The sequence below is a fragment of the Rhopalosiphum padi genome, chromosome 2 (assembly GCF_020882245.1).
Source record: "Rhopalosiphum padi isolate XX-2018 chromosome 2, ASM2088224v1, whole genome shotgun sequence".
Classification (NCBI taxonomy): Eukaryota; Metazoa; Arthropoda; class Insecta; order Hemiptera; family Aphididae; genus Rhopalosiphum; species Rhopalosiphum padi.
Genome location: NC_083598.1, coordinates 76,049,348 through 76,121,436, shown reverse-complemented (window position 1 = coordinate 76,121,436; position 72,089 = coordinate 76,049,348). Strand labels below are relative to the sequence as shown.

General features: G+C 32.3%; 2 protein-coding genes across 2 annotated transcripts; both read left to right on the top strand.

Moving 5' to 3' along the window:
• Positions 1–5,280: 5,280 nt before the first annotated feature.
• LOC132922793 (homeobox protein abdominal-A homolog) lies at positions 5,281–7,913 on the top strand. Its single transcript, XM_060986498.1, has 4 exons — positions 5,281–5,540; positions 5,742–6,235; positions 6,714–6,776; positions 7,337–7,913. The coding sequence occupies exons 1-4, from the start codon at positions 5,453–5,455 to the stop codon at positions 7,382–7,384; spliced, it is 693 nt and encodes a 230-aa protein (XP_060842481.1). The 5' UTR covers positions 5,281–5,452; the 3' UTR covers positions 7,385–7,913.
• An 18,195-nt stretch (positions 7,914–26,108) lies between these two features.
• LOC132920103 (homeotic protein Sex combs reduced) lies at positions 26,109–58,268 on the top strand. The gene is made up of 2 exons (XM_060982185.1): positions 26,109–27,651; positions 55,204–58,268. The coding sequence occupies exons 1-2, from the start codon at positions 26,772–26,774 to the stop codon at positions 55,497–55,499; spliced, it is 1,176 nt and encodes a 391-aa protein (XP_060838168.1). The 5' UTR covers positions 26,109–26,771; the 3' UTR covers positions 55,500–58,268.
• Positions 58,269–72,089: the final 13,821 nt, after the last annotated feature.

Genomic DNA, 72,089 nt, shown 5'->3' with positions numbered 1-72,089 from the left:
AAAGAAAAAATTTAAATAAATACAACAAAATATTAATGTTTGGTAGCCGTTCATTTAAAATCGTTAGTTGAATGAAATACAAGTGTATCTATATATTATATGATATATAATGTAGGTACCTACTGCCGAACGTACAGATATCTTATTGAGGGATGTTCTTATTTCGAGTGCCATGCCACGCCAGTGCGATTGATTTATCGTGGCATGTTCAGATAAACATTACGAAAGGGTCCAACATACCACTTTCTTTCTTTTTTACTTCACTCTATAATGGAAATACTTCCATTCAAATTACAAGACCCCTTTCAAATAAATGACTAAAAACAATGCGGCATTTTCTCATTTTTACTGTCAAAACAGTTGAAATCACCATTGCTCGTCTCACCGATGTTAATACATTATTATTATCATTAGTTTTATAAACCATAATATCGACGTTTTGAAAGTTTAAAACCATAATATCCTCGTGTTTTTATTATTTTTTATTAATATTGTTGATATAATTATTACGTACGTAATATAAATTATAATAGGTACAAACTGTTAACGGGTATTTTCAATTCGTCCCCATTGACTAATGCTACATAATATAACTAATTATCAGCGTATGTGATTTAATTACACTGTAATGAACCCCAACGACCAACACCATAAATGTCAACTGATATAGGGGTGTTAATGTACATAAGTACAATATAATTATTTATATATATATTACAAAGTATCTATTGAGTATTTACAAATAACGTTGATTATTCGAATAGTTTTCGTGATATTCAGAAAAAAATTACACTATTATATAATATTAACTGTAACGACCGTAGAACAATATTCATAGATAGATTTACAGTTTTGTTACACTCGATTATCGCAAACAATAATAATCTAGATAGTATATAGTATATAGTATAAAGTATAAAAGTATAAAGTGTTATTGTTTTTACAATTTTCTACCATTTTTATTTTTTATACACATGATAATTAAAAAAATAACAATTAAAAAAAAAAAAATAGAAAAAAGATATCTATGCATGAATTATTCCATATCTAAATGAGTAAGTTTACTAGAAATGATTCACAAAAAATTGATAACTTTAATTTGTATAATATCTAATTACTTTTTATCATATTATTAGTAATTTTGTATAAGTATGTGTTGCAGATAATTCATAGTTTACATTCGACACTGAACAATTATAATGAACCGTTGAAGAAAAAAAACCATTAAGAATTGTTTGTTTTCTTAGCAAATGCATACGTGAACAATGGGTGTAAACAAATGTTTTGATTATACTATAAATGGCCTCTGTTTCGCTACAATGCAATACTATAATAATATACTATTCTGTACATCAAGATGAAGTCCGAAATGAGTTATAAGAATTAGTCCTAAAATCACATCATTACAATGTGCGTAAAACATCATTATATTATAGTCGTATAAGCGAAGAAAACATACGTTACATAGACACATAATATATTATAACACTTGAAAAACCGCTACAACCATGCCTACAGTGGACCGCGTCATTATACAATAATAATTATCTAAATATTTTTACCGTGGGCTTATTAGAATATTTTTCTATGGGATTGATATTATGCGCGTATAATTAGTGAAATTCCGGGCACCGAGTTAAGAGTATAATGTGTAAAATTTAAATTGGTTCAGGTCCTTGGAAACGTAATGTGAATATTATAAACATTACAGTAGCGACGTGCGTTTTAGCGTATACTTAAATGGCGATGTACCTACAACAGATAGAGCTCCGGATGTTAAATATTCTGAGATTACGTGAAAATATACCGATACTACCACCAAATTTAAATAAAACCAGCCTTGAACGATACTCGCGTCAATAAGAACGAGTCGTGTTATAATCATATAAAAATTGCACGCACCCGGTTATACACTTTACAGTCAACACCTCCGTATACCATACATCATTTCATGGTTTACACGTACTTGTACAGACTCAATACAAGGTGATCCATTTAACAGGCTACAATACGGTTTATTATAATATTATTATGCGTTTCTCGTCACTCTATCACATCAATTTAATGAAATCGTTGAGCGTAATTAGTTGACATTTTAATAATGGTTCAAAACATTACTTAGTATTAATGTATTTTGTAGAATATAAATATTTGAGTAAGGAACTTTTCGTTTTATGTGGAACCTAACACATTTTTAAGCAATCCAATGATATGCGGTATATTACATGAATGGTTTTATTATAATAGACAATATTAGTCATAAACTATAGATCAATTAAATACTGTAACACAGTACATAAATTAGAAACACGCAGCAGTCGAATCGCATTATAATAGAAGACACTACCACCAGCACCAGTCGTATTAAAGAACGCGACGTACATTTATATATTTTAATAAGAAAAACAAGGGTGTTGTCTCGCCAACGAGACCGACCCTATCGCGTCGTGAAATAATGCTATCCCAACAATAATGATTATAAATACGCACACGATACTCGCTTATACACTGTGGTGCGCTATAGTAATAATAATAATAATTGAACTTGACCCTTGGTCCAATTTTCGTTCTATGCCCACGCCCAAATACTTTTCCCTCCGCCGAATCGCGTGATGATGTTGCGGCACCGCGGTCAAATTGTCAACAAGTCTTTGGATTTCGATTCGTTTACATGTATGATATATTATACACTTATTAATTATTACTTTCAATTACACGGATTCTGAGGGTCCGCATTATGTTCGCATGCAAATGACTTCATCTACAACTTACTGTAATCGCGGGTTGGGGGGCTGTCCACCGCGATACCGATAAACGTATGCAAATCGCGTGTTAAGTCCACTAGCGCTCTAATTAATGAATCCTATTCGAATCGGGTGAATATACGGGGATTTACAGAGCTTTCGCTATGACGACTAAATCACGCCGCGAACAAAATGCATATATAATATTATATGTATTTTATAACCATAACAATTATCGTAATTATAATATTGTAGTCGTTAAAAACATTATAATACCTAAACAAGCTCAACTAGTTATAAGAAATTATACAATTATTTAATGTATATATTACTCATGATCGACGATATTATTTTAAGACATGTTAAATTGGAAAATCGGACGGTCATTTCGACGCGATATTTTCAATTCGAAAATTCAAACGTTTTATTTGTACGTGAAATACTACGATTTCTAAACCGCGGACCTGGCATATACAAAACAAACGATGCGATTTCCTTATCGCGGTTCTAACAGCACTGATGCTCATTCGTGTCCTTACAACGTAATATTTATGTAAGATTTATACATAAAACCAGTGACAAATCCTTTGAGGAGTTATTTGAAGTTGATAATTTAGTTTGGTTTTAGATTTTTGGATGGTGGACGTGTATGACAACACATAATTATACACTTTATTGTAATATTATGCTCAACAACTCTTCACGAATATTTATGTTCTTTAACCCATTTGTCCGGTAATGCGGTAAGTACAGTGCAATATACGTTTATAAGAAAATTGAGTTATAGCCGGGCCATATAATATCGTTTACGTTGTGTTATAGTTAAATGTTTTTATTATACTCGTACTACGCACGGTGATAATATCAGCACGCCGGTGCGCCACCATACATAAATTATTTATTATAAATTCATACAACGAATAGTCGAATAAATCATTGTATTTTTTTTTTTTATGTTACCGTGATCCCGGTGTAGGTCAAATACAAATGGACATTTTTTGGATGTCTCACCACCTTTGTATTTCCCATGATAAAAAATGTGCCGATTACGACACGGTTGTTAGGATGGCAGCCAAGTAAACAAATAAAATAGTCGGAAAAACCAATTACGTATCGTTCTAAATTACGGAGAAATAAACTAGGCGTTAATTATTATGATATATTACGAAGTCCACAGTAAATTAAAATAATAAAAAATAACATATTATGTTGTCTAGAAGTCTTATCTACTGGTTTTCTATACGCATATGTTTATTTTACGACTATCTTATAATTTTTAAGTGGTCGACAGGAAACGTTTGAAAAACAAAATAAAACATTAAACAAATATAAATATGTTAAAGCTGCACCTAAAAACCTAGCCCTGTACCTATAGGTAATATACCTGTTTATTATAAACACGTTTTTAACATACGCCACTAATATAATAGTTAAGACATGATCTATTATTGTTATTGTACATGATATACAATCCAATAAAATTAATGTCGATTTGTAATAATATACATGAATAATTATTTAACTTAATATAATTTTATCAGAGTGTTATTATTAAATACTATCATCAATCATCATTATAATTTTAATATGTTTGTTTGTTTTGTTAAAACATATTAATTTCCATATTATCGATATCAATGGTTATCGAAATGACTTAATTGGATCGAAAACACTTAATTAAAAAATGCGTTTCGTGAATCGACGTATGCATGTAAATAACTCACATCCTGCAGCTTAATTTTTATTAATGAATACAATTTTGTCGGTACCTAATATTGTAGATATTGTTATTCTGTTTGAACGTTTACATTATACTAGACAATTTTCGTAAACGGTTTTATTTATCTATATAAGTACGTCAGTAAATTACTAATTAGTAATTATACTAACGATTGATGTGTCTGATGATATATCTACCCATTGATAACATACATAATACAGATGACTCGTACAACGATAGACAAGAACGTAATATGATGCGATATATTTTGGTCGGCGATACCAAAAAAATAAATTAAATTATACAAACGGACCACACTAGCCTTGTCTACTATATTACTATTGTAATAAGTGCAAACATAATAATAAATAAACGAATAAAGTATCGTCGCAGTGTGCGTGCTGAAACCGTCGGAAAGGGATTTTGGGTGAGCGCGTGCCCTACACACACACACACACACACACACACACACACACACACATGTCACATATATATATTATACAATATATAAATATACATGTACTATGATATATCGACATGGCCGTTCAAACAATATATACGTACACACGATATAATACAATATAAGTGATTCACCCAATGCCCTACTACTGCTGTACATCATCGCGGTGTTCACTGTGTATATTTACTCAGACTAGGCACAAAAATCGCACACTCCCCTGCGTCAACGTTATGTCACGAGCGCCTGAAAACCTCCCGCCGACGGATGGGGGGGGAGACCGCGCGTAGTCCGATCGAGGGTGGAACCTCCCCGGCGGTGACACAAAAGGCGAGACACGGATTCTGTTTATCGAGTTCATTGTGTTTTTTCTACCCCTACACCTCCACACTGACGACGTATAGATCTCCCTAAATTTTAGCTGGACTCAATCCCCGGCCGCGGGAGGGTCCATGGCTCGCGTATACTGATTTATAGGTTAGTCGGTTTTCGGAACCCGACCAGGAACACGCTCACACACGAACGAGAACCATGTCCGCGTACGACTGGCATTCGCAACAGCAGCAGCAGCAGCAGTTCGCCGTCGCCGACACCGACACTCATCTGCCCGAAGTCAAAGGTAAGTCGTAAATATAAACTAGTCAATATAGTGTATGTCGTCAACATATATTATGTAGTACAAAAATATTAATGCCAACGACTTTTATAATTAAAAAAAAAAAAAACACCTTCATCGGTAGATCATAAAAACCATGATAGAACAGAATAGTCTGCCCGTTATTGGCTTTCTTTCACATCGTAGTTTGTTGCGCTTTTTCAGGTGCCGGTAAAAGGTCTAGGCAAACGTACTCCAAATACCAAACGGCCGTGCTGGAGACTGTGTTCCAAACTTCCAGGTACATCGTACGGAACAAGAGGCAGCAAATGTCGGCTGAGCTGAGTCTCACTGAGCGACAGATAAAGATATGGTTCCAAAACAGGCGGATGAAGGAGAAGAAATGCCACAAGGAAGCACCACGGATCGTCGTAGATGGACATATGCCTCGGCTTCAGGGTGAGAGCTGTCCAGCGGTCAGCTATCATGAAGACTATAATAGCGCTGTCGAGCTCGCCGACGACCTGCAGGACGACGACGTTTTCGCTAATGGTTATCACTCTACAGTGTCCAAACTCCAACCGGATAACAGTGGTAGTGGTTACGCCGTTTACGGTGGATACGATTTGTTGACACCCGACCCGTACGACCAACGAATGATAAAACAACAGTGTTGGCCTGCTCATACCGCTGACTTCCATCAAGACTTATATGGCGACGTGAGTATATCATATTAATATATTATTCTAAGTATTGTTATATTAAAATTGTATCTTGATTCTCTATGTAATATATTAACTTGCGGGCATTCAAATTTACATTCAAGTTTAAACCATAAAAATACACGGCTGCCATGTTCCCAAAAATACTACTAATAATAATATATTATTTCGTTCGTCAAGTATCATTTAACACTTTATCTTCTCGATTAAAAGATATTATACGTCATGGTCAACCGCACTATTGTAATGAGCTCATGTACGCTCAGAAATCTCTCATTTAAACGAGTTTATTAGCCAATTATTATATGGTTATATTTAGTATATAGTTGAATAACTCTATATAAATTATAGTGATTTTTAATATAATATAATTATATATTGAGTATTTAATGACCCGTTCCTAATTAAAAATGTTAAAGCCCCTATACATATTTTTTAAAAAAAGTGTTATTTTATAATTCATATAATTTTTCAGCATGATTCAAGCCATTTTCAAAGACTGCCGACGATTCACCACAGTTATCCGTTGAATTCGCAAGTAAATATTTTTATTATTCTATATAGTTTATAGATAATATATAACATTATCGTATAATAATTTGTATTACTTAATATGCTTCGTGTCAAACGAATAGTAATATAATGTATGATAGAAACGTCCTTATATTATTAAAATTAGCATATGATTAATTGTCATATACTGTATTGTAAAAAGTAACTTTTTAAATGGATAATAACTAAGACAATAATCTTATTAGAGTCATATATTTATTTATATTTTCGCACGGCAAACAAAGCGTGTTATGATATTATACACTAATTATTAGATTTGGACAATTGTGCATCAACTATCTATATGTACTACATAATAAGTAGATTCCGATTAAAAATGTTTTGTATTAGTATTACTATAATTAAACCCACACAACCATCGTGCCGTCGACCAAAGAGCCGATATATATATATAAGTCTTGACATCGTATTGTAATTTGTAACGGGGTGGCAAACGTTAAATATTTAATTCGTAATAAATGCACACTTATTATATTATACAATAGAGTCTTTGCACATTATATTAATGTGTGTTTGTGTTCACAGGTACAAGACTACGGTCCACCACAGCTGCAGGCTGCACATGGTTATTGACGGTGGTCATTATACGATACAAGTATAATAATACTATGCAGTTCGGCCGATATATTCATCATTGTATAATATTATCGTTCGACTGCTGCGTGGTGATAAAATTCTAGTCAATTCACAAAAAGGTGCTGTCCAATTGATAAAAGTATTGCGTAAGAGGGCCAATCATAATAATATTGTACCATATTATACAAATGCGTATCCTTTCGGATCAGACCACCCACATATGGCCACCGGATGAAACTGCATCTACTATATATTATATACGCAGTCCTAATCTAACATAACATGTGAAATATGAATCATTCATTATTATTATTATTATTATTATTTAAATATACAATTATAATCAAAATTATAATATATCGTACGTTAGTATTATCATAGTATATATATTTATGCATGTGTACCTCTATATTTTTATGTGTGTTTTATGATTTAAAATAGAATATATATATATATATATGTATGTATTAGTATTAAATATTCACAATATGTATTTATTTATTATTAAAATTAATTTCAGTCAAATTTTTTTCTATTTCTTTTTTTATTTTTTATTGATAACAGTTATATAGTCAATAGATTTGGCACTTTCTCAGACGATAGCAATAATAATATGAGAAACGTAAAATGTTACGATATCAAAAATCTAAGAAAATAAACCAATTATAATACACGCAAATTTCGTTGATCGAAACCAATGATTATTATAATGCATGTTGTGTCAACGGCATACACATATTATGCATTTTACCCATGTATATAATATACATACGACGAGTCTTTGGTTCGTCGGCACGTACGCAGGGGTTGCTTTCCTGCTGTGCGCGACCATTTAAACGCACAGCTGCCGCGTCACCGTTGTGCACACGACGATATTTTCAGGTAAGCCGAGGGTTTCATATCGGTGTTGTAGCGTAGTCCAGACGTCCTGACTGCGGTATAGACCGGACGTAAAGGTATGTATAATATTATTATAATAGTTTTTTTGCAGAGTCAATATTACGATTTTATACCCATTTATTAATATAATCATATTAGCAGACTAATAAACACTGTAAACGATTCGTTTCTAACGCCAACTATAATACGTAGGGTTGTGTATTTTATTTCACCGAATTTACCCATCTTATTTAATTATTATAATATAAGATGTACATGTATATGGATATTACTAAGTGAATGTACAATTATTATTGAACCAACATTTTTATAGATTTTTCAAAACCTATACATATCATCGTCATAGAGGCGTACATTAAACTATGATAATGTATAATTCTATAAAACTAAATAAGACGTATCTCACCTTGATGCGAGTAATTCGCTCGAAACCAGTGACGTGTTTTGTGGAACCGGAAGTTGCCTGTACAAGACATGTTTTGCCGCAGAAGGTTGTCTTCGCAAATCAACAATCATTATATTTTTATTTCAATATAATATTCATTCGTCCGCACTCTTGGACGATAACGAAAAAAACGATTTTATTGAGAACCGTAGAGAATGGGACAGCAGACTCAATAAAAACGGTCGACAATGCAATTTGCAGCTCAAACCATGATATCAGAATTGTTTAAGCGATTCATCATATAACACATTCATATATACGAGTATATACAATTATAAAGGTATATTTTTGAATCATTCTACTTCATTAGCCTATAAATTCCCTATTGTCATGATGTGGAAAAACAACCTAGTTGGTTTTTTAATTAATTGATGTAAAATAACATCGATGTTATATTATGATTTTTATTTTATAACCATATAGTCCACTGCAGGATTAACTAGGGTTTTTTATTTTAATTAAATATCTAATTAGTTATCTGATTACATATTTTAAGTGTTATCTATTATCTTATACCAAGAGAATTAATATATAATATAAAACAACCGATGAATCATCTATTTTCTTATCTTCGTAATATTTTGATTATTTTTATTCAACACTGTGTAATTCTAGATACTTCGATATCGATGATGAGGGCAGCAAGCATAAAGAGGAATATAATTAAAGATACTAATTTTTGTGGTTAACTTTTTAATCCACACCTCACTGTACACGACTTATATTAAGTATTTATAGACTCGAGACAAACTGTATGGTCATTAGTATGCAAAAATTAAATATTTTTTTATTAATTTTCATGAATAAATGCATTATTACAGCCGATAATATATCATAGTATATACATTAAATGTAAGTCGTATTTTTTAAACACACGTCAATTAGCCGTACCTATATATATATATACATTATAAATCCTTCAACTATAACGTGCCGTCCACTGCTGATTTATTTTATATTCGTATTTAGTACAAGATATAATACGATGTATGATACAGATATATGTGGGTCACTGCGCGATGGCCGATTATTGCGACGTCATCGTTGCACCATGATGACGACGCGCGACGCGGCAGCGTAGAAATAAAATACGAGATGGAGAACGGCGGCGGCGGCAGCAGTGATATATAATCTGCAGATGGACATTAAAAACACATTTACGATATGAGTTTTGCAAAACTCCGTTGATTAACTCAAACTGTGTGGGAAAACTATGATTTTTTGGTCGATGAATATACTTACTCAAATGTATTAGCAGTAGTAAAGTAGCTAGATTGTAGTGGTTACTCCGTTATCCGTAAGGCCTTGTAAGTAAATTTCGCTTTCACGAACAACTGAACAATCCATTTTCATGTCTAATAAATATCTGCATGGTCAGACATGGAAATAGCCACTCACCGGCCGAATGTCGTTTCAGTGACTTTTATTGGATATATCCAATATAGTGTAGTGTACCTATGAGTATATTTGTTAAAGCAACAATTTCCAGCCATAGTAAAATATAATTATGAATAAAAAATATATTAATTTAAAGGTAGAATACAATCTAGAACGGTGTTTATCAGGTTTATCTGTAGTACCTTTTTGTATAACACGATTTCGTATGTTAAATTAATTATATTTTAATGTGATTAAGCTATTTTTCCAAACTGAACGAATTCAACGGATTCTGTTTTTATAAGCAACCAACAAAATAAAATAAAATAAATTAAGAAACAACAAATGGTCCAGACACCATAAAGCTTCCTAAAACGTCCAACAGTTAGTTTAGTAGCGCACTTATACACACCAAAACACCAACACATATATTATGTTCAATAATATAATGAAAAGAAAATCAACGTTGAAACAATAGTAATGTGAAAATTTGATAAATCTTAAGAAATATCCATAAGAATTTGCTCTATATGACTATTTTATTTAAAATGTATTCAAAATTAAATCAAAACACCGGCGTAATAAATATAAAATTTACAAAATTATTATGATAATTTATCTTCAATTGGTTGTATTCCGAGGAAAAAATTTATTTAAAATTATTCATGGAAATTACTATTTAGATAATAAAAAAATAAACACATAAATTGATAAATATTTTCAAAATAATTATTTATTCTTAATTATATTACCTACTCTATTTAATATGCAATTATATAGTATTTAAATAATTATTTTATTTGTCAAAAAACATATATATATATATATATATATATTTAATCAAGTACCCAAAAAGTCGAATCGTACACATTAGGGTTCGACACAAATCTCAAATGAATATACTAGTTATTAGTAACCAATATATAAAATATAGTACCTATTACTTTATTAGTGATATAATGATATTATAGTTATAAATAGGGTGCAGATTTGTATGTATTTACATGTTTGTCTCGAATGATAATATTCGAATGATTCCTTTATAGAAATATGTTACGGGACTTTCTGATTATTTTAAGCTTTGGTTGATATTATATATTTTTACATATTTGATCTTAATTACATATTTTTACATAATTTACATATATTACATATTTTTGTTAAATATTTAGCTATTTACAAAATTAATACTGTATCGCCCTTTTATATTATGTGTTTTTATCTTCTCCATAAATATCTATCTATATTCTATAATTGCGGGTACTAGTAAAACATTTTCTCCAGTCAAATCAAAAAATAAAATTGTGATTAAAGGAAAAAAAATATAGGTAAGTCTACCTGTAGTAACAACCTTCCTTCCCAATCCAGATATAATCGTTTTACGTTACACGGTTGGACTATATAACAATGTTTTGTTAAGTAGGTCAGTGGGTTTTACGATTTTTTCCGTTGAAATCAATGTGTTAAATAATGATTTTTTTCCAAAAATAAATATATCACAATCGACTATTGTAAAACTTTTCAAAGGTTTTTTTTTTGTATAACACCGACCATACCGGATGTAAAATATTTTTGTATATACACTATAATCCTACAAAATCTTTCCGGAAACATTTGTTTAGTATGTGGATTTTTTTTTTTATCATTGAAACCGATTTTTTTCGTACACTTATATTATAGTATATAGTGGATAATGTTTACAACATCTCAAGAACAAAACACTCGGACACAACGGTTCACGGTCGGCGGTGACGGGATCTTCTTAATGGTTTTTTCCGTGACGATCCCGGGGCGCGGTAACACCGTGACCGAAACGTTGTGCATTCACGTCCACCCTGCGTCGCGAATCAGCTGCTGCCCCTTGTTTTTTCGAGCACCCTGAGCAAATAAAAAATAATAATATTAACACACGTCCGCCGATACAACAATGACTGATGATCTCTAATCGACCACACGCACGTCATATTATTTTATTATACATTGCATAATATATATTGTGATACGCGCACCAAAATAAAACTATCAAATCCCACAAAATATAATCGATAATAATATACTACGCTGTGTATGATAATAATATGCGTAACTAAAAAGTATAAAAGACAATATAACATATTATTGTTACTAACCCTTTGTCGCATATGTACTACAAATATACCGTGGATCGAATACTGAAAATTACAAATATAATACTACGTATATAATAATATAGGTATATCATCGGGAACTATTATTGGTTTATAAGCGCAACTATGAACTCATTGAATACCGGAAATAAATATACAAGTAAGTGTTTTGAAAAAAACTGAACCCAGGAGGTCAGGAATAACATTATGTTTAAGTTAAAAATACCAGTTTTTTTTAAAGTTTTGAATTATATTTTTTAATCACGAATCATTTGTCTCTATTCCCTAGGGTCTATATAGGTATGTTAACACCAATTACATTTTAATTAATCAGTGACGAAACAAATTATTTATGTTTTAACTAAATTAGAAATACTATTTTTTTTATTTTAGAACTAATGAGTGTCAAAATTAACTGAAGAAGCCCTTTTGAAGTTAAAAACGTATTTTCAAAAACTAAAATTAATCAAAGGAGTTCAATTTGAAAAATGATCTAACAAAAATTTATAACGTCAAAAGATAACCCGTAGTGTATTCGGGCTTATTGGTATAAGTTACAATATTGAATATAGCTAATCAGTGATAATGATATACGAATAAATTAATAAAATAAATATATAATGATATATAGGTATGGTGTGACGTACGTCGAGTCTTATAATTTCGTACGTTCACATTCGTTTAAGTCTCCGCGAACATACTAACCTAACATATATCGTATCTGTTTATACTATCTGTGGTCGCCGGACAACCGTGAAAAATAATAATATAATAATATTCCGTCGATGAATAAACCGTATACTGTCGTGGTGGGTATAGGTGAACGCTGTTTGGCAGACGGCAGTGTTCGCAGACACCAGGTTTTCGATATTATAATATTCACACTCCCCACGCGGTGGTGATAATAAATGCTCACGCGCGGACGTTTGTAAATGATGTAAATATGAAAATTTTTCTCGCGGTTATAATCCGGCGAATAAAAGAAGTATAGGGTGCGATGGCTTTGCTCCGCCATACGTCGTTTTTGTGATAAAGTGAATTCGATTACAATAATATCAAGGGCCGCACGCACGCACACATATATTATATATTATATACTCATACTATACTATTATTTATGTTTCTAATCCGTGTTCGACAATACTTTTCAGTTTTTCAATATTGTATATTTATACAATCTAACTTAGACCACGAATACTGTTGCTTGACGTTTCGTCTGTTCGTCACTTTGGTACATCCGCGACGACTAAGAGTGGTGAAACAAAAGCGTTTCTCCGGGTAATAATATTCGCGATTGAGAACGGGAAAGAGGAAAAAAAGTCCATTAAATCGAAAAAAATTTCAGTGTAACACGCCAATTTGGTCGTCATCATTAGTCAAAAAATAAAAAAAAACAACAACAACAACACGAAACGCGGAACCCTCTGAGAATTCCTTTTATATTCATTTCGAATGGTTGCATGTCATACATATATATATATATATATATATATATACATATTATATACATATATATGACAACGACGCTGACGGGCGGCAGAGGGTGGTGGCGGCAGTTCCGAGGAAAGGGTGGTAAAGCGGAAAAGAAACAATGCGTGCGTACGCGGTTCGGGTTTTAAATTTTCTCTTCGGGCCAAGGGGCGGATTGTCACTCAAGTTTTGAACTGCATTGACTAATGACACCGGGCCCCGGTATTGGCACACACCCCTCCACCGCCGCCACCGCCGACGTGTACACTACTCGCCGCGCTGTAGGGCTGTCAAATACATAAAAGATGGATGGATATTCGCAACAGGCAAATACGCGAACGCACACACACACACACACACACTCGCGCACGCGGCGCGAGTACACGCACATATACGTACTGGTACAGAGACCATTTTGAATTTTTTTTTCGCCGTCGACCCATCACAGAAAACAATACCGCACACACGTCATTATAACGTTTATGTCGGTATTTAATTTAATGACATCTTACGCGTTACGTTTAAATATAAATACGGTTAATTTATAGTACACCTCGCAAAACGAGTTATGATTCGATTTTTTTTTCATACGACTTTCAATAGACGATATAAAATTGAACACTCCGGAAAAGTTAACGAATTAGGGACTGACATAACATTATTTTTATTATAATTCAACTATACGCATTGATATTCAAATAATATACTTATATACGTCTCATAAGAGATTTTTTTTTCTAAAAAAGATTTATTGATTAATTCCAATACTATTTCCCACAAACAATAATGATTTTATATAATGTAGAAATGTGTAAGTTATAAGGCGAATAAAATGTATAGAACTCATGATTGTTAAGTTGTCAAGTCCGTAATAAATATCCTAATCATTTATAAAAAAAAAAAAATTCAAATTCAATCAACACTCGATATTAAACGCAAGTCTTAACAATAGACGACATTGAGGGATCGAATAAAACCATCGGCCGTTTTTAATAATTGCGCACATAAGTATAGGTACTGTATTGTATCGGCATTATTTGTCATAAACTCAGCACATCCGCTAATGGAGATTTAAAAAAACAAAATCGCCGGAATGATAATATGATATTTTGGCGTGCCTACGAATTGCGATTACTCTGTCTGACGTGCGCGGCTGTAGTGATTTTTACAACAATAAAATCGTTAGCACGTGTGTGTGTTATTATTTATCACTGTCTTCGCGTGAGAACGACCGCGACGGTGGCGTATTGCGCGTTAAACTGCAAACAGCAGCGGACGACGGGATCACGTTATTATACATAAAATTATATTATGCATCACACCGCGGGGCGCGCGAGGTCGACTCGAGTGCAGCCGAACGATGGAATCGGTTGTACGATTTACGACACCGCCGCCACTGTTTTATTATTACCATATTAGTGTTACATCGTATATACACGCCGGCTATAATATATAATAATACGACATTTAGCTTCGCACAGAGAGCTGTTGAGAAATTTATCGGCTTATGAAGAAACGGCGGCGGACGCGCATGTGACAAGCATCTGGTCAATACGCAAGGCCGGAAACGCGCGCGTATACTGTTTACAGTCTTTATGTTTGGTACCGCTACAGTTCCGCGTAGGTATACAATATATTAAATACGATTTGTTATTTTCGCGGGAGGGAGTGGTTTAAATACTTGCTTGTCTATAATATAATGTTTAACTCCAAACTAGATTACGTAAAAATGTAACGAGGTGTTTAAAATATGATAAAAAAAAAATATATACACAAGACGCAAATATTAATAATTTAATATAAAATTAAATTTGCACAAGACTACAGTTTCAAATTTTAGATTCCAAAATTATATACTAATCAGATTTAGAAAAAAAAAATAAAAATCTGGACAGAATATATATACCTACCGTAGAGACTGACACTTATATCTGTACAATTCATAATATGCAAGTACATAATATTTATTTTGAATAAATGGCGAATGCAAGGATAAATCCGTCACATTCGAAAGACAATTCTGATCGGAAATTGGTTTGGAACTATTAGGACTTGCATTTCTTCGATAATTTTTCAAGGTTAGGTCTTTTTATCTTTAAACAAATTTGTAACTGAGAATGTATGTGAAAAAAAAGCCATGGCATTTTAGTATTACTCTATTTCTATTTTAAGTCTTTAATTTACTTTCATAAGATTGTATACAAAATATGATATAGTTTTGACTTTTAAAATATTCATATAATAATCCAAATCAATTGTTATCGCGACGATGTGTGGATAATACGTTTTACATTTAAATTAAATGATTGCGTCGCTTTGTATTGTGGTTGAAATATTATTAAAACTATATACAAACTATTGCATAGATTTTCGTATCCATTTAAAACCCGATTATAAGAATAAAAAACCGGAACCTATTACTTAATAGTAAATAATAATAGAACGCAAATGATAGGCAATAAAATAAAAGTAGTTATAAATTGTGTAATAATATGTATATTGTAAATGCGCTAAGCAACCTCGAGCAACGGTTATATTCTCACCAAAAGACGAACGACACCGAAAAAATGTCCATCTTTGAACAAATATAATAATAGAATACGTATATTATATATTATTATTTCGACGCGAGCGTAAGCGCGTCGTGACATTTTATCATTATAATATAATGTCACCGTGTCCGCGCAGCTTATACACACATAAATGTATACATAATATACACACTAGGTCGTGTGCGCGCAGTACACAACACTGTGGAATTTATTATCTTTTTAGAATAACAAAACGAAATAACCCTTATCATAATATCGTACGCGGACGAGGCGACGATATCATCACGTTCTATTAGTAATTAAACATTTTTGGCACACCGCGAGGAGGGTGCAGACGTGAATCTTGATCACAAAGGCAACGCGGCGAGTCGCATCAGGGGTGGTGGGTCGCCGTGACCCCAACATTGCTGCTGTTGCAGTCTTTTGGGCATTGGACACTCGCAGAAAACACTGTAACACAAAAACTTTACATGCACACAATACATAACCAATGAAATTACTTTTTTTCCTCCGCAGTCGGTCGCAATAAAACCGCGTTTTTTCACCGTCACTCGAACGAGACGAAAAACGATTATCGATCGTGTCATAAATACAATATGATATATATAGTATTTGTGCGTGTAATTATAATGGATATATATATATATATATATATATATAGAAGAAACGACCGATATTAGCATAGATATTAGCAGAAATGACATAATTCAAAGTCGGCACACCCACGTTTTCGAAATTGAGACTAATATGCTTTGCGAGAATTCGCAAGTAAATTTTTTGAAATTTGTTACATTACACTGATTTTGTATTAATACGCGGTATATAGTCATATAGGTAAACGATGGCCCACCCGAGTCGTCCCGTAGAACTTTCAAATTGGTGTCGATTTGTTCCTCTTGAGTGCACACGCGTCTCGTTTCGGATACCTCCACGGTGCTTGTCGTAGGCGTGGGTATATTGCGCCTACGCGGGAAATATAATTTGTTGTTCGTCTCGTACGACGATAAATAATAATGCGGTATTGTCGTGAACATGCTCAGTTGAAATCTGCAAAGTAACTCTTAACGAAGAATAACACTCATGGATTATATATATATATGTAATAGCAACGTCGCCATATTACTAATACAACGCTCGTCCGAAAGAGATAATAATAGACGATTCGAAAGCAAAATTAGTCATAGCCCAGAGGTAAGTATACCTATTACAGATTTCGTTTCGTGTGCATTTAAATACTTCATTTTTTAGTACATTCGAAGGCGAGTTCTCACAAATAATATTTATCGTTATACCAATAACCGTTATTGTAAATGTACACTGTTTATACGAAATTCACCGACTTCACTGTAAACGTCTTCCGCGGTCTGTCCGGTACAGCGTCGTCATTATAATACATATATTTTGTAGTGGTATACCCTTATATCACACGCGTAAGAATTCGTTTTTCGCGTGTTAAATAAAGAAAACAATAATAACAAACAACAATCACATATTGTTGCCAAAATGTGTATACATGTATATATCTGCGGGCGTCCGATCGTTCGAACCTACGTATATTATGCTGAAGGAATATCGCGTAATACGTATAGAACGGACTGCGTTCTGTCGAGTCCAAATATGAATGTTATAGGTCATTAATCATTTTCGAAAAGTATAAAACATATATTGTACTCGAACGATTAACATTTGACGGTCTTTTTTCCGCACGCAAATTTAATATATACTGTGCTGCAGTCCGCACACCCCTTCGAAATAACATTATGTGCAGTATACATATCATATTTAAACAACAAATAGACACAAAGCAGGTGACGGCGATTATGATAATAATTTATAGGTATCGAAATAATTTGTACTAAATATATACAATTTTTAGAAGACTTTAATCGTGCCGGAGCAAATGTACTCGTGGCTCGGGCGTTTTACTTACGGCCTTACCGCAGTTATGCGCATATAACTATATACACTAAACGTATGTGTGTGCGTGAATGCAGTTTACTGCAGTGGTAAACATCACCGCAGCGAACGGACCAGCTAGCTTCGTCCTGAGCATGTGGCGATTATGTTATTAAATTTATATAACGGTGCACTGCGGATACCACTATTAAACTTTAACTGCACCGATGCACGTTTACCTATACATGTTACCTAGAGAGTATACTTACATACGATTTTCGATCGTAACCCATTAGTTTTATATTACGCACATTAATTTTGTGTTTATTAATTCAATAAAACTGTCGAAATATAAAGCTACAAAACGAAAACCATACACATATTTAATTCATGCTTGCGTTTGTGTAGGTACTCGAAATTTGTATGGAACAAATTACTGTGACCCGCTTAATAGTAGGTATACATAACACTATGTTATTCCGATACATAACAAACTGTATATACTTTATATTAGTAATATTTTTTTTTTAATTTCGAAGTATAAACGGTTTTGAAGGATATCCCTCGCGCAATCTCCGGTACACATCGTCGTCGACGCAGCTATTATATTATTATGTTTGGGTACTTACGCAAACCGGTTCCATAGTCGAAGGGACTCTATCTGGAAACACTTTGCTCGGGGGAAATAAAAAAAAAAAAGGAACGTCACCATGTGCACATTATAATATATATATATATATATACATATGTATACACCTTTACAGTACGTGCATATATATATAGTCCAACGATATACAGAGACCTACATAATACTATTCCCATAGCGTAACCTGTTGTGTACATATCGTATGCGCTGCGATACGACAACGAATCATATACCTATATAATAAATAGTCCTGGGCAGCGGCGCAATTTGACAAATCGTTAAGTTGTTAAACGCGCATAAGTCGTTATTCAACGTTCTTCCGCGTGTATTTTATATATATATATATTATATATACATTTGCGTGTGAGTTTTAGCGGTTAAAATTATAATACGACTAATTACTCTCTGTTCTATCAAACTATATCAAACATACACATGTACCGTAAACATAGTTATGTTTACTCATCTAATATAAACAAGCATATACTTCTTGAACTATGCATAATAATAATATCATATATTTATATTATTCGTCAGCTACGACGTGATGCGTTGAAATTTGCTGAAAAAAACTTACCTTCCAATAATGGTCGTCGTTATCATTAAACTAATTTAATTCGGAAATAGATATAATATTATATATTATCACACTTGCAGTGATTGATGATTACTGATGGCCGAAGTGACATAACAATATTGTGTATTATTATTAATTTTAACATAAATTCTAAATAATAAATAAAATAAAAATAATATCGAGCATTCCTATACAATTTATACGAGGTATAATGATATAGGTATAATACAGGTTGATCGGTAGGGCTCATGATCTTTTCAAAGAATAAATAAATAAAATCTGTTATATTATATAAACAAGTGTTTCAAACAAACAAAAAAAGGCCTTGAACCGGAGTTGAAACAAACACAACTCAACCGATGAGTATATAACACATAAAGATCACGTGCGCTTCAAAAATTAATACGACGTATGCGTCTATATTGTACAGCAATACAACGCGTGAGTACATATAATTCAGTAGAAGAAAAAAAAATATGAAAAAAACGCGCAGAACGCACATTAAAAATATGACGAAAAAAATATTTCATCTTAAAACACTGCCGCCGAAAACGCTACCATCTGTACGTATATTATGTATATATTTTACGACATACAAATTGGACGTTATCCATCAGCCGTGTCACTTCGTGCGTGGACGAAAAAAATTGGGAAATTCCGTCGAACACGCGGCATTACTATCGGGATCGATCAAATGACTGCGCGGGAACGTGGATCAGTCGTAAATCGCGAAGGCCGAAAAATGTCTTGGCCAGGGCCCAGGAGTCATCGAAGGATATAATATCATAGAGCGAAATTATATGGCAATACCGACGATAACGACTCGCCCCTGAGTTGACAGTATACGCACGCGTTATTGCTACACTGCAGGTTCGGTTCGACTATCGCGAAGTGACAAACGATGGCAATCTGTCCGAGTGGGTGATTGGACAAAGTTTCGGCAAACTCGCGGATGTGTCAAGACACGTATGCACGCACGTGCCACAAGTTCACTATATAATATTATAATATATTGCGTATAGATTAGACGCAGACACGCGCTCACGCATAATTATTTAGCGATGCTGCGGTGGACCACGAGCGGCAGTGCGAGTTTTCGGTCAAAGTTCGTCAAAATCTTCGTTCGTAAAGGGTCTGTCAACGGGCGCGTCATATGTGTATGTGTATGTGTGTGTGTGTGTGTGTGTTTTTTGTGACGTGTACTCGAGCAACCCTCAAGAATCTGTGTGTGGGGTTGTTGTCGGGCCCCGCGCGTTTACCGGCCATAAGACATGTGTTAGACACACACACACACACACACCCGCACAACTACAATACTCCAATAGACACACTGTACAGTTCTAACTTACACGTGTGCGACGAACTCGACGCTACAGTATCCTCCCATAGAACGCATATCCTGCACCACCGGCACTAAACCACATCATATTATATACGTCATATACGTATATATAATATATTATATAGATACCTATATAAGCATCGAATACTGCAGCATTAACCACGTATTTAAAACAAAAGGTTATAGGATAAAATATTTTGAAAAAATATGGGAGTCACCCAAGACCTTATGTTACAAAATATTAACATTTAGTAACTACACTAAATATGGTGTATGTCTGCAGAGATGGAAAACTATAGAGGGTCGCTTACCCCTTTACAACCAACCCACGATCTATTTAGACATATATTTTCTTATTTTTTTATCTATTTCTACCATTTAAACGATTTCATGGCTTTTTTTAGAAAATAAATATAATATAATATTATCATTCGAAAATAATATATATTGCAGTATTATGCTCCGATACACATAATTGCAATCTTTGAATATGAACAAACGCTGAAACTGTGACACAAATGTTAATTAATGTTTGTACAATTTGTTGTCAAAACTGTGACAACCCCCCAAAAAAGCTGTTTGTCAAATTATATAATAATAATAAAAATTAAAAAATATATATACAATATTATATAAATATAGTATCATATACATATACAATGGGTTTATAACCTATGAATATTGAATAACAAACACTATAAGTATTTCACAACGAAGTACCTATACCTCAACTGGGAGGTCTCTTCACTGTGTGCCTATACTTTCTAATTTCTTGTACCTAATATTTATTCTCTATTATTGTCCAACGTATATAAACTGATCTAATAAATACTTATCCGCAATATAAAAACATTATGTTAAAAAAATATATAAATGGTCATACACCGCTCCGACGGCAAATGGCAATCCGCCGAGGTAATGGGAAGTTTCACGATGGGCCGATCATATTGTGTTATATGATTTTATTATAGGCTGCAGGGCGGAGTCGACCATCTGGATATCTGTAAAACATATATTTCAAATGGAATGAAATTTTTAACAATTTTATGGTTTAATGATTGTTTTCACGTGTTTACAAATCTTTCAAATATTGGACTGCAAATAAAAACTTGTACTGATAAACTCGTACATTGTATATCATGTTCATTTATGGCATAACCATAAGTTAAATACACTGCGTAGGTATGTATAAATATTGATGTCATTTTCAAAATCAATATTAAAATATGATTTTAATTTTATCATAATATAGTAAAATATTATACCAATAGGTATCAAAACTAAGACTAACATTTTACAATTAACATACAAAATATAAGTATTTCAATGAAAAAAAATAGAAAAGTTATAAATTAATTTTTATTTGGAAGTCTTACTTCTCCAGCAGTTGTAAGGAAATCATATAGTTAAAAATCATCTAAATAATATACTATAGTATTTTATTAAAAGCTAATATTATTAATATTTGTGATGTAAAAATCATTATCGATATATATTAGTATACCATGTTAATTTATAGGGTATATTGAAAAATTTCAGAACCACTTAATCTATATATTAACCAACAACTATATAATAATCAACTCTTGTGATTAATATAGGCTATCGAGTATCGACATAAAATTTAAATAGTCGTGTTGTTGAGCAATAATCACCCATAAAAATTATAATCATTTATCATTATATTATATTATAATGTATATAGAATCAAGGAAAAGTTTCTATGCTGTATAAGATATGAACAATTATATAGGATTTTGATACCTTCAATCGCACGTCTTGGGTTGAAAAATAGTTTGTCATTGAATACGTCATGTCTGATTTGAAATTTGTATATGTATTTTCAATAACATTACAAAGTTAGGCTTTCATATTTTAAGATAAGATAAGATAAATTGATTGGACACTATATAATATATACCTAGGCGTCCAACTGCATTTAAGGATGATGAACGACTAACCATCATCGTCGTCACATTTTGATGCATATATAGAATACATACGATATAATAATAATTCAATATATTGTATACATACCTAATTCTTATTTCCCTAGCAACAATAATCTATAGCTGGTGTAAATAAATATTATATTATATCATTTAAACAGCCAAAACACGCGATAATACTTATATACGATATGATAATATAATGATATTGAAGACAACCTATTAATTGTTATATGTTCTTAGTATTAAACGCAAACTATTATATTGGAAAACAACATTTTTTTTCTTTATTAAAATACTAACAATTATTAAATTAGTATTTTGATACTCAGTATAATATTATATAATTTGTTGTATTTATTTTTGTTTTCATATGTATTTTAACCGACAGCAGATGAGGCTGTGTTGGAACAATTATACTACTCTTCTGCTGTGATCGTTCATTGGTGAATAAAGTTTATAAATACACTACACACAATGTATTATAACATACAATTTATTATATATTGGTAATGTATATTATAATATACTTTTAAATAATTATCAACGAGTTGATATTTTTTTATCCAACTGATATTGATGCCATGTAATAAGATCGCCTTATCTCCTTCTATTATTTTGTTATATTATTAATTTAAGTATATTTATAAAATTGTAAATATCTATATATTTATTTAATATATCTCCCATAAACGTATACCTATATATAGTCTATATTATGTTATAGATACTCATAACGAGTAATGAATTATATTATAACCTTTATAATAATATGTATAATAATAACCAATAGGTTTTATAATAATTTATATATATATTATACATCAGATACAAAATCCTGTATAGCCAGCCAATGCCATCAAATACCATTTATTTAACGTTTAAAAAGTAATATACAAGAAATAAAAATTATTAATACCGAAAGGTTACTAATAAAGTACTATATAGTTTATATTATAATATAATTCGTATTATGAATGATGACATGCAACGTTTAAATAAATTAAATTACCTATTAAAATTTACAAGCTACAATGATTCTCAATAATAATTATTTTATTTAGTCATTAAGATTATATCAAGTACCTACAAGAAGCAAGAAAAGTATTAATTCTACAAGTGTATTCTTTAAATGATATCATGTTTTAGAACAGACAATTTAATTAAAATGTTGTAATTAATGTGATAATTGTAGATATATTATTGGTAATAAACTCAATTGGAATATCACAAATATGAAAATTTGGGAAACTAATAAAATAAAACTGGAAAATGGGAATATTTACATATCACCAATTTTTAATAAAATCTTTATTTTTTTATATAATTAAAAAAAAAATTGGTGTACTTGAAATATTTTTAAATATTCATAAAATACTTATATTAATATTTTTTATATATCTGCTAATACATATTTTTTTAACTATTTATACACACATTTTCAATTTGTTTTTGTTTTTTTATATTGATAACTTTTTAAATAGTATATGAATTCAGTACAATATTCCTTATCCTTATATGCTAATATTCGTATAAACTATAAATATTTATCATTTCAATCGTATTTTATAAGTATTTGTAATTCAAATTTTGATGAAAAAGTATTAATCTTATTAGAGTTTTAGAACATTGCCCTTTTTTTCAATTAAAAAAATATTATTATTTGTAAAAACATTGATATTAGTGTACTTAACATCAAAACTGACTTAGTGATATGCGGTGTTTTTGGCAAAAATTAGTTCAATATACTAAATCAATGAAATATTAATAACTATATTATAAACATGATGTAATATTATCTACCATTAGAAATGTATACTAATCCAGTAATCCACACAGAGATTGGTGTATCGTTTATTTTATATATACAATGATTTATTATTGAATTCAAGTTAAGCTAATCCATTAAGGTGACCTATTCAATCACAGCAAGTACACTCAACAAATAAGAGTCCTATCATGATATACGGTAGAAGCAAATTTAGTCTTTTTTTTCAAAATATTTGTGCAGTACACAGTATGCCTAAATACTTTGTGATCGTAATTACTAACTATTATTATAGTATTTAGTGTATAATATGGAATATTATTTTCAATGTACAAACAATCCATCAAATTGATCGAAATGTCCAAAAGTCTTATACATCCAAAGCTTTGATATCGTTAATTATTATTAGGAAATCATTATTATTGAATCTCATTAAGAAAAAAGCGATATTTAAAGTTCACTGCGAAAGTTGTACTTACGAAAATGTCATAAATAATTTTGTTACTATAAGCCTAATCCTTATACTATATGAAATCAAATATCAAATTACATCAACCGACGAGATAGATTTTAATTTGAAATTCAATAATACAATATAATCGTTGTACTATTACAACAATAGTATGTTATCACCATCCAAATAAAACTAATCACATGTAAGATTGCGGTTGTGACTAATAAAACGTTTTATTTTTCACTGTAGGAAACTGATAAAAATGTATAATATGCGCATAAAACCATTTAAATATGTGAGAAATTACAAATTTATTGTAAATAATACTTCGTTATCCTGAAATATTATTAAAATTAATTAATTTATCAATATACGTATCAAAAAAAATATATATAATATATAATCCGTAGAATCGATGTAAATGAATATTATACGTCATTATTTACTAACGCGATAAAAAGAACATTATTAATTGGCTAATTATTATGTTTTTATAGTTATCTTAGAACAATCGAATTTGCACAACGTAAAATTACGGAATGAACTATATCTGTGTCGAGAGAAATCGATTTACAATTATTTAATATTTGAGATCAAAAAATATGCACTAGTCGGCTGCAAAGTTGAACTGTATACAGTTGTACTCGAAACACTATTAATTACTTTGACGAAATATAACACGCGTCGGGACGTCAGACGCGTTATATTGGGGAAGCGTATATTTTACTGTTTTTCACTTGTCGTTGTAATAATAATAATAATAATAACCTAAAGCCGCGTATACGCGAGCGCCTTGACCGGCCGGTCGCCGGCAACAACTCGGACACGGCTGCGTGCGGCGTACGAAACGACGACGTCCGCGACGAAATAGGTAGTCCGGAGGCGGCGGTCACGTTCCCCCGCCCCCCACCGCACCACCGACGGCGCCACGCACACCGGTTCATTCATGCGTCGTCGTCGTCGTCGGTGCCGCCGCCGCCTCCGTCGACGGCGGCGGCGGCGGCACACGAGGGACTGCCAGATCCGAGCGCCGACCGTCCGGCGTTCCGATTGGTCGACGGCCGCGGTTACGTTGTACGGATACGCGCACTCACACAGGCGCGCGTGCACACACGCTCACGCGCACACACGCACGAAAACACTCGCGCACACACGCACACACGCGCGCACATACACACCGGCACAGCGCGCGCACGTCTCCAGCCGCGTCGGAAGTTGTCGGGTTTCGGAGTGTGTTCGGTCCTCCGAGTCGGTCCGCTGTACTGTTCCACTCGCCTCCGAACGCGGATCGCCGCCGCAGTCGTAAATTACGCTAGCACGTGGCCCCCAGCCCCGTCCGACGGACACGTACGACGGTATATTATAATATATAATATTGTTATTATTGTCGTGTTATTATCGTGATTTAATATATAATATATTATTATTATTATTTGTTATTATTCGCGGCCGCGACGCGCCAGTGATTTTTTTCTCGTTCGACGTATATGATTATCGCCAATTGTACTGTTTGCGTAAATTTTGTCGCGGATATCCGAAAATTTTAAAATTAAAATTTTTTTTTTTTTTATATCGTTTTCGAGTGTGTTCGATTTCGCGTTTTTTTCCGGTTCTTTTTTTCCGACGGCACAAACATTATGACGCCGTTTTCGAATGGCATGTTGGAGACCTGACGACTTACGATATATATATAGGTATACTGCTGCTAGTAAATATACATAATATATATATACAATCGTATATATAGATAAAACACGGTTCATCGGCGGCCCACCGGTGAGCTTTGTATAACAGACACGGACCGTGACCGGTCTCACCGTCAAAGGTAAACGTCGCAACGAGGCGTGCATTTGAGCGCGCGCGCGCGACCCGAACCGTTTAGATGAACATGAGTTCGTATCAGTTCATGAACTGCTACCAGCAGAGCCAGCAGGCCCAACAGCAACAGGGCCGAGCGGTCACGTCGCCGGTCGACCCGCTGCAGACGGGCAACAGCCCTGGCGGTGGCGGCGCTGCCTCGGCCTCGGCCGCAGACTATTACGGCCAGGCGGCCCAAGGCGGTGGTGGCGGCGGCGTGTACAACGCGGGTCCGGCCGCCGGCTGTTACTCGCCGCAACAGTACGCGTCGCAGTACATGCAACAGTCGTCGCCGTCCATGATCGACTACACACAACTGCACTCGGTCAACCACCAGCAACAGCACCAGCAGCACCAGCAGCACCAGAGGCTGCAGGCGGCTGCGGCTGCCGCGGCCGCGGGCGCCCACCTGCAACACTTGCAGCACCACGGCGGTGGCGGCGGCGTCGGCGGTCTACCGTCGCCCGGCGGCGGTGGCGCCATATCGCCCATATCGTCGGCCCTCAACAACAACGTCGTCGGCATGCCGTCCGCGGCCGGCGGTGGCGTCGTCCAGTGCAAGTACGAGGTGTCCGCCTCGGCGTCGGCCACGCCGAACGGCATCAGCTCTCCGCAAGACCTGACCACGTCCGCGGCACCGCCACCCGGGTCCCGGTCACCGCCGCCCGCCGTCGTCATGAAGTCTGTCCGGTCGTCCGGCGGCCCGGTGACCGGTTCCTCGCCGGCCACCCAAGGCCCTGTCTCGCAGACGTCCTCGTCGCCCGCCTCGTCCATATCGTCCACGTCGTCGAACGGCGGCGGAGGCGGCAACGGCAACGGGCCCGCATCTTCGGGCGGCAAACAGGGCTCCGGCCAAAACCCACCGCAGATCTACCCGTGGATGAAGAGAGTTCATCTCGGACAGAGTGAGTACCTTATCGATAATATAATATTATTGGCGACATATACCAATTTATCTGAATTTAATACATATTATAATATATAATATACGTATGTAGGTAGAACACGACATATATATGTACTGCGATATCGTAGTGTTTGCGGTTTAGTCGTATTAATATATTATGACGATGTTTTTATGATCGTAAAAAGCACAGTATAAAGTATACCGTATATCGTTGAATTTCGCAAGAGTCACGATAGCCGGTATGGACGAAATATATTATATTAAAAGTTCGCGACTGTAAAAACTAAAAACATGAATCGTCGACATGTAAGAGAATATCATTAAAAATAAAAAAACAAAATTATAAGGTGTTTTAGTGATTTTAATTTTACGCATTGTCAAGACTTATATTTATCGTGAAATATTATTTCGAATCGCATAGCCTGCTGTGTGTGAGATTATACAATTTGAATAAATAGGGTAAATCGTGGTTAAATATCATTTTGACAGAACCTGTTTATGATTTCTCACATAAATCATCCCACAGATATTTACTATTTGTGTACATGTGTAGGTAATAAAATCTATATTCTTCTCGTTTTAAATATATAATACATTATAAAATGATTAAAAATGTCTATATGATCACACTTTTTATATAGTTAAATTTCAAAATGATAAGACAGCAATAATTATTATACATTTTGAATAATTGAAAACAATAATTTACATCATATTATTGACAACAATTTTATATGACAATAAAATGTTAAGTTTTCAATAATCTAATTAATTTTCAATTTACTACGAAATTAAAAGCTTAATTTAATCTCGAGTTCACGATTAGTATTTTTTGTGTTTAAAATATATAATAAATATTTATTGATCAATTTATATTAAATTAATCTTGAACACTTATCTATAATAAACATTTAACAATTTAACATATATAAACATAATGTTATACAAAAATACATGGTAATAAAGTTATTATGTACGTATATTCTTGTATTTAGGTAAAAATTGATACATGCAATTAAAAATAAAATTAATTATTAAATTAATACCTTATTAAAAAATTATTCAATAGCTTAAAAAATAAAATCTCAAACCATTTATAATTAATTTTGATATTTAACAAAAAATAACTCTGGGTAGGTATATTCTGTTTAAATGTCGAATAAATTATTCTGTAAGTCTGGACATATAATATAATAATATTCCGAATAATAAAATAATGTTAATTTAGAGTCGATAATATACCATCGAGGTAGTGAGCGGGTAGTTAAAACTCGATTTAAACACCGATAAAAATATTGTTGTGGTTAAAAAATAATTTGAAAAAACAACCCTACTACGAAGCAAACAATAGAACTGTATAACACATTAGCTATAGGCGTTAAAAAAACCTCTAACGACGGTTTAATTGTTGAATTATTTTTTTTATATCAGTCCATATTTGTGTATTAAACTTTATATCGAATTATACGAGAATAATATACACTGAAATTTGCCGTACCAATAATGAAATGGTTGTGAAAAAATAATTCTCATCCGGCCTACGTTCAAATATTGTATTACGATCGTATCGTATTATTCAATAACCCAGTTGTCCAAAACACGTTCGATTACATTTAGGTAGAGTAGGTCAAAAGTAAAAAATACTGTACACGGACTACTTAATACTAATACAAATATTATAAAACTGGTAAATAGTTCAAATATGTAATAATAATAGCTATATATATATGTACAAATTCGAGTGCTACCTGTTACTACCACTACTATAATATAATCATTTATGAAAAATAAAAATCAAGTCCAATATCTGCAGACTATATTATATTAGAAAAAATGATTCTTCAGTAGAGCACCGATTTCAGCAAATTTCACTGAAAAGTAGCCGGATTTTTTTGTTACTATTAATATGTCGAAGAGGTGTATAGTATATTTCTCCACCGTTTCGATGATCTCTTAGCTTTATTGGACTATATAAATATAAATTTGCTTTAAAGCAAAAAATAATTATAAAATATGCTCTACCACAATTTATTGACCAACTGTAACCATATATTTTGTATATTAAAATTTAATATACACGGTTCTAATTGCATCCCAACTATATTTTTTATATATTATTGTTGCCTATTCATATTACCGTTTGTATTGTCTCATCAACCAAAAGTCCAATGTAGCTATTTAATATAATAAGTTAACGAACATACTAATTTAATTGTGTCGTTATAATAATATGATGGTTGAAAATTATCCACTCCAGTCTTGCAAATTCGTGTAAAAATACACACATCTGTAGACACCGTCAGCACCGTCTTGCGAAAAATAATAACACGAATAAAATCGGCAACCACCCTTCTTTGAGCGCTATCTGACAATATATTTATATCGTACAAATCATAACATGTAAAACTATATGCTCATAAACAGCCATATAATACTATAATAAATATATTGTACACACTACACGTATAGGTATACCGCGGGCCAAGTGGATAAATCTCGGGACGCATATTACATAGCAATAAACTCGTATAATCACTGTACTCGCAAAGGGTCTTTTTTTATACATAGATATATACGCGTGGGATCCCTCGCTTACGCAAATAAAGTGCGTGATGATCGCCCAGTCGCCCTTCCTGGTTATAATACAAGAAACCGTTTCGAGTCAAACGTCGTCGTCGTCGTCACCGTTTTTCACGGTCCCCTTACCCGTGTGTTTACATGTTATATGTGTGTACGGAAAACGCGTCCTGACACACTTATTATTAGTCGACGATCGTCTCTGTTTGACTATAGTTTTTAGTACTCGTGTAAAATAAAATCTACGTGCAGTGAAGTATTCCACCTATACCGTAAAAATATCATCTACCTAAATGGTATATTCCACCTAATAATCTGCAATTGCAATTTATTTAACAAAAACTTAGTGTATTGTTGATTAATGATGATCATCATCGTCGAGTGTATTAAAATTGTTGATATTGCTGTGCTATATATGTTTTTTATACCTACAGCACCTATGTAAATTTCAAATAAATCATCGTGTGGTGTGTTAACGGTGTGTCAACTTCCCTATTGTCATAGTATTATCATTATATATTGTAACTTATCGTTGTGGACATTAGGTCGAGTAATAAAACGCCGAAATACGCTGCTCAACCATTTCATGAATGTCGAAACAGTTTTCGTTACACCGTTTCCATCTGTATGTACAGCGGAGAAAAAATTGAGACTTGAATGGAAATATTATGTCCATAAAAGTTGTCTAAATCAAGTCGTCCTAACTGCATGCGAATACAGATTTCGCGGTCGTTGATGTAGTAGTCTGCACTCTGCAGTATGATGGTAAAGGGTATGGTATAAACATAATATCATATTGGACAATAATTTGAACGTCAGCGCCGGTTTTTTTTTATTTTTCTTATTACTATAGCCGCTGACGATATCCGCCATAATTACTATACCATTATAATAACACGACCGTCGACGTTGCGTAACGTCTATAATGAAACTATATAACACAACACAATTAAGTGTGTATATTCTACATAGATATTATAACATTAAACTATACAGAAGCACCGTGTACCTATATAAGCATACGTAATAGGTACTTTTTAATAATTCGTGATTATTGTATGATAATTCGTAATTGGTCTCAGTTGTCGGTCTCCTATTACTCATACATGTTGTGTTTACGCGGACATATGTGTCTTTTAAACCATGGAATGTTTATTTTAAAACAAAACTGGGGCTCAAAAATACTAAATAGATTTCAAAATACATAAATCGCAAACCGCATCCAAATGTATCTTAAAGCGATTCGCCGACAAGACCGATTTTTTTTAATGGTGCAATTGCAGCCGTGAGTCAGCGCCCAACAGGTCTTCTGTATTCAAATTTGAGTTACGCATAGGTACAATTAGACAGTATAATAATAATAATGTATCGTTTCAAGTACTGTTTATTTGCGACCCAAAATCATCACAAAATGTGCACGGTTTACATACGATGCATTTCTATGTATCTAAAGCAAATTCAAAAATCATTTTCAAAATATCTGCAGGGCCCGCGCGCAAAATAAAACCACAATTTTCGGGTTTTTTCTCTCGCTACGATTAAACTAGCGCGCGACTATTATTATAGGCAATTGTGAATACGCATAAAAGTCGGGGGCGGCAGGTGTTGGCGCGTAATGGCCGTTTCCCCCTACGCTACGACCACAATTTTTGTACCCCCACGAAAAATCAACCCTCACCGATACAATATAATGTGTATATACATTCATTATATGAACGGTGATAAAAATTTTAAATAAAAAAAAAAAATCAGTCGAACAAAACCGTTTTCCGAATTGCGTGTACAATGTAAGGGGGTTAGCGGCCCGCTCGGGGGCGCAAATTTCTGGCCGTCGGCGGCTGTGGTGGTGACGACGGTTACATATAATACACACACGATGAGGGTCGTTCGGGTCCGGGTCGAGGCCGTCGCGCGTGCAGTTGTGGGACGGTCGCCTGTCAGTCAGTCGGTCGTATCGTCGCAGCGCTCTGCAGCACATACGCCACTTTGTGTGTAGCTCATATTATATACCTATTATTATTCCAGCGAATGGTGAAAATCCTCGTGCCGCCGTTTCTGTATAGTAATAATAATATGATATACGCACACGTGCAGTACAAAAAAGGCGCCACCGAGGTTAATAGACGTTTAGAAAAGAATTCGGAGAGGAAAAAACCAAAATTACTTGATATAGGTACCTACGCCGCTTCGGCATCGCTTGTGCTAACTATAAACAAACGGAAAATCGTTATTAAATAATTATCAACGTTTACGGTTTGACCACACGACGATTTGAAAATATTGCGTCCACAATTCGAACACGGGACAAAGGTTAGGTATAATATTATGTGCGCGCAGACGATAATGTTTTTATTATAATAATATTGTGTTGTACCAAACCGATCGCATGAACAAATATTTTACAAATTAATATTTCCCACGCGATTTCATAATAATTACAAAAATGTGTCACTGTAGTGTTTATTTTATTCACTCGACGTTGCGCAACTATTGGCCCGGGATAATAACACACGCACGCGCCGCGTAATACGCGTCAAACCGTAATGACTTTTTCCATTAAACATTAGTACACTAGTAATCGGCCGTCGATTCAGGAATGAAAAAAGGGAGGTGCTAAAGACAATAAATCATATTTAATAATACGCGTCTGAACGCTGTTGTATTTATAGCCAAAAAAGGCGCATTTAGTAAACATAGATTAGTCATGTATTAGCTGTATATTATATTATACTGTATTTAAATATATCTCGGTATTAGATGTATAAGCATATTATGAAAATAAAATAATTATTATTTTATTCTCATAATAAAAATTATTTTTACCTTTCTTATGCACCAGTTAATACTTTACTTACAAATTATAAATAATATGCTATTTCGCTAAATTCTATCCTAATGTATCATATATATTATTAAGTACTTATTATGATAGTACACTACCAAGAGGAATGAATTCTATATTGACGATTATAAGATTGATATTTAGGACGAATCTATCTATATATATTATACATGCAGAGTGATTGAAATGTTTAGAAATACATTTATTTTATAAGTAGTACTTGTAGTAGTTTCTAAAATTTTTAAGTACAAAGTATAACTATATTTATATCTAATACATATTTTTGTTTACATTTTGGATTATTCATTTATTAATGCATTAATTTTTTACGACTATTGTCGTCCGTTTCTTGGTAAAGAGTAATAAAATGACATTTTTTTAAACACACACGCTTGTGACTTGTTTACTATAATATTGTATTTAGAATGCTTATGTACTTCAAACGTTAAAAATAAACGCATGCAGAGTCGTTATTAAATAATATCCTAATGTATAATGAAGGACTTGAAGATCTCGTTAAATAATCGCAAAATAAAATTAATTTATATACAAATTAATATAATAAATAAGTATCATTCGGTCAGCCGCATGTGTGTTTGACGGAGACGGGAGGCTAGGTCGGGTCTGGTCTAAACTTTTGCTTTCGACAAGAAAACGATAATATAATAATATCACTATGCACAGCGCATATACCCATATATTATATAATATATGTACATATTATATACTTAGATGTACATAGTGTGTATACGCATATTATATATAGTAATAATATTATGTTCGTCTGGCGTATCAATAATTATTGTTTAAGTCTCGCGCCTTCGGGCACAGCCGCCGCCGTAGTATACGTACGAGTTTGCGCTTGTAATATTATGTATATAGAACATAGATATAGGTATAATACGCGTCCTACCAGCTGTATTATAATGCCAGCGCAGTGTATACGTTTATAAAAAAATGTATATGTATCGTAGGTACTGACCAGTAATTATCGTAATCGATCGAGTCGTTGACGACGGGGGCGTTTATCCGTGTGTATACGAGAACCACTACATACCGGTATATTAAACGTATATAAGTATAATAATAACAATATAATGTTAAAACTATAAAAAAAATATATAGAATAATACCATATAGGTTTATAGATTTGTTTAATACCGCGATATTCTATATAAAATATCATTTGGCTGATAGAGAGTTTCTAAATCGTACCGCGTAATGTTATCAAATACCACAAGTTATAATATTATTATATTATAATTTGGAACACAAATACCTAAAGGTTTCGGACCTCCCATTTTAGATGGTCGTTGTGGCTTCGCATTTTTAATACGTCTCTTCGTTTTTATTCGCGTTTTTGTAATCTTATTCATATATACAATGGTTGTACGGCAATTAGTAATATGAAATGCGCTTTATACACGGGTGAAGCGATTAATTATAATTACGTTATATTTACTCTTGTACATACATATATATTAATATTATATATTTATATTTATATATGTGCACGTACATATGTTCAGGAGACGCGCGTTCGTCTATTATTAAATCTTCACGAAACCGCTGAATGAAAACAGACGGAACGTAACCAAATTTTCCATCCGTCAGCAAACGAAATTCACGAAATTTAAGTTGGAATAACAGTTTAGTGTGGTTATTGAAGGCTCATTTATAATAGTTTTTGCATTGAAGCGCCGACCACAAAATATCTATTTTTCCCGTAAAAAAAACAAGTATTGGTATTCCTAAGCTCATAATATCACCGTATATTATATTTGCAGCATTTGCATTGCTAAATTATCATATTTTGTTATGTACACATGTCATATGTACACAGGTTATACATGTTATCTATGTAAAAAACCAAAAACTTGAAAAACTATTATCTAAAAAGTATTATAATAATAAGATGTATACATTTTACACTATTAATAAAACAAATTCACTATAGATAGTATAACTGTGACTTGGCCACCGGTAAACAACCAAGTTGGCTCTACTCATCATTTCGGACGTTTGACTACATTTATTTTTTATAGACTTTACCAAAATTTTAATTCGAATGGGCAAATTAAGATTCGTAAGTATTTTTTAAAAGACATCGTTGCTTATGATTAAATGTCGAGAAATGTAATTGCTACTCGTATACGTATAGCTACTCTGTTTTTCCTCAGCATTTCAAAACTATTTAAATTTAACATATATTATGCTAATTATAAATGCGCATTTTACAAAAATCATATTATATGATTATTAATTACATACCAACCGATACCAAAATAATTCAAACTCACTAATCACAGAAGCACAACGCCACGAGTTGTATGTATTTACTGTTTAGTCGTTCACGCTCTTGATAATAACATTTCAATTCGTCCTATATCAGACTAAAATGTTGTATACGCTGATTTTCAAAGAAATTTAAATTAAATTGTAATGATAAGTATAATAATATAATCTTAATAAAACACTAATTGATAATATTATTCTGCGTATTTAAATTGTTTGAACGTGTATATCGAATAAAACATATTGATATTAGTGTGTAGACGTGTAATTCTAGCGCTGCACAGTATTAATTAAACAATAAATAAATATTTTAACTTTTATACGACTGTTGTATTTCAAATTAGTAACATAAGACAAAATGTTATTCGGTATTTACAGATCATAATATATCAATGGGTAATGGCACTATTCCGTTGTATATTATAAATATTATCCATTTTACTCGTCGTATTATCATAATTTTTAATGATTCCAACGACGTTATAGTATTTAGGCAACGTGTTTGATCTGACGAGTGATGATCCACGATTGTCATCGTCCACATTGTACGAAGAAACCTGAAAATACACAATAGTATTGTCTTCTAGGCCTAGAAGAACAAAAAATCTATAGTATAAATTTATTATTGTAAGACTTGATCTAATTTATAGGTTGTTACTTGTTATACGGTACGCATTGAACGAATCTAAACACGACCACGATACATCGCATATATTTATACTTTGTATAATTAAACAAACGTGCGTGAAATTATACAACACATAAACACGTTCATAATATACTTACCATATAATTTACAATGATTTAATAGTATAGCGCTTACGAACGATGACTATCGTACTCGTATAATATTCTTCTAACAATATACAACATAATGTTTCATCATACGAAAATATTATATATTTTAGTAAATTATAATAAAATGTACGCTTACTGTAGACTAGTATAGATAATTATTACTGTATGTCTTGTAAAGAAGCTGTATGCACTAGTTTGGTACTGTGTTGGTCTATTTTGTTCGATTTCCGGGCGTTAGAAAATCGTATTGATGTCAGATTGCCTAGATGGGATAGGATACCAGTTACGACTAGGAAGATCTCGTCTAGTAAACATATACGAATTGTATAAACTTAACCAATTTTAATGGAGCTTCGCTGCAAACGTTGTACGTGCACGCGCTCGTCTTGAAGATTCGGAAATAGTTTTCCGGCACACGTGACGATCTCCTGAGGCGATGGTGATGGTGTACTATAGAACAGACTGTCGCGCGTGGTGTGAATTATGCTAACGAAAAAAACTATCAAAAAAAAAAAAAAACCGCGCCCGTACAAATGATGGGAGGAAAAAATACATGCGTATATATGCGGGAGTCGCGCTCGTATATATATATATATTATATACATCACACGCGGCGTAAATAATGTGTTTTTGGCGATCGAGAAAAAAAGCGAAATAATAGTAAATCATATACAGAAGACGTTTTATGTATGCCGCCGACGACTGACTGACTGCGGCGGGAGTCAAATCGGTCAGGTTAAATGTGCCGTGTTACGCGCGTAGTCGTCCTCTCTTTTGACTAGTGCGCCAAAAGGGGAGCGACAGCGTGTGTTGGAGCATTATAATAAGTCGTACAATAAATTAAAAGTACAAAAAAATAAAAATAAAGATTTGAGAAAAATAATGTTAACCCCAATTATCGGCAACATTATTATGTTACACATTGTATATCGTATAATATACATATATATACGCTAGGATTTGAGGTCGTAACATTATCACCACTATATACCGTCACCACTACTACTACTACTGCTGCTGCTGTTGCCACTAATACTACTATAACACTATTACGATTACTACTATTATCGGCGGCGTGTAGAGCAGACAATCCGTCGTAGCACTACTATACGGCGTTTTTAAAGGGGCGACGGTGCGCGCACGGGGACCGTATATTGTCGGCCGGCCGAGGACGTCGTAAATTATCGGTGGCGGACCCTCCGCCCCCGCCGTCGCACACGGCCCCGGCCGGGCGTTAATTAAATAACTGTAATGGAGATAATATTGAAACATACAACACAAGCGCACACGCACTCGCGCTGTACAGCATAATATTATGTAGCGTTTAAGACGTATAATAAACTACTTGTAACATTAATGTGTGTGTGTGTGTGTGTGTGTTAAAATTTCCGATGAAGACGTTTTTTATGGACCGCGAGTATATGCGTATGTGTACGTATATACGTATATACAATATATTATATATTATATGGCCGTAGTTGTGCCGCGGCGTGCCGGCGGTCAGATTCAATTCGTGTCGGAATGATTTAAACGCGTACGTGCAACCGACAAATATAGATATATTATGTACCTACACGCGTATATATTATATAAACGTGGCCGATATCGTTTCCGTACAAGCAAGAGTTGTAATATATCATATATTATCTTTCTGCCGACGACGACGTCTTCTGCACAGGTATATGGTTATATACCTGGTATATTATCGTCCTGTGCGTTTCGAATCACGTAATAGTATATAGTAATAGCGCACATGCCCAACTAAAAGGCTGAATAGTTCGGACTAATCAAAAACAAAAATTGAAAATCTACGAATTATCGAGTGATGTTACACACATAATATTGTGTACCTATCTGCCATGGACATTGGACACGGTTTGTGTAATATTGTTCTAAAGCGATTGGACGATGGCCAATATTTTACTTAATAAAGTTAATGCACTACGTATATAGTTACTCATAAGTCGTAAACTAATAGGCATAACTATCGTGTTAGCAGGACTAAGAAATGTATACCAATATCTTAATACAAAAAATAATACACCAATATGAGATATGACCTTACAATAACATGATGATTATAGATCTGTACGCGTTTGTAACGTCTAGCATTATTTATTTTTCATCTGTGCCTACTCAACTTATCATACGCTTACAAACCATACTATTCGATGCTCAAAAAAACTTTCAGAATTACTGCAGTTTTAAGGTATTACTGATTATATTGTCAATAACTATAACAATCTAATACTTGTAGATAATAATTATAACACCAGGAGACAATTTATTTGTGCATGATAGTTATAATAGCTAATATTAATAATAAGCAGATCAATTTTCCAATACTCGCTCGTACATTTATAATTACAATTATTAAGCAAGATCAATAATATGATATACATTTTTCCGAGTTTAATCTAAAACGACAAAAGTACCTATAATATGTTTGGCTGAGGAACATTAACTATTAAACATTATCGTATGCTTATAATATTTTTTAATATGTGCGCGTGTTCTGAGAGTGGGTCATTTTAATGGCATGTGGTCGAAGCTATTTTTTTTTACTATATAGCATTTATTAATAATTTGTCAAAACTATTTCTGAGAACTGAATAGTAGTTAATGTATTAAATTTAAAATAATATAAACAAGAAAATAAATAACGGTAATATTATAATAACTAAAAATATCTTATAGTTTTAAAAGCAAGCGTTACATTATCATACAATTACTACAAATATATATATAACTAATAATTATATAATATATTAATTTATTAATTTAGTATTATAGTATAACAGTACATTTTGTTCATACATATACAATAATATTTAAACTTAGGTTAAAAAATCGTTATAATTCTGGTCAATGTTGTGTTTTAGTTTGTATCACTGCAACATTATAGGGAGACCGATACTTCTCAACAACTGCATAACACAAACAAATGTTTAGAACCAAATAGTTTATTTCTTTTTTAATTAACTATTAAGGTGTAGTAAAATATTATAACATTTGTTTTATTGTTGTATCTGTACTAAAAAATTGTTCAACCACATATTATCAATTATACTAAGATCGGATCACGTGGAACACATATCGATCAGATTATTAATCTTCAAGTTCAACCCCCGAAAACACGATACTGGTGCGTTTTTATCGCATTGTGGCTGTGCTCAGTTTATTTTTACGATGAAAATCGTTTCGTATGAAAAGCATACGTCGCGCCCGTCGTACACAAACCAGACGGAAATGCGAACGCGTAAACACAAAACACACCTGCAGCAATAATGCAGTCCTCGCTAACAGAATGAGGATCAGTCTATATGGACAACAGTTATTGTAGTAAAATACTAATTAAAATAATTAATAATAATGGTAAGACACGAAATAATATTGTTTTCCAACGTGTATTACTATCGTGAATGTTTATAAAAATGCCTATAGGACTGCAGTATACGCAACTGCGTGGTTACTTGATACTTATTTTAATTTTACTATTCTTTAGATTCATATATTTATTATATTATAATATAATACATTGTAGGGACGAGTTTAGCGTTACCTTGTACAATATTCACATATTATTATATAATGTGTAGGTACGCTGTCGCCTCGGCGTTTGGTTCGCGTGATTTATGTCGTATAAAGTACTATAAACGACGAAATCAACGGATTTTTGTCTTTTTGGCGGCGGCGACAAAAGAAAGTTATAATTAAAACTTTGTTTGCCGCAAGCGCGCGTGCAAGTATGTGTGTGTGTATGTGTGTGTACATAGTGTTCTGGCAAAGTATTTTTTTCTTCTGTTTTAATATTTATATATATATAATACATATTATAAAACCGTTCAGAGATTTTTATTTTTTAAATAAGCGTTAGTAGTGTGTTTTGTAGAATGATTTATGTGCTGAACGCAGGCGTGGGCCATATAGCGTACATGCTCGCTGTATTAAACCAGCTACTATTATAATATTATGTGTACCACAACACACACCCTGCGTTCAACAGTATGTCAGCCACTGATACGAAAGAATACACGTAATAATAATAATAATTTGATTATTTAAATGTATATAAAATACGTCGTGTGTAGATATAACGCAAAGCACCGTACAAACTTATCATATCGTTAGAAATGTATGGTGTAATTATGTTTCTGCGACGACAAGACGCATATTATGAAGACGTGCGGAAAAACAGGTTTCAGCTTTGGTAGTATTTAGAGGTCGAGGGTCCAGGGATGGCATAGTATTTATAATTCGTAAATGTAGTGTTAGTACAGATATATTGTCATTATTACTATTTTTTTTTTTTTTTTTTTGTAATAATTTTATCAGAAAAATAAATAATAATAAAAAAAATAATGAAATAATAAAATTTCCAAAATTAAATCAAGAAAAATATTTTTAAGAAAATTTTACAATTTGCTGATGATTTTATAATCTATAATTTAGGTTTTTAGTTGATAAAATTATAATTGTCATCCTGTAACCATCACACAATAAAATATTATTACATGAAAAAATTCAAAAATAATTGAAGGATATTTCCTTCGATCAAGAACGAAATATAACTTTTAAAAAACTATATGGTTCTGTCTACAGACCTTCAGTATAATATGATAAATACTAATATAATATATTACTCCACGTACACGCACGTTGAATGATGACGGACGAATATAATATAGAAAATGTCGTCGACGACGCAAACCGTCGCCGCCCGAACAAAATGTCTGTCGCACGTGTAATTCGCCAATCACTAAAACATATAATAATAATATTACATTATAATACATAGTTCGCCGTACGAGTCGTCATATGACAGATCATATTATATACCAGCTGTTTTATTTTTTTTTCTGTTTTTAAATTACGATTTTGTTGAAAACTTGCTTCAACCAAATGAATTCGTTTATTTATCAACTTTTAATCACGTTGACGGATTGCTACAAAAATCACGGGGATTAAACGAACACGATTTTTTTTAGTATAAATACATTATAATATTTAATTACATCATGATTTATATTCAGTTGAATGAAATGTTTGTACGCAAAATCAAATAATAACAGTAAAAGTAGAATTATAACAGATATATATTATATTATATTGTATTCTATGTCTTTAGCTTCTCATATCTCATTATATATTATACTCCACTGTCGAAACTTGTACGATTATTCTTTCGATAATGCCTATTTTATAATAATCGATTCCATTTTTGGTGTACATTTACTATACCTTAAATTCTATAAGTAAAGGCACGATATATGACATTTGTTAAAGTATGATATTACGAGTGGTGTAGCTATATCTTATACAATTACTATTGGGACAATATTATAAGATTTTTACAATATTTTGAGATTTAATAACGTAGCAATCCTAGACTATATATTATTATATTTGATATATTATCGTCGTTTTAAATTTAATTTTTCATAAAAATACGGACTTGGTTTCTGTAAAATGTTCATTGCATTCATCATCATGTTTGTGCGAAAAAATAATATTAAATATAAAATATAAATACATTATTTATTAACTTTTATTAATTATATAGACATTAAATAATGTATTACATTATTGTAAACGAGAATTTATACGCGCTTCGCCAACTCTCTTCTGAGGATCCATCCATAAATCTTCTGTATAATGCCAATATGCCTATTACTCATGTAAATATATTTGTGTATATGTATGTGTGTGTGCGCGCACTCTTATACACTCGCCATCAATGCCTTATTATAGTTTTTCTATGTATAGCCTACATGACTAAGGGAAATTTGCGAAAAAAATATAATATGAACAAAATGCGTACCATTGTACAAATGTTTATAATACCTGTATACTATATATATATAAAACTATATACGTATATTTATAACATAACAGGCCGAGACGGATAATTAAACAACAATACGAATAGGTATTATATAAATATGAATTTAAAAAAACCGTATCGAAATACAAAAAAATAATAATAAAAGAATAGGCGAAATAAAAATCAATTTTCTCCGGCCAGAGTCTCGTTTTGTTTTTTATCGTTTGACATCCCGACCGCCGCCTGTGACCCGTATACCTATATAATAAATATATATATATATATACTCCACGCGCGCGGTGGCGGCTTACTACTGCTTGTCCCTTACAGTGTACACACGTACGTATATAATACACCACGCACGCAATCTCACGTTTGATTTACGATCACCGGGTGTGTATCAATTAAACCGTTTCCCTTTGGCCTGAAAAAAACACAAACACACACACACACACACAGATATTCGTATGTTTACACATACACATACGCGGGGGACCCTAAAAAACAACGGCTCGAACCAATTCCCATGATGTTTTATCACTAAAAAAAAAAAAAAAAAGTCCGAGGTCTATTAGCCGCGCGAGAGCAACACCCCGTGGGAGGAGGGCGCCTCCCGCTGTACTTATCTATATGTAATATGTGTACGGACGTCGAGCTGACCGGCCAACACAGCGGCACTTATTCTTTATTATGTGCAGCGTTTCTCGCACCGCACTTTGGTCGTCGCGTACAAGAGGGCACAGCGCTAACTGGGGGGTGTGTTTGTTTATATATATATATTACATATATTATATATAAATACATGTACGGTTTACGTCGGCCGTTCACGTAATAAGAAAACGGTAAATTTCTTTTGCCCTCTCCGCCATACGTAATATACACACACACACACACACACTTTGGGCGCTCGCGCGTACGTAATACATATAAACACAGCATCGGCGACTGAGATATCTCCGCGGGTAGCGAGTGACAGCCGAGGAATCCCGTACACCCAATCTAAACGCCATAAATTTCTTTTGGGCCGCCGCCACCGCCGGTGGTTTTTCTCCTCGTCGTGTGCATGTGTATTTTATTTCTCCCCCGTGCGCGTACACACGTATATAATATACAGTGTATATATAGTGTTATATGTACACTCGAAACAACAAGAGTGTTTAACCTTTTATTTTGGTTTGTTTATGTCGTCCGAACGTCGAAAATTGATTTAAAACACACGCCGCGGCGGCGTAAATTAAGGCGCGCGTAGAGACGAGCAACTGGTAGTCGCGGCGCGCGCATTACGCACATAATAAATATGAGTATTATTATAAACGCATAAAACCGCGTGCGATGATTTCGTCGACACATATTATACGTAATATAATATAATAACGTAATAAAATATCGTGTGATCGTGTGTTGCGCGCGCGCTCTTCAAAGGGTGCGGTGAACGCCGCGGCGCGACCGGGCGAAATGACGCGCGCGCGCGGTGATTTACGGGCGCACCGCACGGAACAGACCTGCAGTGTATGGAACCGGTGGCGCGATCCCGGTAATTACCGCGTGGTAACGTTCGTCCGGCGTTCGCGGGGGTCGTGTCGCCAATCGTTGTACGATAATATTATAATTTATACGGCCGCAACACGATGTTTATAAATACACATTAAACGCGCAGACAATTATTATTATGTGTATACATAATAATATGTATTTTTTATTTTATAGGTAAGTTATGTACACACACACACACACACATATATCGTATAGTCATATGTGGACAATATCGTTTGTATGCGCGTGTGACGTACTCGACGATAATAATTTCTGGTTTTTTATTTCGTCTCTCTCTCTCTCCGCATAGTTTATATACAGCCGGTGCCGTCTGTCCGTCCGTCCGCCCGTCTGTCTCGTCTATCGGATATCGCGTTTATCCTTAAACTGTCGTCGCAGGTACACATACACACTATACGGCCCTCGTATATACGTATATATTATGTAATATTATTTACACGAAGGTGTACGCGTATATGGACAGTCGTCCGAGTCGGTTGAAGGTGATTTATTGCGTGTGGTTTCGTGTGTATAGCTGCGCTGCGCAGTCACATTATTCATACATAATCAGGACGGACGGACTTATTATGTTATTGTGAGCGACTGTGTGAAGGATTTCGGTCGACTGTGCGCGCAGCTCGCGTTCAGAGTTCGACGACGATTTACAATTATAATTTTATTTCGATGGAAAACGGCGCGACGGAGAATGACGAATGCTGACGACATCGTACATATTGTAATATGCGGCGTCGTTAGTCTACCGCCGCGATATAGATACGCTATCGTAAATTGTAATCGGTAATTTAAAAAAGGCGACCTAGTCATATTATACGAGTACGGTTTGTACTTTTTGCGATTTTAGAGTGAAACCTTAACCGAACGCCGCGTCGCGACTTTAAACCGATATGAGAATATACGTTATATTATAATGTTACTGCGCGTTTTAACAACGATATGATGTGGGTATAACGGGCGGCGACGATAAGTGGCGATCGACTCATCTAATTCGCGAGCGTATATATTATAATGACTGATGCGTCGAAATTAATATATTAATAATTGTTGTATAATTTTTTTTATCATGACTCGTTATGTTCTATAATAATCTGTACGATGAAAATATGAAAAATTTCACCATTCAACCGCTCTCGAAAACGTGTGTATGTAGTGTACACATGCACTAAAAAGTCTTATCACGTCTGTTGTTTAACGTAATCGCTACGAAACTACTTATAAGTGGAATACGATTTTCTGGTCAGTCATTATAAATTATAATATTATATACTATATATACACAGACACACGTCTCAACGCTGTTTCTGTCACTGGACTTATCTTTCTTGCCCGCGATACAGCTGCAGGTTATCGCCATCGAGACAGTTCTGATATTATATTATATCAAAATATACATGTGTCGGTAAACGGTGATTTGGTCACGTACATATTCTGTTTTATATAATAATGTGTAGAAACATTTATGACGTGACGAGACGACACACGCTGATAATGCACAACGCGATAAATCGTATAACGATCGCGTCACATTATTTAGGTATATAATAAAATTGCTGCATCTAATCGGTTTATGGTGATGATGATGGTAGGGGACTATGGAATCAAAGAGGTACAAAGTTGTTTTCTGGTAAATTTTAAATATAATATTATATAATAATATATTATAATATCTTACTACACGACGATTTTCGTGTAAATTTATATATATTATATAATATGACGTCGTGTAATTATATTTAAAAGTGGACGAGTTTCCGGCGGATCGGTAAACTACGAGTTATACAAACTATAAATTATTTATTACAAATGTTCAACAAATGTATTATGTATGCAATATATATAATATTCGTACTTACGGTTATGAACGAATACCTAAGCTTGTATGTTTTTATTCGCGTTCATTTTTAATATCGAGCACCGAAATCATAAAATAATATAATGTGTTATTATTATATTTAAAATTTAAATTTTATTAAATATATATATCATTATTTTTGACGGAATACATTGAAAACATTTTTGTTTTGACGTATATCACTGTAAATAACCATCACACTTATATAGTGGTATTTTTAAACGCGTCGAATATGATGCAGACGAGTGTTTTTCTATAGAATTCTTCACAAGTCTACGAAAAAACACAATATTATTATTGTTGGGTTGACGAAATCACTCGGCCTAATCGCCGTCGTCACCACGCCACCGCTCATCGTCCGTACACTATGCACATACGCGAGCCTGGCCAGTGTCCAAGAGCCTTCGCACCCCAGTGGGTGATGTATATACACGTCATATATTGTACTATCATATTCAGTGTGTTTCTCATTGGGTATGCTAAACATACGTCATATACTCTCACGAACGATTAGGTGGAAACCAAGTAGTACTCACTGCATTTAATATGCTGTGCAAATGATATTGTGAATATGAAAAATAAATCATTAACGTGGTACTGATAGTAAAGTTCGAATCTCGTCTCTAAATTAGTTAACTTTGGAATTCTATGGCTGTGGTAGAAAAAATAGAACGAATCATATGACTTCGTCGTGGGCAGCATATCATTACCTATATATATATATATATATATATAACCTAACTTTGTCAATTTATTTGATTCATCTATTTTGATAAATTTCATATAGGTTTTAAGAAAAAATGTAATTTTTATTTTATTTATGTTCATATCAACACCACACTCCCACTTATATAACAACGTTTGATCCTCAATAAAATATTACATATTTATGATCCCATACAACCGACGGATTACTATAGGTATTTTTAGAAAACATTTGAGAAAATCACTGATTATATCATTGTATGTAAACACGGTATACTACTACCATAGTTGTGGTATGTTAATATTATATACCTCCCGATCAATACGTCCAACGATTTTTACAAATAAATACGGTCTCTTAATTGACCCGTTGAATGTTGATCGCGTATAATCATAAGATAACGCTGTAAATACCCAAACGGACTGATTCCTATAATGATAAGATACATACTACTGAGCACTTTCGTCTATCAATTCAAGGTAATAAAAACGTAGTTGGGAAAATATTGAGAGAATTATTGTATTGTGTACAATACACAGTATTGTATTTTACTTTACAGTAAATATGACGCACGTATGATTATGATGGTTCGATAAAAATGTAAAACAATAGCACTTACATAATAGTACATAATAATATTATATAAAAAATAACCTTAATTTTCATTGTAATTTAAGATATTATAATAATTATTATAAGCTGCAATACCGTTTTGGTGAAAGCTGAAACTTAGGTATATAAACTTAATAATTTTAGGACTACATCCCTGTATTTTACACGATCGTATTTCTTGTAACAATATTATGGATGATATTCATTCATCATAAGTCATAACTGATAATATTAAAAAAAAAAAAAAAAAAAACATAATATGTAAGTTTTGTGTATTAATCTTATTATTTATTGAAAAACCCGTTTGAAAGAATATTTTGTTGAAATATTATAATTTATAGATAGGTTTATGTATAAAACGTGAATAAAAGAAATAAATTAGTTATATAATTTGTATTTTCTATGTTCCTAAATAAGAATAATTCAATACTATTGTTATGAAAGATATCGAATTTCTAATTACATTTTAATTGAACTATACAAATATTACGTTTGTAAATACTAGTTTGGAAATCTGTTAAATTGTTTGTGAATTATAAAAATTATTAATTTAATATAACCTTTCGATGTTATATCCATAGTTACGTCCTTACAATATATTCCAATGACCGACAATCGTTTATAATGAAAAGGGGTCCAGAATAATTTTTTATCAATTTATGATGAGTCACCGGATGCATATATGGTGTATATTATTATCGGTTGAATAAAATTTGTAACAACGAATAAATACTAACAATTATTACTTATTGCCTAGCAACATTGTGACAAGAAATTAAAAAAAAAGAAAAGAAACTTAATAAAAATTAAATACCTAATTATGTTAACAATGTGTATACACATCATCATGCAATGTTAAAGTAATCGATGTGTTTATTTAATTTTTTTTGTACTTAAAATTATGTAATGTAATAAAATATATGGAGGCATATAATAACTACCAGCAATAATTAATATTTTTTTTTATGTTATCGACATAACGGGCGTGTGCTAAATGGACATCAAATATAATCATAATCATAGGGTAATCACAATTAATTATGATGTAGTAATAATATTCTTGTACAGTGTTATGTCTATAATATACTAAGATATATTACACTGAATAGACAATATTTTTCGTTAAATTAATTTCATAAATTTCGAGTAGTATAGTTTTAACATAATGTATTTTATTAAATATTTTGATGTCTGTTATAATTTTGGAATGTTTCTGCCTATACAGTAGCGTTAGTAGGATAAGTGATCTGATTACCTCATATATATTGTATATACAGTAACAAATTGGATTTTGATTGTATATTAAAGATTGTTTTATTTTATTTAAAACAATTAATTTTTTATTTCCATTAAATGTTGAATATATTGAAATATTTACATTTTTGTTTAGTTATTTTATACTGGACTTTCAATGAAGTTTTTTTATTTAAGTATCACAGCGTCTAATATTTATTTATTATATATATATATATATATATATAAGTACAGTGCATATTATTACAACAGACTACGGAGATAGACAACTATGCGAGTGAACAAAACTATTTTTTTTTTTATTTTATTTTTCTTTGGCAACGTTTATAAATTGCGCTTAAATCGAGTTTGGATACGGTGTGCGCTTTTTAAAGTATATTATAATATTATTATTATTATTATTATTATTATTACATTATTATACATGTATATATGTGTGCTCGCGAGCCTGGTCACTTCCATAAATGTGGGAGCACTTGGCAAGTACGGGCGAATCGTTTATTTTTAACCATTTTTAATCTGGCGCTTAGTATGCACATACAATTTTGCGTATACGCTCACCGTGAGTGTATTATCACGTTATTTTTTAAATAGTTTATTTTATATATAAACTATACACAGGTACATACTCAAGTATATAATAATATTATACACTTGAACGAGCCTCGCGACTATTATTTTAATGAGCTATAACACATAAAAACGACAATAATTTATATGTATACTGGTATACTCGTATAATGTGGCCATATATACACTGTTTATACTTATATACTACAGTAAAAACTATCATGATTCACGTTAGAATGTCTTGGACGAAAACTTCCGTGTAGGTATAGAATATAGATACCAATAAGGTACATATATACATATATATATAAATGATAGATATATACGGTCTTCCACCCCGCGCAATTAGCTTTATATACCTATGCACCCTGCTTTTTGAAACACACACTCTCGAGCGTGAACGATCTAAAACTATTATAAAAACACACCCTTACAATACACCCCTTTCCACTACCTAGCTGATGGGTATAATACTATTATATATATATATATATATGTACATACACGCGACGTCTCTCTGACCGGTAATGGTGCGGCGTCTTTCCCGTATATGTCATAACCGCGATATAATTTGCCGTTTGATACGTGACGGCCCACCACCCCAACCACGGCATGACATTACGCGAACGATTTGTACCACGGTTTCTCGGACCGCGTCCGCGCAGTGCGCCAGTAGCGTCGCATTCAATTACGCCGCTGCCGAGCTCCACGGATCTAGACTGCATGTCATAATATATATAGTAAGTATAATATCCACAAAGGTATAGAGCTACGCGCAAAATGTTATTATATAGAAAAAATTCCGACTTACCATCCGATTCAATTTGTTTCAAAAATCTCCCGCTGTAAATTTGCGCGTACGCGTTTACCTATATTATATAGTATCATTGCATCCCCACTCCCATCATTCGTTCTCACTCGTCTCATGACGTACCTTCGTATAGGTATATATATATAATGTTTATAAGGTTTTTTCGTATTATTATTATTTGCTCTCGCTCACATATACGCGCGGACCGTTGTCGCGCACACGCATGTAATATACGCGTATGTAGTCGGTTTCAATAAACACAATTTTGAAACCCACCAACTCGCACACCGAGGTTATTTCGACTGTTTTTTTTTTTTTTTTTTGACGGGGAGGGACGACGAAGGGGCGAGCGCGCCTTACACCGCCGTCTGGCCATTTATAACTGTCCGGGACTCTCTTTTCAACGCGTGTGTATGTACGCCACGCACTCGGGTTTATATACGCTCGCGGGTCGGCCCGTCACTCAAATCGTTTTCACTTACCTCGCGTATATACTGTTGCGGGGCATATAGATATACAACATTATTGCACCGTTGCCGACGCGTTCTTCTCGAACGTTTCTTTTTTCCAACTCTCCCCTCCACCCACACCGCTCCTCATCCAAAAGCCTACATGGGTATAACCACGGCGGCAACCGGGGTTTTTCACAGGTCGTGGTTTTCCATTTCCACACGCATCACATGCACCAATAACACAAATGTTGTACTCACACAATGTATTATACAGTACCTATAATATATTTGGCATATTATTACGAATTACTCGCTGTCCGGCCGGCCGTCCGCGAACGCCAACGAAACAAATTTATTATTATCTACGTACCGATTCACTGGCCACAATACAATAAGGGTAGGCTCGTATATAACGTATAACATATATTAACCAACATGATATTAACTCGTTGAATACAGTTGGTCGCGGTCGGCCATGGCGGCGGCGAAACGGTTGGCCGCGATCAAAGTCGCACGGTCATCGTTGAAAACGTCAAGTCATTCGATGGGATCTTTTTCCATACAAAATACAATGCAATACGGATTATGGTGTACCTCGTGTGTATTATGACTGCTTGAGTGATGGGAAAATGGCCGAATTATGTTCCCACTCATATTCTACCCTTCTTGGCCACCTTCCGCACTCACTTCAATATACCTACTATCCAAAATAACCAATTCTATTACAAGTTAATTTTTGTGTTTAATTCATCAATTAGTTCATAAATATACTTTATTATAATATTATTATTAGTAGTAGTACCTATATCAGTGAAAATAATATTATAATATTGTGTTGAATTTATTTTAAATTTGTCAATTATATATTCCGTTTTAACGTTATGTATGTAATAAATGAAATGCAAATTTAATAGCTCACATTTGGTTGTAAATGTTGTTATTTATTTAGTCTATATTTTGATGGTATAGAAAAAATATTCCAACTAGGTATATGTAATAATAGAATTATGTTTGTCATTAAATATTATAAATGATCATTATTGTTGTAACAATAAATATACTCATCATTTTTTGTTATTCTTAATCATTATTTCATTCGACAAATACTTTAAATTAATTTCACCAAAAATCTATAGAGAGCATAATAGTCTAAAATCTAAATAATGAATAAAGTATTTTTCTTGACTGTTTTGTTTACTAATGAGTAATGATCTTTAAATTAATCATTTTTTATTTTCAAAGAATTACATAGTCGGTTTAAATTATACGAACAAGCGTTTGCTAAAATTGGTCTTATTAAAATACTTGAACAGTATGCATATGTAAAAAACGACCTTTTAAAATTTCAAATTGACCTCTTGATATTTTAAATAAAATAATCAAGATTTAAGTCTATTCGAATGCCATTTGCAGACGACGGCTGCAACGCAAATTATTTACTGTTTTTTGTTATATAGATTTCTTTACGTCATAGTTTTAAATAAGAGTATAGCTATTTATTTTTGAGCAATTCTACTTGAAAATTCGTTATTAAATATATATATTAACGATGTATTTAATTAATTTGTTATTATATTTTATTATAAAAAAAAATGTATTTAATGGATCGATGGACCATAATAAAATTATATTATAATGTCTATCGTAAACGTATACTATAGACATTTTGTAATGTATATGAGCTGCCGTAATAAGAGGGTGACAATAATAATCATATTATACAAAATGACCACAGTAAAATAAATGGATATAACATACCTATACTATGCAATATACCATATAATCAAATAATTGTTTAAATTGTATTATTTATTATTATATGTATACTAGAAATAAATTGGCAAACATAATCGAAATAAATCTCCGTGAGTGTCTGCAGCTGTAAAACGATCGTAAGTGAGCTTTTGTCAGCACGTCGTTATAAACTATAATATAGTAGGTATTAAGAAAAATAAAATTTAACACACAAAAAGTAATTATTTTTATTGTATTTTAGTATATTGTAATATTTTAAACAGATAATATTGCAATTATAATAATTGAATGCATTGAAAAATAAAACTCATTATTATAGGAAATTTTTTAATTATCATATGCGCTCACTCGATAATGTTTACGACCAGTGATCAATAGCGGGGATCCAGGTTCCTATATGATCCTATGCCAACGTATTAACTACTGCGAAATCAATTTAAAAAAATGCATCCAGTAAAGGATAACCAAAAATATCACGTCTAGTTCATTATAACTTCGTATATCTATAGCTGCAGCTGTAATTTTGTGATATAAGGTACATAATGTCTTAATAAGTATATATATAATAATAAGGTGTATTATTATAATATATTGTGAACATGTGATTAGCAAAAAAGTGATGATATTATTATATTATGATATAATGTAATATGGCAACGCGGTCGTGTTGTCTATAAAGCATAATTAAGCTGATGGAAAAATTAAAGACCCGTTATTATTTCTAAAACGGATGGATATATATATATTCATGAATAATATTATGGGATATGAAGAGTCTAAAATAAAACACGGACACGACGATACACGTCAACGGTTAATTTGTCTGATTATTATTATCGTCATCGCTAGTCGTCGAAATGTCTGTTCGCGGGGCAAAAATTCGTCGGCGGTTTTGACATTTTCCCGAACAAAAAAATGTATATATAACAATTTCAAAAAAAAAAATAGTATAATAATAATAATTACTATATGCGCCCACTCGATGACGGCAATGGTGACGACGACGACGTCGTCATTACCGACATGTCTCGTACCGCAGTCGGATCTGTCACCGTTTTAGACGCGTCGTCTGCCGCAGTGACAACCGAATCCCGTCGACGCGACGCGTGAAAAATATAAACAAGAACCTCAACCACTGGAATAATTGGTGCCCAAATCGACCGTCGGCTGATTTCGAGTTCATACGCTAAGACGATGATCTAATAAATTATACAGACCATTATTAGAATGGTGTGGTGGACACAAAATATACATAATACACATATTATATTGTATATTAAATACTCGAAGTCTTTAAAATCACAAACACAATATTATTTACATAATCACAATTATAATTATTTTCAAGTATTATAGAGCATATTAAGTATCATACATTTTTGTAAATTAACTGTAATATCACCGATAAAGAACTTTTGAAATGATACAGTTTAATAGAAGCTTCGACATGCTTTGTTTAACGTATTACTATAATAATCATAATATGCTATAGTCAGCGAAACGCAGAAAAGATGATTTACGTTGTGACTTACCGATGTTATCACATTTTTGACTATATTTTTGTTTGTTTTTTTTTTATTTTTGGCAACCTCTGAATGTGCGTGTCATATGCACGTCAACACCGACTAGTAGAATACACGCGCGGAAAACAAAAAAAGACATGCCCGTGTCGTGTAAGTACACGAAATTTGTCTCGGAATGTCAACTCGAATGCAACCCCCCCCCTTCTTCGAGCACGACCGCTAATTCCAGATACAACGGTACACGGTCTAGACGCTGTATGAGGGATTAAACGTTTTTCGAGTGTGACGCGCACTACAGTATCGGATCGTACACAGTGATATTAACAGATTTAAAATTATACATATCGGTAGACACTATATTATACCTACAGGAGTCTGTGACGAAACGGATATCCGGTGTTTTTGTTCCATCGTATAACTGTCGTTTCGACCATCGGTTTTTCCACTTTTGTTCAAATCATCATATTTGTACCAGTGATAGAATATATATTATTACTACGTGTAAGGTATACGAGTATAATAAAGACGTCAGCAGACTTTGTGGCGCTCGTGCGCTCTTGGAACAATTAAGGCTTGCACCTCTGATGTATTATAACAATAATAATAATACACATTAGCTATCTATACACATATTATAATATAACTACGTTGTCACGAGATGTGTTGAAAAAATGCTCGTTAGACCGTTTAACAGGTTGTCTAATTATATGAGAGATTTATAACTGCTCTGCACTGTGGTGCGCGCTTTTCAGCGATTCTTTTATGCGTTTAAACCTATATATACATATATACTCATATTTATATACACGCGTCTTCTACAATATATATATATATATATATATATATATTTATATTATGTGTATAACGATACAGTACACGCGAGCTCTGTTTCGAGCAGCAGTGACGAACAGTCAATTACGTCTTATTGTTTGCTCGCTCAATGTATTTGTGTGTGTGTGTGTGTGTGTCCGTTTATACGTAGTATACAATTATATTCTAAGCATACATCGATACGTATATTGTTATACATTAACAACTTCTGTGTTGTACTTTAAATGTCTCACTAAAACCCACTGGTATACACTGCTATAGATATAAATATATTAAATATCTATAATATCATACTATATATACATAACTAATTGTACAACAACGAACCTTGCAATTTATACGTATATTCAATACTCATATATTTTGATATATTCTAATATAATCGTATCAAAATGTATCCACACACCACACATAATTCTTATATGAGATACTCCTATGTATAATATTAGGTATTCTCAACTCCAAAGGCCACAACCCACAATTATTGTCCTTTCGATTTTCACCGCACTATTAAACTTCTGTCGAATTTCTATTGCATCATGACATGTAAAAACAAATATTCAAATCCATACATAGATAGGTATGTAATATTATGCAGATAACCTTTGAGAAACACCACGATTAATATTATGATCGAATCAATTATTCTACAACAGAAATTGTCTATAAAATTATCTATACAGCTAACAACCAACTTTAAAAGCGTAAAATCAATGATATAATTGAATTAAAAATGAAAAATAAATGTAATATGTATACTTTAACATAACTCGTGTTCTGAAAGTTATTATACTCAACATAAAATTAAAATCTTTATGATACAATGTCACAACTCTAAACTTGATTTTAAATCAATATTTAACGAACAGTCGTTATTGATATAACAAAACAACAGTCCCAACTCGTTTTGCTCGACCGTATAGGCATATTATACTTGCAAGTGGAGACCAACTCTATAGGTAGGAATTTACCTATATTGCAGATAAATATATGTTTTGTATCTCTTATCATTGAAATCGCTTTACTTCGCTTGTACACCTCTATACCTACTACACAGTATATTATAATTATTACCAGACACCCAATCGTTGTATATATGTATATATATAATATACGTATGTTATATAGCACACTCCAGTGGCGTAGTCAGGATTTTAAAATAGGATGGGGGGGGGGGTCATGGATCACTGCCCCCCTTCTATGGCTACGTCACTAGCACACTCAGTAATACATTATTATTGTCGTAATTTTTGTCGTAAGTGTTTGTTCTCATGCGTTTTGCGTTCGATGTTTGCAGGTACGGTGAACGCCAACGGCGAGACGAAACGGCAGCGCACGTCGTACACCCGTTACCAGACGCTGGAGCTGGAGAAAGAGTTCCACTTCAACCGGTACCTGACCAGGCGGCGGAGGATCGAGATCGCGCACGCGCTGTGCCTGACCGAACGGCAGATAAAGATATGGTTCCAGAACAGGCGGATGAAGTGGAAAAAGGAACACAAGATGGCCAGCATGAACATGGTGCCATACCACTATCACATGGCCGCCCAGCCCTACGGCACCCCGTACCCGTTCACGCACCTCACCACCTGAGATTCGTATTATTAATTTAACGGTTCCGTTTAGGCGGCGTCGTCGCCGTCGTCTCCGTCGTCGTCCACATCGACGGCGGCCACGGCCGTGGCGTCGCCGAACGGCGAACGCGCGATAGGTAAGACAACCGTTAAATTAATAATATACATACAAAACAATTTGAAAAAATTAAACTCACGGGACGTGCGAGAGCGCGTCACGGACGTTACGCACGTCGACGGGTGTGCGCGAAATTCGCGACTGCGCATATCTGTCGTCATATTGTAACGATATATATATAATAATATGTGTAAATAAAGTGTACAAATATATCAATTATCGTGAATATAAATATATGACGATGTGTTTATATATTTATATTTCAGTAGGTAATTATACTATTATATGATTCATTTATTATTGCGATTTGTATTTAATTTTATCGCTTGGACATCGTAAAATAATGTGTTGTATCGTGTAATCGTGTAAATTATGTGTTTTTAAATAATAATATAATAATATATGACGAACGCACGTCGTAATAATAAAAAAAAAATTACAAAAAAAAAAACAAAAAAAAAACCAAAAAAACATTTCTTTCGATACCTTTCGTTTCGATTTCATGTTTTATTATAATAGTTGACCCCGCCGAGTTTAACGATCATTTATTGTCATATCGTCAGTAATGAGCACGCATTACGATTATACCGCGTATAGCAATTACACCCATTTCATCTAAAAAATACGTCCAAGACCGATTTTCAATAATAAGCAATCGTAAAATCCTCTTGCACATACGCCCTTCGTATGCATAATAATATAAACAACCCTTATTGCTTCCGATTCCGGACGGCGTGAATCTAAATATTTGAGTGCGTACGATAAAACCGAAAAATAAAACATAAACGAGAAGACTACGCGAGATAAAACGTATAGAAAACAACCACGCGGTGTAGGCGAGAATAGCGTTTGCTCAAATTATTTTTTATATATATCGTATATATTAAATGGTCGGTGGAAAAGAGTAGATAATGTGATAATAACTGTCGATAAAATAGGAGACATTTTGGATCGATACAGATGTGTTTTTAATACGTATACCATGGACGCGCGTACGACTTTCCTTGATATAATATATTGTAACATTTTTTTTTTACAACAAGTATTAGTCGCGAGACTGATTTTGTCGAGATTTGTTACCTATACGTATGGCACGCATCATTCTAGTGGAATCTACATACAATGCATATAGATCGATTTCATACCATACAATAATATTTCATACGATTGTTTCACGAGTATGTTGCCGTTGCACTATTTGCGCGTACACTGCAGGCACAAGTACCGATCGTACCGACCCATCTCTACAGTAATCGACCGCGTGTCTTTCGCGCATAATTTACGACTCGCCACATTATAACACTTTTATTTTTGACCGTCGGTCACGACGAGGACCGGGTCCCGAGAAGTGTAGGGGACATAATACGCAAGTATTAAATATTACATGCTTTTAGGCCGAGTTTTAGCGGAAACGAACTCATCGGCAGTACTATATAATATTATAATTTATAAGTTATTTAAACGCAATGTTTTACTATTACACTCAAACCGGTTTTCACAAAATTGAGAGAAAATTTACAATGTAATTTTAAAATCGTTATAATAATATATCATATATTTAAACGTCGTCGCACACGTACTCGTGTTTCTATTAATAGTATTTTTATTATACGGTTTTATCGTAAATTATTCATGATATTATAAATGAAACGACAAAATGTAAATATTCTATATACATATACTTAAATAAATAATATAAAAAGGTATAAAATATATTATAAATTACGCTGTAACTATTTTCTGTACATGTGTTAACCCAGAGTCTGTGATTTTTCTTTATTTTATTATTATTATTATTATTATTATTATTATTATTATTATTATTATTATTATCATTATTATGTTTTAGTTTTTAAGAACAAAATATTTAAACATTAAAATACCTAGTTGTTTTTTATAATTTGTTTTCTTATTTTATTGTTCTTTCTTTAATTATTTTATTCTCCTATTTTATTTAAAATCATGACCAGCTTCCCGATTTTATTATTTATTTTATTTTTTGCCATGTCGATGGTCAAACTCAGTGTTTCAATCTATCTAATTTATAAAAGTGCAATATTTATTGTTTGATTTTTGTTGTAAAAAGAAAAAATTGTAAACTAGATGTAGAAAGACGATTCTATCATAGTGTATACTGTATAGTAAAAAAAAATATTAATATATTAATTTATAATTATTAGTCTTGTCATGTTGCTGTCACTCATGATATATTTTTTTTTTGTCTCGAATCATTAGAGTATCGATCGAGAGCATAAATAAATAATTATAATCAAAACAAAAAAAAATGTTTCAATGATAATAATTTGTACATAATATACATTAAATTTTAAACGCGTATAGTTTATCTACAAGGTTTATTATAATACGAATATATACAAATGTTTTCACAGTTTTGCCCACGAGTAATAATATTGTAATATTATACCGTGAAAAGGAAACCAGGATTTTCTTTTTTTAATTACTTTATTTAATATTATAATATTAATATGATATATATTATATACTATACAAAAAATTATATGCCTGTTTTAATTTTTAATTTTTTTTTCCATTGTAAATAGATAATATGTTAAAAGATGTTACGGTGTGTTTTGAAAATTCTCTGTAAGAATCCAAACGATGATAATGATAAAAAAATAAATAAAAAATAAAAAAAAATAATGAAATAAACATAGTGTGCGTGTTATTTTTTTCTTCGATTCTCAATTTGTATTTTAATAAGTGAACTGTTGTTGCAGTACTGTTTCCAATAGTAATGACGACTATTACCGGTAATTGACTTTTTTTGTGTGGGGCGCAGTCCTGCAACCAATGAACAGCATTTCATCAATCCCATATAAAATGATTAAGTACATAGTTATACATTTTATCGGTGTTATATGTATAGGTGGTATGTATACTAAAACTGTAGCAGAGAGGAGGCTTTACGTTTTGTAATACCTTTTGCAGAGCACGACAACGACAACGCCGTTATTCCCTTCGTCACTCGCGTGTACGTTAAGTTGACTACACCGCACGCATTAGCAATAACTTTTTTTTTTATTGGTAGCAGTAAAAGTCATTATAATCATTTATTCGGTCACACTCTCGAACGAACATTCAACACACGATCATACTTGTGACTTACGAGCGTGTTGCTTATGCAAGTACGAAAGTTGTGAGTTAATCTGCTCTGCGTGCACACGTCGAAAAGCATAGCTGAAACAATTCAATTAAAAAAAAAAAAAAAAAAAAGTAACTTATTTAGACATATATATAAATTAACAAAAACAACAGATTGTTATATGTATTTACATAGTTATACGTATATTGAGAAAATTACCATGTACCTATTGTGATGGTGATTAGTACGACCTGTGTAGCCGTGTAGGAGTAGGTATACGTCATAAACGTTTTCACGTAATGTATGGTCGAATATAGGATTACATACAGCGAATAGGTAATATTATATATTATATTGTCTTAGGCACTCGGGACCACTGCCAGAGATAAAAAATATATTGTGTTTTATTGTATATACATTTTCGTTAGTAATTATTACTATAATAACACATTAAAAAGTGATATCTATATAAAGGTTATTACGATTTAGGGCGGAGTGATAAAAAAATATCATATAATTCCACGGTACTAATTTGCAATACTATTTTAAACTGATCATTTTTTTTCAATTTGTCAGTATTTTTTATAATGAAAGTCATGAAGATCATTAAAAACGCTATCAGATGCAGCAGTCATTGAGATTCGTCTCAATCTTGACCTGTATTTTTTCTTTCAAAACTGAACTAGGGTGGGACTATGAGTATAGTCTTTCTGGAAGTGCGATACTTCAATATAATCTTTTTCTAAGATATACACATTACACATGCAAAACGTAGGTGTATTACACAAATGCCCATATAACGCTCTTTGCGGTTGCATGCCAAACATCGACCGTGGACTGTGCTGTCGAAGTAATTATTGTACCTTGGTACAAATTCAAATAGTGTTATAAGCTCACAACATTTTAATAATATCGTTTTATTTTGGTTAATAACTTTATGGGGTCCTTTGTTTGATTAATCGTCCGCCCTGTGGTTTCCACGGCACAGGTTGCGAATACATTTTTAACATAATATATTAATATGTTACAATAATACTGTACGTAGTGGCATGCACGTCACAGACACCGAGCCGCTCACGTTCAGGCGGGTACCACTCGAACGACGCACTAACATTATACATACAATAATATACCTATATAATACATAGCTTGCGATACGCATAATCCAAACCTTGGTCCGTCGACTGAATGTATTATGGTGCAATTTTTCTATTTCAGAATAATCCGATAGCCACTGTAAATTATTCATTAAAATGCGGCGGCGACCTGTGTTCACGGCCACATGTTATTCAAATTTTAAGACGAAACTAAAAATAAACGTGAGCCTATTCAAAAAAAGAAAGAAAAAAAACGTACACATATTATTGCGTAACGTTTTCTCGGTTTACGAGTTTCCAAAGACCTATGCTGTGTAGAATAATATGTATTATAAAATGCGTATGTAACCAGACACACACCTCAAGCAGCAGACGTTATTGACGTAAGTATATATTATAGATTATGTTATGGTCTGTGCCGTTATATTGTTACCAGCGATTTTTTTGCATAAGACGTGCAATACCTATTTGTTTTCCACAAAGACATCGCGATTGAAACGTGCAAAATAAACTAGACCAAAGCCCAAATAATATAGCCGCGGAGTATAATAATAATTGTTGTTGTTCGATTAATGTATTTAGATTTCGGCAGTACATTTATTCATTCACGTATTACATAAATGTAATAATATGTAAATTGTATGTGTGTGTGTGTGTGTGTGTGTGTGTGTGTGTGTGTGTGTGTGTGTGTGTGTGTGTGTGTGTATGCACATTTAACTACCCTATACATTATACATTTGATCATTTTGTTCCGCATCACCGTAAATATATTGCGATTAACACGTCGCTATATATATATATATAGTGTAAAAAGAGAATTCTCGATACGTATTTATGACAAATGGGTCTTAGCACTTGAATTGTTTTATTTCTTCAACTCTCGCGGACGAAAGTCACGAGAACTATTTTCCAATTTTTCGGTGTATAAACTGAAGCAGTGTTATTAATTGTCGTTTGTCAACATTTCCCCGACCGACCAAAAATTAACTATCTACAACGACGATTTCAGAGGGAGAAACAGTAACTGACAACTTTAAATTACGTCGGTATATATGACTTCGACACCCCTTCGTACTGTTGCTGCAATGGCACGACGAGGGCGCGTACTACACAGTATACTGCAGTTTATATAGTTCTGTAAGTACTTTGGACTTACGACGGATTCGATTGTAAAACGAAATATGTATACATAATAACGCTTTAATTATTCGTATTCTGTTATTATTATCAAATAACAAATATTATAATATATTAAATTACGTACGAGTCACACCATTGCCATATAGAAATTATGGCTGAAAGTCTGGCGTGATTTTCGTGCGCATGTAATAACATTTAACATAATTATTTTATTTCATCCACGGTAATCGCTTTCGCATTTAAAACTGTCGGCAGTGCAGGCAATGGCTTAAGTCATTCTGACGTTTGCGTTTTTATTCGAATCGGGAAAAACCTATTTTCGTGTTTCCTTTTTTTTTTTTTTGCATCACCAGAGACTTTCGGCGGGCGAGCTCGCCGCCATCACCGCCGCGGAACGACCATTAATCATGCGAGCTCCGCCGCCGCGCCGTTATCAATCGACTGTTTGATTTCAATAAGAAACCCACTTTTTAGAGAGAGTGGATATTGAGATCCTTTCGTTACACACTATGGTTCGTATTTTTTTTTCTTTTTTTTTTTTTTTTACTCTTATTTTTATACCCTACGTGAAAGGGTGTAAGGGATGGATGAGACGGCGGTGGCGGCGTCCTGCCCTACCCCGCTTACCTCGCCGTTCCATACTCGGCGGTCGGTTATTATTTGTGTGCGTGAATGCGCCGCGGCATAGCAGAGCATATCGGTTTTTGCCGAGTTGTTCGGCTGATTGAAAAACAGGCGCGAGCGCCTTTTAACTTTTCGCTGCAGTAATGGCTTTTAATTGGAAAACTTCGGCGCTGGCGAGGGAAGGAGGCCGCAAAAATTCCCGTAGAGCGGGGAAAGGGGGCCTGAGTGGGAAAAAATCCCACCAACTAGGGATGTCGGTTTTTATAGAGCGTATTATGCGTATACGTAACTGAAGCACACGACCCAAAACTGACTAATTTTGAATTCACAAATAATAGATAGATAATTATAACCAAACGTTCAATCGTTATATTTTGGCAATACTATACACACATATCCCTATCACTTATCTGTATTTATTATCCTATAACTTACTAAAAGTTTTAGTTAAACTATTAAACTTACAGTTTCTATAAAAAAAATGCTTCGATACGTTAGTTATATTTAATTTAATTTTTATTCTTATTCTGTGACCCAGTTAGGTCTTTAGTTTCTTAATCTAGTTTAGTATAATAATATACAATTTTTATGTTTATTTTATCATAATTATGTTAAGTATGTTAATCTTATTTATAAATGTTTCATATTATTTCTTCGCTAATATTTGCCAATTTTCTATTTAGGAGTGAATAAATAAATAATAATAAAAACAATAAATTGTTATTATTATTAATTATAATCATGTCTGGATTCAGGGGAGAGCAACCCAAGCTATAGCCCCAAGAACTCCACAAGAAAGTAGCTCCATGACAACAACTCACAATAGAATTTTCTATAAAGATACCAAATAATATGCATCATTATATTTATAAAATAACGAAATATTTTTATAACTAATTTGAAAATAGAATATAATGTATATAATAATTATGTATATCAATATCATACTAAATAATAGATATTATAGATATTAGCATATCGATATAAAAATGTTATTTTAACTTTCAGTACCTAAACAACGAACTACGAGATTCTTAAAAAATTTTATTGTCTCGTGCTGTCAGGCTGCCGTATTAATTGTGATGAAAAATTATTTAACCCATTTAAAAAATGATTAGGGTCTTTCCTTTGTCACCCCAAAGCCTCTACATTTTCATAACTGATTTGTATTTTATAACTATATAAGATCTATTTGGAGGTTTTGACAATTGTTTATTTTATTTTAATTTACACCGTGTATAGTGTATAATGCTTAATATAATATGATTGAAATCAAATAATTTGTGCCAATAAAACAAATACAATATACCTATACATAGAAATGAATTTTTGCGAATCTAAGGGTCTATATATGTTATACTTAGGTATTATATTATATTTTAAAAATTGACTAAAAATATAATGATAACTATAGTAGGTAGTACGTATATACAAGTTTTATAAACAAGTCAATTTTAATACATTATGTCATAATTTATATTGTTATATTCGATAATACACTTTATTGAAGGATAAATATTTATATTTTACACCTATTACTGAACGATGTGTATAGCATACAAGCAATCGATCTTGTAAAAGGTTAAGTATTTGAAAAAGAAAAAAAATGTATTCAGTTTTTTTTATTATTACTCCATTGACTAGAAATGCATAGTAATAACACGCATTGTTTTTAGAATACGTTTTATAAAACCATTTATGATATAATATTTTAACTAATATAAAATTGTTTACACTCGCACACTGGTCTACAAGAACAGTTAATTAGAGCTACTCATACTTATAGTCTTATCATTGACAAAACATTTAACGATAATTAATTATACTCTTCTTTTATAGCTGTGCAGTTAGATAAATATAAATAGTAAGATAATATGTGTTAAGTTTGAGATAAGCTCTTTTAAATAAGAACAATTAATTTCGGGAAATTTCACTACCAGTGAACATAGTTACTATAATATTAATATGTAAGTGTTTCACAACACATATTTTTTTTTTTACAGTATTCTAGTATACACGATGGATTTTTCAATAATTTACTACGTTGTTATTATTATAACGCCATGGTCGAAAAATACGTCGGTGCACATATTGAATTCATGATTATTTCATCTAAAAGCATCTGTCCGTCGTATCGTGTTTTCTGTGTGTCTTAAACACACGAGTGCATCATATTATCGAAAGGCATTTCTAGGGATAGAACAGTAATTCACAAGATCTATGTATTCGAAACACGTGATTCGTTTTAGACTATCGTAATATATTTATCGCTTTCGACCTATCTCTAACCCCCACAGTGCAATGTGCATGTTATTTTTCGGGTTTTTTCCCCACATTTAAACGTCACCTTGAATGAGCAGCGTACACACACACACACACACCACACACACACACTAAAACGACCTCTTCCCCGTGAAACGACGGCGGGTCAACCTCGACCGCACACCGACTGATTATCGGTGTATAATACTGTATACGGCTCAACAGTTCATCATACACACATAATCACACATAACCTATAGATATTATGTACGCAACATCATGTTGTGTTATTATTATCCCGACGAACTCGGTAGCCGCGACGACTAGAGCGTCTACGATTTTCAATGATCAGTTTTTTTGTTTTAATTTTCCTAGCCGACGATTTCCCTCGTCCCGTCGAAAATTCAATTTTCAACATCGCTTATTACATTATACACGCGCGTTTAAGTACAGCGTCATCGTCGTCACCGCCGCCACCGCCGCAGTCATATTACTAAATACATTTTTTCAGTCATATCTATTATTATCATTATTATTATATATATATATATAATATGTAGGCCCGCAATAAGGATCCGTTATTAATTGATTTTTCCTATAGGATCTCGCGCCCGAGGAAACCGCTCATTTTCTACTTAATCACGCACGGACTGTGCCTGTCGCGCCATCGATCAAATCGTTTACCATGAACACGGAATGCACGGACATTAACGCGTTTCACGGCTGCTTAGTCGGACTTTTTTTCTGCTCACCTCTCTCACACACACACACACACACACACACCCTGGTCAACCCGCTCCGGTCGTTATATACTATACATTATTGTGCTGTTCAGGTGATGACCCCGTCGGCGGCCGCACGTCTCTCCGCACCAAAGATAATGCGCCTTAAATACGCCACTTTTCTCGTACCACCGAACTCCGACCCACCCACTAACGCCACCGAATGCATTTATTATTTTTATATTACTATTATTATTATATGTATATGTATTACCTAATCGAGACAGTGACTTATTGCGATGGACACGATGTTCTCTCGTCTCTCGAAAACATATAATATTATTATAATACGGGTTAGGTCCGTAGCTGGTTTTGCTCTGAAGTATATTTTGTTTTTGTACCTTCCATCGCGTTGATCCAAAATCGTTTCAATCTTTAATATTGCAATTGGTAGAAAATGTAATATAGTTGGTACTTTGATGGGATCAATAATAATAAATACTCAGTACTTACTAATCTTAATAATTAAGAAAAACTAACATTAATAAAAAAATAGCTTTTATAAAACCAGAATAATTTTGACAAAATCGGTTAAGTTAGGTTTTTAATTCAAAACCTAATCATAAAGACATGCATTGTCAAATAATAATTATATTTATTCTAGAATTTTATAGATATATTATTTTCTTATCATTTTATTAATATCTTGGATCCGAGTACCTTATATAGACTTTTTAAATGTTCATCTTTTTTTCCTTGATAATATATGGTATTTTTGTAATATTAATTCAATATTTGTTTTTTGGTCAAACATATTTTAGTTTAATACAAGTTTTTTCATAACCTATTATTACAGTTTAAAATAAAAATACATTTATTACATGTATAATATTATAAAAGAGTTTGAAGATAAAATTGTTTTGAAAACATTTGATATTTAATCAAAAAAAGTGATTTTTCTTAAATTAATTTTAGTTTTTTTTTTTGTAACTTGGTATATTAATCATAAACATTTCTTCGTCATTATGTAAATTTTTTCCACCATAATAGGTAGGATACAAAATGTTGACTAATTAAAGTTATTCAATATGTAATAAAAAAAAAAAAACTTAAACTTACGCCTTTAGAATTATTTAGATATATATAAATAGTAAATAGGTAGTTGATCATATTGTCTTCTTTGTTCAGAATCGTTTTTAAATATAGAATAATTTATCAATAAATTCAAGTTTAAAATACCCATTTCATATCATTCAGCAAAAGTGAGTTTTTTATACATATATATATAATATATACTTGTATATTTTACAACTGATAATAGATAAGTATTTTAACTGATTTTTGAATATTAGGTATACACTATAGAAAAATGCAATATGTAGATACTGGATATTATAATAAATTATAATTTTTAACATTCATAATAATATATTGATTATTCTTCTTCTTTTATGTATCTATATTGACAAATTTATTCGGTTATGAGAACCTATGTTGAATTAATAAAAATATTAATATTAATAAATCTACCTACAAAAAACTGTCTCACATTTTAAAGTATTTTCGACCACTTTATAAGGCCTAAACTTTAAAGTCTTAAGACTTTATCTCTGTGTCAGACGTTGATCTTTAATTTATTGATTGCTAATTCAATGTGTTAAAAGCGATCATACTAAATGTTAAGTGCTGAGGGGTCAATGACGAAATGTTTAAACATTCAATTTCATTAAAGAAAAAAAAATATCAGATAAGTTCTAAATAATTAGTTATAGCCATTGCTCATTATCCATCATATAACGAAAAAAAAATATGAAAGTAAAATGTATTTTTCTTAAAAATTGTCGAATAATGTGATACTTTTCTCGTAATATTCACTTAAAATAAATAGTGTACATTTACACGCTCACACACACACAGACGCACGTGTATAAACACACAAATATACAAATATATAATTATAATATATGAATCAAAATAAGGTAAATTATAATTATGTATTTATGTAACACCACCGTTCACTAATAACCTAAATTACAAATTATATTTTAATACGCTAAATAATAAATGTGAGTGAATCTTTTCTTCCACTCTTCGAGAAGGTCTATTTTTTTATCAGTTATAAATATTATCCATTATAAATTATTTTCATAACATACTATTATTATCTTTAAATTTGCTACTTTATTATTTAATAAGCTTTTTGTAGCTATAGTTCAATAAGCTTGTACGACAAAATATTCATAAAAGTCTATCATAATTCTAAATAGTATATATAATATTATATAGTAAAACAGTATTGCTCTAACAAAGATGGATGTTCAAAGAATTGTATATTTATCAGTAATTTATTAATTTAATTAATTATTGATGTATTATAGACGCATAGTGTTTGCTGCTTAATGTCATAATTGCTATTACCTATCAATAATTATATGTGTACCAATAATACGTTTGAATTTAAGTTTGAAAGTGAAAAAAAACATCATAATAATATGATGCAGTATACATATTATATTCGTGTTATTAAATAAAACTAATTGAGTTATTACTCATTACATAAAAACTTGTTTGTTGTGTTCCAATTTAAGTTTATATTTTATTGTCATATTATGTTTAAATTGTGATTCAATATTCTATTTTTAAAATAATCGTTCTAAATCCGATTTATTTTTATTTTATTACAGCACATAACAATAATTGGTGTAATATTAATAAATTGGTCCACAATATCAGTGGATACTGGATATGGAGAAATCGATAACAGCTGTCACAATAATTATTGATGGTTTCATACGTACTATCATTAAAAATATGTTCTTTTATAAATGATATTTAGATAAATTTGTTGAGATGACTCAGCGTCTTTTTATCTGCAAGTAAGATTCTCTTTAAATTTTAATATGTTATTATTATAAACAAAACTATAATTACATAAAATATTTAGATATAAAATATTATGAGTGTTTCTCCTTGGCTGAATCGTGGCAGATACAGTTTAGGTGTTAGGTGTAACTTACCTAATTATAATTCGTTATTATAATGTTATTGGGTGCACTGGAATAATTGTTTGTAATTGAAGAAATAAATGAATACATTTTTAATGTTAGTGAATACTGTATGAACACGTAAAAACAATGTAAATTTATTTTTGTATACAATTTTACGTTAACTGGTCCGTCACCTCGCTGGTCATCATATAGCTAGTCTGATCAGCGTATATCGTAAGACTAAGAAGTGAATACGGTAGCAGAATATAAGTGTCAAAAATGGGTCAATATTTCAAGAATGGGATCTTAACCTAACAACAACACTAAAGACACCCTTTTAAATAACCATTAGAGTCCAACGAGGGGGATTTTGTGGCCGTCATTTAATAATATGAGGGTGAACGGACGTTGGCTTTATATTTACAATATTATACGACCGAGAATTTATGTTTTTACTACTAGTTATTAATATTAAAATCCAACGAAAATTAAAAAATTAAATAAATTTTATTAAAAATGTATTTATATAAAATAATCATACACGCATGTTTTTTTTTTTCATTATAATTCATTATTTTTAGTATTTTTACACATTCCATATTCGTATTGTATATATTACTTAGGGCTTAGGGCTTACAATTTTTAACTATCGAAACAATTAAAACCTATTTTATTAGAATATAATTATCATGGTAAACGCAATGTTTAATATTATATATTAATATATATAATATTAACTATATTAAAATACTATACACTAAATATTAAAATTGATTATTAATAGCAACTCGTTTAGTTTACAGGTATACGTGCATAATCATAATTAAGTAACTTTATTTATTATTGAACATTTGAACGGAAGCATTATTACGTAGGTATTAATGTATTATGCCTTATAAGTTATAGTAACAATATTATATACATCGTTATTTAGTTCGTCATATTATGACACATATGCACTATGCACATCATGGTTAATGTGTTTACATATTTTTCAATTTTAAAATTGTGATTAGAGTTTGATCTTTGTTTGCAGTGAGTTATAATATTAATATGAACGTCAAAAATAAATAATTTTATAATCTTATAATGATTTAATATTCATCGATTTCTTTTTAAACACTTTATAATTGTTAAACATAATCCTTATTTTATGGTCTGTGTGCCTCCTCGTTTGATCATTTATTAATTTAACTAACTTAAAATTCAAGATATATTAATCTGTTTACATACAAGTATGACACATTAAACAATATATTACAAATTTGTATGTATAGTGCAATCGATAATTTGATTATTTTATAATAAGTGTGATTCACTATATATTATTTTAATTGCCCTGATTATGCTACAACTACACAAGCACAAACCATAATATGTCTACAATTGTTTGGGCTATATTTATTATTTACGCAATAAGGCACAGCGAATTTCAAAAAGTCATAGCGACAATTTTTCTTTTAATTTCTATTGTTGATTTTTCATTATATATGTATTAGATTCCAACTCCTAGGTAGTATATAATATTAATTAATAATGCCTTATAGGATATAGTCATACAGTATTGTGTTTATGAGTGTTAATGAAATATTAGATAAATGAGTAGGCTATTAAATAGTTTCAAAATGTTGTTTATACTCGGTACTTTGAAAAGATGATATTTTTAATTTTTCTTTAATGTAAAGTTAATATTTAATTTGTATGCTATGTAAGTGTCGGAAATTAAATTATATGCCGGTTCAGATAATTAGAAAAAAAATTTTTGAAAAAACTTAAATATTAGTGAATAACTGTTGTGTTAAGATTATTATTTTAAACAGCGATAAACGATGATATCAAAATGTATCATAAAAATAGATCAAATATCTATCCAAATCAGCATTAAAAAAAAATATTTTTTGAGATCCAGTTATTTCCTTTTCAGAAGTCGGATTCGGCTCGTAAACCGACTGTAATGCTGCCGACCCCTGCTTTAATATAGTGTATATAATATTATGTCAAAGAAGATAATATAGTATATATATAAGTAAGATAAGACTTTCTACTAATACGAATTTAACTATTTAAGCCACCAAATTGTATTAATTTATATACTAAACCTCAAATTACATCTCATATTTTAAGTATTTAAAGGTATTTAAAGTTCTTAATCATTTTTAATAAATATAACATAATTCGAATTAAAATAATACATAAATAATATATTTTTATGTGATTGTGTATACAACAAACAGTCACTCGCACAATATTGTACAATTTAATGAATGAAATTGTTTTTTTTCGATTACACCATACTAAACAAGTAAACAAAGTATAGGTAAACTTTAAAATTTATCATTGTTCCATAATATCATAAAAAACATAAGAAAAAACGTGTATAAATGTATTGAATCGTGATTGCTCGTTTCCGGTCAAAATTTGATTGTATTTAATTGAATTTACTTTCTAACAGTTCAGGCGGATAATGGGTATAGTATAACACATTATGCGCTTAAACTCTTTAGAGAAAATATATAAAGAAAGAACTCGCTGCCATACAGGTATTATAGGTATATCACTAGAGAGATATTCGATAAGCGGTTCGTTTGGCCGGATAAAATATGTAAACACACAACAATAATAGGCATAATGATAATAATAATATCATTATATTATTATTATTATTATTATTATTGACATACGGTCCTCTCTTGTCGCACATTCAATTATAACACGGCACTTCCGGCATTGTTATTAGCTTGCATAGATGTTATTATCGTGTCTCGTTGATTTTTATTGTAACCCGAGTCTGCCGTTCGTTCGATCGCCACAATAGATGGTACGTACAGACGCGTTTCGTATCGGATACGAGTTATTTCTAACATAAGCATCGATAATGTTTGATTATAACATATAATATATATACATCTTGTGAGGCTACTGGACCGTGACGACTGTGGCGGCCGCCGGTATTTCAGTGGCGACGAGGTCCGATTATCCTGTGCGGACGGCGCAGCGCGGAAAACGACGGTAATGCGTAATGTGCGTGGAAAACGTTCGACAACCAGCGTAGAACGTGTCGCGTACTCGCGTCGGATGCCTCGGCTATGAGAAAAACGTGAAAAGACCCCACAAGGAGTTGTGGCAGACGACAGATATACTTCCTTCTTCCATATCGGAAATCGGTCTACTCCAGATGACTATGGCAATACCTAATAATATTAAGCGATCTATACGACCTATGTCCTGTATTATAAATCTCATACACATAATATTATGTAAAAAATCTAATTGGTGCCTGTAATAAATTATATTATGAAACCGATTCAATGTATGTTTATCAAATCGTTTACTTTTCATTTACAACCGTGGATGATAAATAACTATTCTACATGGTTCGGGTTCGGGCCACATGCTACACGAATAATAAATATATTATATGATATCATGTTTTCAAATAATCTAATTGATTACCCATATCCTTTCTCAAGAAAATAAAACATAGGTACAGCTTGTTTATTATTTAAAATATGTTTATAATATCATTATTGTGAGTGTATTACTAGTATATTAATTTTATAATCAACGGTTCAACGTTTTTAATTTTTCTACTTGAATATTATTTCCATAGTTATAATATTAGAAGCTTTTTGAGTTACACTTACACATAGATAAATATGCCATCGTTAATATTTATCTCATGTACTTATTACATTTATGCAAAAAATGCACAATAGTTAACTATATAACCTAGAAGCTTAAGCTCGTGGCATGTAATATGAGCGATATTCAAATATATTAGCATATGAAAAGTGTAGAGGAATAACATTTACAACGTTGTCAAATATTCTATTATATTATAGTTTCACAACAAGTTATTTGGAGAGGGTGGAATATAGTTTTCAAGGATACAAAATTATAAAGCTAAAACCGTATTATTCTAAATAAAAATTAGGTATGTAAATTGTAAGCCAACAGAAATTAGAATAATCTAAAATAACAAGTTTATTACATTTTGAATTCTTCATTTAAAAAATCGTGTCTTTAAAATAAAACGAAAATGTCTATAACATATTTTGTCTTAAACGTTATTAAAGAATTATTAACTAAAATAATTATAATGTATCAATAGTGTACATCAATTGTATAGTATATTAATTTTTTAATATTAGTATAATATTGCCGTAAATATTTTAAACACATATGTATCATAATAATTTTATATCATCATAATTTTTAATAGTATAATCGTTTGTATAGAGAACAATATTTAATAGATTACACATATTATTCTAATAGAATCGAAATATAGAAAAGCGTTTGTGTTGATATGTATAGTATTATAAATTTTAGTGAATTGTACATAATAATCTGTTGTGTATTTAATTCTAAAGATAACCCATAAATGTTATCGGAAGAAAAAATCTTTACATGTTAGAACAAACAAGATTAGGTTGAAAAGTTATTAGATTATGAAACCTGTCAAACAAAAATACGTAGTTATACTTTTTATTTGTATTATAATTTATTGTGATTGATAAAATATGTTAAATAGTGAAAATAAACTATGGACCTAA

Coding starts and splice junctions, on each gene's coding strand:
- LOC132922793 (XM_060986498.1), top strand. CDS start 5,453: ATGTCCGCGTACGACTGGCATTCGCAACAGCAGCAGCAGCAGCAGTTC. Junction 5,541..5,741: donor TCATCTGCCCGAAGTCAAAG/GTAAGTCGTAAA, acceptor GCGCTTTTTCAG/GTGCCGGTAAAAGGTCTAGG. Junction 6,777..7,336: donor GTTATCCGTTGAATTCGCAA/GTAAATATTTTT, acceptor TTGTGTTCACAG/GTACAAGACTACGGTCCACC.
- LOC132920103 (XM_060982185.1), top strand. CDS start 26,772: ATGAACATGAGTTCGTATCAGTTCATGAACTGCTACCAGCAGAGCCAG. Junction 27,652..55,203: donor GAGAGTTCATCTCGGACAGA/GTGAGTACCTTA, acceptor CGATGTTTGCAG/GTACGGTGAACGCCAACGGC.